Source organism: Oncorhynchus gorbuscha, linkage group LG10, assembly GCF_021184085.1.
Source record: "Oncorhynchus gorbuscha isolate QuinsamMale2020 ecotype Even-year linkage group LG10, OgorEven_v1.0, whole genome shotgun sequence".
NCBI lineage: Eukaryota > Metazoa > Chordata > Actinopteri > Salmoniformes > Salmonidae > Oncorhynchus > Oncorhynchus gorbuscha.
The window spans coordinates 61474928-61536384 of record NC_060182.1 but is presented as its reverse complement, the minus strand read 5'-3'; the positions used below and the strand labels follow the sequence as shown (position 1 = coordinate 61536384).

Here is a 61457-nt window from a genome sequence, read left to right as displayed (position 1 = left end):
ATCGGCAGGGACTGGGAAACTGATTAGAATTGAAGGAATGATGATAGCACTAAATACAGGGAAATCTGTTTCAGTCTTCCAGAGATTTGAGACTGGGATGGAGGTTCACCTTCCAGCAGGACAATGACCCTAAGCATACTGCTGAAGTAACACTCGAGTGGTTTAAGGGGAAACATTTAAATGTCTTGGAATGGCCAAGTCAAAGCCCAGACCTCAATCCAATTGAGAATCCGTGGTATGACTTAAAGATTGCTGTACACAGCAGAACCCATCCAACTTGAAGGAGTTGGAGCAGTTTTGCCTTGAAGAATGGACAAACATCCCAGCGGCTAGATGTGCCAAGTTTATAGAGACATACCACAAGAGACTTGCAGCTGTAATTCCTGCACAAGGTGGCCCTCCAAAGTATTGACTTTGGGGGGGTAAATAGTTATGCACGCTCAAGTTCTGTTTTTTTTGTCTTATTTCTTGTTTGTTTCACAGAAATGTATATTTTGCATCTTCAAAGTGGTAGGCATGTTGTGTAAATCAAACGATACAAACCCCTGAAAAATCTATTTTAATTCCAGGTTGTAAGGCAACAAAATAGGAAAAATGTCAAGGGGGGGTGAATACATTCGCAAGCCACTGTATATATATATATAGTAAAAAGGATCTATATGTTTACAGCAGCCCTATCCACAAATATTAGACTACAAAAAAAAAGTCTAACTCAGTTCGGTTGTCATTAAACTACAGCCCTGTCCCATCCATCACTCCCACACTGAAACATCGGTGGGCTCAAACTCAGAAATTTGTAAGATTTGTGTGCGTTTCCATCAAAATGTTCTGTCCTAAGAAAGTCCCAAATCCTTGATACAAAATATAGATTCACTAATCTGTGTCCTCAAATTCAGCATCATGGAGAAGTTGGTGGAATTTCAGCTTAATTGCACACTTTTTCTTGTAAGGTAAACGCTTGAGGTGAGGGAGAAGGCTCATGAAAAACATCTCATCCTCATTGTCTCCCTGTCCAGCTGTTTGCCAGGAATCTTTCCATGTCATCTCATGCAAGTTGTTGTCCAAAGGTGGTGACATCTTGGTATCAACCACACTTCCATCTAGATCAATCAGGACATCAGAGTTACTAGTTGTGTCATCTTTTCCATCCTCAAACTCCTCTGTGCTATTGTTGCCGCCAGTGCCTCTACCTCGCTGTATGTATGGGATCAAAAATGCCATTAATTCACTGTATCGCCATTTTTTGAGGGCCTTCCCTTTGCCACCACGAATCCGATCTGCTTTCACTTTCCTCGTAAACACATCCCTCAGATTTCTCCATTTCTTTCGGGCATCTTCCTCTGGAACAAAAGGACATGCAAGTTACCATCTGACAGTAATCGGTTTTGTACTTTACTTTACTTTATGGCTATAACAGTGTAATAAATGGTTTATGACATGGTCATTTTGATGAGCTGTGTTCAGACACATTTAGTCTTCCAATTTTGTTAACCCCCTAGTCTACATATTTGGTTAGTTGAAACAAGACTGAGTCTATTGTTTGGCTCAATGGAAACACGCCACTTTGGCCTAGTTTGGTATAGGCTCAAGTTGAGGGATGCTGTAGGTATAACGCTCAAATTCTAGGCGCCATTCTGCTTTCTCCCTTACGCTTCTAATACTGTACCGCAAGCGACGTGTGTTAATGTTCAGATTCCCCTACAGAAGACGCCTTTGGCCAATGATTTATGTGTAATGGAATAGTCATGATCAAGGGCTAGTATAGGTTTAACCACTTCCCCCCCACAAAAAAAATCAGAGCCATGGATGTGTTAAGGTCCCCATTCTCTGAAGTGTACAGTTACGTAGTCAGTGGATAAAAGATGTGCACTACCATAGCCAAGAATTTCACTCAAATGTTGACATTATATTGAACTCCAATTTTGACATTATATTGCCAACATTAGAGTTAAATCCAAATCAACTTATCACAAGCGCTGAATACAACAGATGTAGACTTCACAGTGAAATGCTTACTTAAGAGCCCTTTCCCAACAATGCAGTTAAAAAGTAAACATTTACATTTTTTGAAGTAGGAACAATAAAATAGAGGCAATATACAAGGGCTTAATGTGCAGGGGTACGAGGTAGTTGAGGTAATATGTACATTTAGGTAGGGATAAAGTGACTAGGCAATCAGGATAGATAGTAAACAGAGTAGCAGCAACACACACTGTGTACAAAACATTAAAGACACCTGCTCTATTCATGACATACTGACCAGGTAAATGCTATGATCCCTTATTGCTGTCACTTGTTAAATCCATGTCAATCAGTGTAGATTAAGGGGAGGAGACAGGTTAAATATTATTTTTAAAGCCTTGAGACATGGATTGTGCATGTGTGCCATTCAGAGGGTGGCTGGGCAAGACAAAACATTGAAGTGCCTTTGAGCGGGGTGTGGTGGTAGGTGCACCGGTTTGTAACAAGAACTGCAACACTGCTGGGTTTTTCACGCTTAGTTTCCTGTGTGTATCAAGAATGGTCCACCCCCCAAATGACATCCAGCCAACTTGACACAACTGTGGGAATCTTTGGAGTAATATGGGCCAGTTCCCCGTGGCATCCAAAAAACTGACTCAGAATTCAAACGTTGCACAGCTGATAACCATAGCCTATCGAATGATATAAATCATGATATTTACATGTATAAATGTAATGCATTTTTGCTCCATTCATTGTTTACATATGATGGTGAGCTAATGAGCTAGCTAGCTAACAAGTAAACAAATCGTGACACACTGCCACAATGCATGTTAACTAGCTACTCTCCACGGTATATTGACATAGGCACGCAGCATACCATTTAATACAATATAACTAACTAAACCATTTAAATTAACAGAACAACAGAGGAACAGTTGCAAAAATGTTTTACAAACAACTGAAACTAACCAGGCAAAACAGTAGCTAGCTATACCTGGAGATTACCCTCGATGGCGAGGCCGGTCTGAATGTTGTTTGCAATCTATTCAATAGTCTGATGTCATACTTAATAACTAACTAGAGCATTGACAAGTTAAACTCGTGCTAGCGCTAGCTATCTAACGTTAGTTAGCCAAAATGTATGCTAACGTTGTTAGCGAATCAGATCATACCTTTCAGTCCCAATTGTTTACCCACAGCCTTCCATGCGTCTAATTTTTTTACCGGGTCTCTATATGAAGTCAAAGTTGAGTTGTATAATTCTGGGTAGTCAGAAACCGCTGATATGAGCCTTTCTGCAGCCATCCCAAGACTAGTTACCTAGGTAGCCAGACCCAAAGATGTTCTATTATATTGACAAGATAGTCGAGTGACCTCTCTAAAACTGGAAATACATTTCGTCAAATATAGAAGAGGCCCAATCAGATGGGAACATTCTAGCCAATGAGAGGACAGATACGCGTGTGAATAACAGGCACAACTGTTCCTCGATTTATTTAGATGGCGAACGTGCGAACGTGCGTCCACTTATACCAGTACATTCTTAATTAACAACCTAACAATTACGAACTTCTATTGATCAAAAACCTCACATAACAAATTAGCAATTACATTTTTTGTTGTCTAAATTCGACACTCTCTGAAACCACATTTCCATCCACTGTTTTTATGTGAGTAAAGTCATAATTAATAAAAAAGTAATAATAATAACGACAGCTGTGTTTGAAGGAAGTGTTGGTACAATTGTATATGCTGACAGATCATTTGTTCATTCGACATGGTGGAATCTTTTTGTGTCTAAAATTAATTATGAAGGAATTGGCTGTGGAAACGCCTCTGAGCAAATATTGATATAATAACCTTCATCTGGAAGTAAACTTGGAGTCATGCGATGGAATTATCCATAAACACATGGACCTCTCACTATGACTCGGGAAAGCACGCAGTTTATAAGGCTACAGATGAAATAAATTATGATGAACTTCACAGGCTAGTGAAAGTGCAAGGTGATGATGAGCTTGATGCGCCTTAAATTAACATAATATCTCTCTTTTGTCTATACTAATCATATCATGTATTGGCTATACACGCACTGTAAACCTAACTGCAAAATGTTGTGTATGGCGCATGTGCCAATACCAGAGTGGGCACAATCACTATATAACACAACATTTTTTTTGTGAGAAAACCATCGTTAGAGTTGAAAATGCGATGGAAACCAACATGGGAATATAACCGCAAAATACATTTTCATGTGCACTACGTCATCACGCACATACTTTAATCCGCAACAAATCAATTTGATGGAAACACATCTCTCGTGGGAAAATATACATATTTTATTTATGCAGATTTTAGAATAGTCGCATGAAAATCTTTCGCGATTGGAAGCAAACCTATCTATTGACTTCCATGGTGCGGCACGTAAGCTTAGTGGTTAGAGCGTTGGGATTCTTTGAAGAATTTATGGGGTTTCCCACAAAAGGTTTTTCGAATAACTTTTAGGGGTTCCCCCACAGTTTCAATTTGAAGAACCCCTAAAGGATACTCCAGGAACCTTTTCGTTATTCGTTAGTATTTTATATTATTATATAAATTATTTCGATACATATTCAGAACCAAACATCAACCCAATTTACCTTTTTAACTGTTGTTGCAATTCAAACTTTGCACCACCATTTTCAGTTGCAATTGCGAAGTTCCCCGAAGAACTCCAGCAACAATGGGGGTTGCTCGATGAACCCCATCTCCTAAGAAGTTCTTTGAAGAACCCATTCGGACTGTTTTTCATTGCCAAGAACCCTAAGGTTCTTCGAAGATCTTTGAGGATCTTAGAAGAACTCCAGTTGAACCCCTAATTTTTAGACTGTGGAGTTGCCGTAGGCTGTGATGCAGTCCGACAGTATGTTCTCGATGGTGCTCCTGTAGAACACTGCGAGGGCTCTCTGGGACAGGCCGAATTTCTTCAGCATCCTGCGGTTGAAGAGTCGGTATTGTGCCTTCCTCACTACTTTGTCTGTAGTGAACATCCTGGTCACTGTATGTTTTTAATCCTTCAAAATAAGAGTCCTGTCGGGTATATTTAGCAATATGAATAGTTAAGGCTGATATAAAATATTATTATATCCAAATTCACAGAGGATACACACCCAGGTTCGTCCATGCTATTATTCTGGCCCTTCATTTAGAACAATGTGTTATTCAGCTCCCAGGCCAGGCATAGCTGCGGGAAGTGAGGGTGCTGCAGCACCCCCTGAAAAAATCAGAATGAAAAAAAATAATAATACATCCATTATTGCACATGTCCTGTATTAGCAGATTGATCTAGCTGTCTAGATGTGTGCCTCAGGCCAATTTATTTTATCTGCTGCAGGCCCAAACATATTACTGAAGCTATGGATGAAGGTTACACAATTCTCCAAACAGGTTCTGCAGTGGAGGAGCCAGCTCCATCAATACCTGAGAATAAGTCAACCCCTTCACAACTACAAAATCCCCTAGTAGATTTTAGTAGACTCTCTTAGCCAGAGCGACTTACAGAAGTGAAGCTGGTGAGACTGAGTGGGCGATGGTGAAGAACAGTGGAGTAAAAAGGGCTAAAGTTGGAAATTAACAGCAGTTTATGGTTGGTGTGATTCGTGACGAAGGATGTTTTTTTGAGGGGCCTGACGAATTGGGAAAAGTGGAATGATGTGATGTGGAAAGCTATGATTTCAGAGTAGTGCACCAGTAAAAGGTGTCATCTCCTGCATCTCATTGGACATATAGGCTGTGTTGTTTAGAATAACATGCCAGGGGTGGTAGACGCACATTGCTTGACCAGAATGATAGGCGTTTCTCCTTCTTTCTGTCTATCGGTTTCACTGTCGTTTGATGAAATGTTTCTCCCAACTCATTGAAAACTTGGGTATGTGAGATATGCAGTGAGACTATGTACAGAAGCCGCCGAAGTGTTACAATTGTAAAAAGTTTGGACACCAGGTAAGTGTTTGTCAAAGGAATAAATGTCATCGTTGAATAGTCAGATGAAGCGCATTGCTGTAATTATTATGGGAATCACATTACCGGAGTGCCCTTTGTCGTGACTTTAATCAATCTGATGACTGTTATTTATTCAGTCCACTATGTTTAATTGTTACCCGATTAAATGAATCATGTAACAATTAACTTATTTGGAATTTGTTTAATGAGTTACCATCTCCTGAATTAAACTCAAGAAGATGTGTGCATATATATATATATATATGTACGGATCTGAATATATATATATATACATAATAATATATCAGTTATATATCGATAACAGTCACTTATTAATCATTACCTCATATCGGTCTCATTCTGAACATTGCAGACCTCTTGAAATTGCAAGAACCCAGCCTTTTCTGATTATTGAGTACTACACAAATTGAGTTAATTATTTATTTACCAACTAAATAATAACACAGAATACACATACACACTGACATGAGACAAATGTCCCTAGTGGACTGACATGATATGACGGCTTGTTACACAGATGGAGAGGGGGTGGGAGAAAGGAGAGCTAGAGAAAGGGACATTTATGGGTAAGAAAGTAACGAATGTATTTACATGGTGAATGCCTTCATTCGTCATCTTCTATCTCAGCCAGAACCAAGCCCTGTCGGAAGGTTGTTTCAGTGGGCTCTCTCGTGGGTGTAAGGCTCTGATTGTCCACCAGAGGTCACAATGTCCTTCTTGTTTGTCTGTGGCCTCAATGATTCGCCAGTGAATGTCTGAGATGAGGTTCTTGCCTCTTCTCTTCCTTGGGTAGATAGCCAAAGTTCTAGGACCACTTTTACATGCACAGCTGCAGACTGTCAATGTTAAAGTCTAGTCTTTATCTTCTTCACCTCGTGCTGAGATTCAAAGTTCTACGTTTCCAACCATTTCAACGTGTAGCCACAACTCCACGCTTTCTGGTCTGAGAGTTTCAACCATTTTTAACGTTTAGCTCATGCTTCACGTCTGCTGGTCTGGTATGATAATTCTTAGCGAGTCCTTTTAAGCACTGACACGCTCTTCTGACCTCATTCGGGCCGTGGCTTAGTTAATGTGCAGCGGACATGAAAACTATCTCTTTAGAACTAAAATCACATTCCTATCTTAACAGACATAGTTTAATAGTTCTTCATATTTCCTACACAACATAAAGGATGTACACCTGATATGCACAGTGTGAAAGCTCTTCAAGTTACAGTATTTCCGTGATACAGTTTTCAATAACATCATAAAATGAAAAGCAATATGACATGATTATTCTTTAGATTCCCACTGAGACCATTCTTAATATTTGCATTTTAGAAATATTGTTCCAAAGTTCCCTCTTTGGATGTTAGAGTTTTTGAGCGGCAAAATGTCTCTGTAACAAAGACATTCCAATCTTGATACTAGAGACCAAAAGGAGTCATCTGCTGCATACAATTTGTGATTGGCGTGAGGTGTCATAAAACCGTCCCAGCCACCCCTCTCCTCTCCTGTGGGAGAGAGGGCAGTCTGGCTATCTGTCAGTCATTTGCCAAGCTGATCTGAGGCCTTGGATCCTTGACCATCCAGCAGGTCTCCTATGTGGAGGCAGTGAAAATAGCTATGGAGTGAGTCGAGATAAGATGGTATTGGATGTTCCACAGCCTACAGTGAATGCCGTTCAGGAGAAGGATCCCGACACACTAACAGTGAAGATGGTGGACTTTGTTGTGTTTATAGCGCAAGTGATAAACTGCGCTAGTCAAACTGATAAAACATCTAAGAAGCTAGACATCATTGTGAAGGCGGCAAAAAGATTTCTGGATCTCCAGGACTTTACAGCCAATATGATTTCTGAATGAAGAGGTTCCTGAGCCTGTGTACGGATCTGAATAGACATTTCAATTCAACTTAATGTGTACAGTTAACTTGGTTTACTTTTTAAAATTAGAAGAATATTTTAGCACCTTTCCCTTCTCCCTATTGCGTTAACGTTTATCAGTTTTCACCCCATCCTCTGAGTGGCGGAATATACCTTTAAAGTTGTATGCGGACCACCATAATACCATAGAAGAAGAATGAACTAATTCCTCTCACCTGTGCCTTGCAAGACTCTGCCCGGGACTCTGATAAACCTATATATGGCAGAGCCAAGAGTTCAGGCAGGTTGTGTCCTGTCAGTTGGGAGAGCTAAGTGTTACATTTAAATGTTATGTCCTCTTTCGTTGGCTTAGTCTTGTTAAATGTTTAGGTTTTAAAATGTGCATCAGATCACTAGCAAATGTCTCAACTTCAAAACGTTAGTGATTCATTTAGTGATACCTGAACCCTTCCCATACCCTATGTAACGATATTCGTCGTCGGAAGATGAGGAATCATCGGACCAAAGCGCAGCATGGTAAGTGGTCATGCTCTCTTTATTAAAACTGAACACTATAACAAAAATAACAAATAGAATAACCGAAACAGTCCTGTAAGGTGCAAACACTAAACAGAAATTAACTACCCACAAAAACCCAGTGGGAAAAAGCTACCAACAGTGGGGAGAACAAGTATTTGAAACACTGCCGAATTTTGCAGGTTTTCCTACTTACAAAGCATGTAGAGGTCTAATTGATCATAGGTACACTTCAACTGTGAGAGACGGAATCTAAAACAAAAATCCAGAAAATCACATTGTATTATTTTGAAGTAATTAATTTGCATTTTATTGCATGCCATAAGTATTTGATGCATCAGAAAAGCAGAACTTAATATTTGGTACAGAAACCTTTGTTTGCAATTACAGAGATCGTTTTGTGTAGTTCTTGACCAGGTTTGCACACACTGCAGCAGGGATTTTGGCCCACTCCTTCATACAGACCTTCTCCAGATCCTTCAGGTTTCGGGGTTGTCGCTTTCAGCTCCCTCCAAAGATTTTCTATTGGGTTCAAGTCTGGAGACTGGCTAGGCCACTCCAGGACCTTGAGATGCTTCTTACGGAGCCACTCCTTAGTTGCCCTGGCTGTTTGTTTCGGGTCGTTGTCATGCTGGAAGACCCAGCCACGACCCATCTTCAATGCTCTTACTGAGGGAAGGAGGTTGTTGGCCAAGATCTCGCAATACATGGCCCCATCCATCCTCCCCTCAATATGGTGCAGTCGTCCTGTCCCCTTTTCAGAAAAGCATCTCCAAAGAATGATGTTTCCACCTCCATGCTTCACAGTTGGGATGGTGTTCTTGGGGTTGTACTCATCCTACTTCTTTCTCCAAACACGGCGAGTGGAGTTTAGACCAAAAAGCTCTATTTTTGTCTCATCAGACCACATGACCTTCTCCCATTCCTCGTCTGGTTCATCCAGATGGTCATTGGCAAATTTCAGACGGGCCTGGACATGCGCTGGCTTGAGCAGGGGGACCTTGCATGCGCTGCAGGATTTTAATCCATGACGGCATAGTGTATTACTAATGGTTTTCTTTGAAACTGTGGTCCCAGCTCTCTTCAGGTCATTGACCAGGTCCTGCCGTGTAGTTCTGGGCTGATCCCTCATGATCATTGATGCCCCACGAGGTGAGATCTTGCATGGAGCCCCAGACTGAGGGTGATTGACCGCCATCTTGAACTTCTTCCATTTTCTAATAATTGCACCAACAGTTGTTGCCTTCTCACCAAGCTACTTGCCTATTCTCCTGTAGCCCATCCCAGCCTTGTGCAGGTCTACAATTGTATCCCTGATGTCCTTACACAGCTCCCTGGACTTGGCCAATCGTGGAGAGGTTGGCGTCTGTTTGAGTGTGTGGACAGGTGTCTTTTATACAGCTAACGAGTTCAAACAGGTGCAGTTAATACAGGTAATGAGTGGAGAACAGGAGGGCTTCTTAAGAAAAACTAACAGGTCTGTGAGAGCCGGAATTCTTACTGGTTGGTAAGTGATCAAATACTTATGTCATGCAATAAAATCCAAATTAATTACTTAAAAATCATACAATGTGATTTTTCTGGATTTTTGTTTTAGATTCTGTCTCTCACAGTTGATGTGTACCTATGATAAAAATTACAGACTTCTACATGCTTTGTAAGTAGGAAAACCTGCCAAATCGACAGTGTATCAAATACTTGTTCTCCCCACTGTAAGTATGGTTCCCAATCAGAGACAACGATAGACAGCTGTCCCTGATTGAGAACCATGCCCGGCCAAAACAAAGAAATACAAAAACATAGAAAAAGGAACATAGAATGCCCACCCAAATCACACCCTGACCAAACCAAAATAGAGACATAAAAAGCTCTAAGGTCAGGGCGTGACACCCTACTCGTTGATGAAAAAACAGACCCTACTCAGCCCTAACCCGATGTTTGACATCGGATGCTCGGGACAGGTAGCAGAGCTCTACCTTCTGTACTTCTGTTCACCCAGGAAGTACTGTTGTGCACGACTCCAACACCATATTTAAATTTGCTGACTACATGATGGTGGTAGGCCTGATCGACGATGAGACTGCCTATAGGGAGGAGGTCAGTGAGCTGGCATTGTGGTGCCAGGACAACAACCTCTACCTCAATGTCTGCAAGACAAAGGTGCTGATCGTGGACTACAGGAACGAGCACGTCCCATCCACATTGGTGGGCTTGTGGTGGAGCGGGTCGAGAGCTTCAAGTTCCTCGGTGTCCACATCACTAAGGAATTATCATGGTCCACACACACCAACACAGCCGTGAAGAAGGCACGACAATGCCTCTTTCCCCTCAGGGCGCTGAAAAGATTTGGCATAGGCCCTCAGATCCTCAAATGGTTCTACATTAAGAGCATCTTGACTGGCTGCGTCATTCTTGGTATGGCAACTGCTTGGCATCAGACCAGATAGTGCTAGAGAGGGTAGTGTGTACGGTTCAGTACATCACTGGGGCCGAGCTCCCTGCCATCCAGGACCTCTGTACCAGGTGGTGTCATAGGAAGGCCCTAAAAATTGTCAAAGACTCCAGCCACCCAAGTCATAACTGTTCTCTCTGCTACCGCACGGCAAGCGGTACCCGATGCACCAAGTCTGGAACCAACAGCACCCTGAAAAGCTTCTACCCCCAAGTCATAAGACTGCTAAAACGTTAACCAAATAGCTACCTGAACTATCTGCATTGACCCCCTTTTACACAACTCTTTTGACTCATCACATACGCTGCTGCTACTGTTATCTATCATATTATCTATCCTGTTGCCTAGTCACTTATATGTACATATCTACCACAATTACCTCGTACCCCTGCACATCGACTCTGTACTGGAACCCCAGCCAGGTTATCGTTACTCATTGTATTTATTCCTCTTTATTGTTTTCTATAATATTTCAAATTTTCTCTGCATTGTTGGGAAGGGCCCTTAAGTATGCGTTTCAATGTTAGTCTACAACTGTTGTTTACGAAAGCATGTGACAAATAACATTTGATTTGACCATGATGTAGTGCATTACGAAGGATGCCACGGGCGCTGGAGTCTGCCGTCCCAATGATGTACTGGCACACTGCTGCTGCCTTCTGAAATCTCTTCACTGGATCGTCTAAAGCTAGAAGAAGTGGCTGGAGCTCCTGAGGAACTTCCTGGGTGTCCCACACATGCCCATACTGACCTGGGGTGAGTTTGCCAAAAACACGTTTTTGTCCATGTCCACTATAGGTGTACAGACTCACACAATTACCAAAACAAATTTTTAAAAGAACAGCTTACCTGTGAAATAAATGTATTCGGGTTGTGAAATAAATTAAGCTTAACAGCACAATGACATAATTGACAAATGCTTAGAAAACATCAGTATTTAAAGCCCCCGTGCATTATTTCTGATTTCATTTTAAATTGTCACTGTATGTCTCATAAATTACTGTGTTTATTTCATGAAAATAACTCCAAATATATTTCATATAATTTATTTTCCTCAGCATCCTTTTGCCATTGAAATGCTCATTCTGATCGTGTGGGCGTGTTGATACAAATGTTATATTTACGTACACAGACCTGATTGGCGGATAGGATTGTCTAGAGAATGTACAGGGTACCCTTGCTTACCGGTCGTCACTAGTTACCACAGCCATAAAGTCAAAATGGTCTATATCGTAAAAATGAATGTAAACAAAGATTCGCTTTATGGTCTTAATTTAAGGTTAGGGATGAGGTAATCAATGTAGTTAAGGTTTAAGATGCATTTGATTTTAAGAAGATAAATTGTAGAAATAGGCAGGGTTTATGACTTTCTGGCTGTGGTAACTAGTGACCACCCTGCTTATCCCTTCAAAGTAGGAGGATACATATGTAAATAAAAGATGACGGGGTCATTGGTCAGAATAATCAGATCAGATTGTGATGTCATGCTATAGGCCAAAAACGAAATTCCACCTGAACAAAAAGGTCTTACACTGAAAGTGCATTATCATAATTTTTCCGATTTAAGAGTGTAATTTCAACTTCATAGTGTGGAAATATCATGAACTGCACTACCCCTTTAAAGACAAGGAGATCTACTGATCTTCCAGGCACTTCTCCCTCCCTCCACTGCGTATTGTAAAGAGGAAAGCTCAGGCCTATGGTTGTAGAGGGGTTGCTGCCTGGGCACCTCTGTCCTGCCCAGGCAGGTTTCAGACTCAGTCAGCTGTGGTAGGCAGATCCATTCACCGCTGAGCACCTTTCTCCACCCTTCGCATTTCTAGCCAAAGGAATTTGAATGAGTAAAACCTTGCCATTGATATAGAGGTTGAGGTTGTATTTTTTGGGGTTCAAGTCTTGAGCTTTGCTTGTGTGCATGGTTGCTGCTGATCTGGTCCACGAGGGAAAAACTCTTGAAGGTTCTTCTGGTACTCTGAATTGTTGTCCATGACGATGCAATCGTGGTTCCATGGATCACGCCGATGTACCTGTTTGGCCATTCCTGCAACATGTAAAGTCAAGGCAATATGATGTCAACTCAACATAAAAAGAAACATCCTCTCACTGTCAACTGTGTTTATTTTCAGCAAACTTAGCATGTGTAAATATTTGTATGAACATAACAAGATTCAACAACTGAGTCATAAACTGAACAATTGCCACAGACATGTAACTAACAGAAATTGAATAATGTGTCCCTGAACAAAGGCTGGGTCAAAATCAAATGTAACAGTCAATATGGGTCCTTCTGTAGCTCAGTTGGTAGAGCATGGCGCTTGTAACGCCAGGGTAGTGGGTTCGATTCCCGGGACCACCCATACGTAGAATGTATGCACACATGACTGTAAGTCCCTTTGGATAAAAGCATCTGCTAAATGTCATATATTATATTATTATTATTATAATATCTGCTGTGGCCACCAGCTGCATTAAGTACTGCAGTGCATTTCCTCCTCATGGACTGCACCAGATTTGCCAGTTCTTGCTGTGAGATGTTACCCTACTCTTCCAAGGCATCTGCAAGTTCCCGGACATTTCTGGGGGGAATGGCCCTAGCCTCCACCCTCCGATCCAACAGGTCCCAGACGTGCTCAATGGGATTGAGATCCGGGGTCTTTCGCTGGTCATGGCAGAACACTGACATTCCTGTCTTGCAGGAAATCACGCGCTGGAGGGTCATATCAGGATGAGCCTGCAGGAAGGGTACCACATGAGGGAGGAGGATGTCTTCCATGTAACGCACAGCGTTGAGATTGCCTGCAATGACAACAAGCTCAGTCCGATGATGCTGTGACACACCGCCTCAGACCATGATGGACCCTCCACCTCCAAATCCATCCCACTCCAGAGTACAGGCCTCGGTGTAACGCTTATTCCTTCGACGATAAACGTGAATCCGACCATCACCTCTGGTGAGACAAAACTATGACTCGTCAGTGAAGAGCACTTTTTGAAAGTCCTGTCAGGTCCAGCGACGGTGGGTTTGTGCCCATAGGCGACGTTGTTCCCGGTGATGTCTGGTGAGGACCTGCCTTACAACAGGCCTACAAGCCCTCAGTCCAGCCACTCTCAGCTTATTGTGGACAGTCTGAGCACTGATGGAGGGATTGTGCATTCCTGGTGTAACTCGGGCAGTTGTTTTTGCCATCCTGTACCTGTCCAGCAAGTCTGATGTTCGGATGTACCGATCCTGTGCAGGTGTTGTTACACATGGTCTGCCACTGCGAGGGCGATCAGCTGTCCGTCCTGTCTCCCTGTAGTGCTGTCTTAAGCGTCTCACAGTACGGACATTGCAATTTATTGCCCTGGCCACATCTGCAGTCCTCATGCCTCCTTGCAGCATGCCTTAGGCACGTTCACGCAGATGAGCAAGGACCCTGGGCATCTTTCTTCTGGTGTTTTTCAGAGTCAGTTGAAACACCTCTTTAGTGTCCTAAGTTTTAATAACTGTGAAATTAATTGACTACTGTCTGTAAGCTGTTAGTGTCTTAATGACCGTTCCACAGGTGCATGTTCATTAATTGTCTATGGTACATTGAACAAGCAGGGGAAACAGAGTTTAAACCCTTTACAATGAAGATCTGTGAAGTTATTTGGATTGTTATTAATTATCTTTGAAAGACAGGGTCCTGTTTCTTTTTTTGCTGAGTTTAGATCAATAACCAATGTAGAAAATAATTTGTTTCAGAAGAATATGTAGTGAGAGAAAGGATGTACCAGAAAATAGCTCCTGTTCAAAGTTGTTCTGTGTGCAAGGCATGACCTCCAGCACGGGAGTTGAGGCTATCCTGAAGACAAGGAGGTTGAGGGGTTTCAATGTGCTTGACTGCTACCGTGTTGGCAGTCTGATTCAAACACCCAGGCTCATCAGAACTGAGTGGCACAGCGGTCTAAGGCACTGCATGTCAGTCTGAGGTGTCACTGCAGTCCCTGGTTCGAATCCAGGATGCATCACATCCGTCCATGATTGGGAGCCCAGTAGGGCGGTGTACATTTGGCCCAGTGTCGTCCAGGTTTCACCGGGTTAGGGCGTAATTGTAAATAATAATTTGTTAACTGACTTGCCAAGTTAAATAAAGGTTAAATAAAAAAACCTGCAGCAGGAATGTCACGTGAAAATGGAGATCACTGGTATAAAATCGTGAATAAAAATTCTGGTGATCCACATAATAAAAACTAACTTAAAACACCAACTTTTGTCCATTGTATGCTAAACTGTATTTGTTTGAGGTGTAAAACTGACTGGAGAATCAACATGAAATATTAGGATAGGTTATGTCTCCTCGCCTATAGTATACTGGAAGAGGTGTTTCAGCCATAATGCTCTGAAGCGCCCTCTGCTTCTCAGTCTGCTCGTGCAGATCTTGGTAGCTGCAGAAATCCTCCTCGCACATGCTCGTCCTTGACTCGATCTGTGGCGCTGGCCGTACCATGCAGAGACCGCAGCTGCGACTTATTCTGGGACTGGTTTGGAATCGGTTGACTCACGATCCACTAAGCTGTGGTCTTGGTTAGCTTCTTTAGCACAAACTCACCCCAGTGGCAGCTCTTTGAATGGTCCTCCCAGTAGTAGCGGTGTGTAGGTAAAACCACTGGGTAAGCCAAGCCCCCCCCTTCCCAAAAAAGCCATATTACAACCAACATTGTATGTGTTGTGATAATTGCGTTGTTTGCTGTTAATTCATATGCCTTGCGACCGTGATATATAGGCCTAAAGGCCGAGGCAATAAGGAGACAGTGGCAGAATAAATTCAACCACCTTTTTGTTTTATCACAAAACCGGATAGCAACCTCTGTCCTGTGAAGTCCAGCATATTGCCTGTAAAAGACAGTTAGTGGCTTGCGAAAGTATTCACCCCCTTGGCATTTTTCCTACAGTTGAAGTCGGAAGTTTACATACACTTAGATTGGAGTCATTAAAACTAGTTTTTCAACCCATCCACAAATTTCTTGTTAACAAACTATAGTTTTGGCAAGTCAGTTAGGACATCTACTTTGTGCATGACACAAGTCATTTTTCCAACAATTGTTTACAGACAGATTATTTCACTTATGATTCATTGTATCACAATTCCAGTGGGTCAGAAGTTAACATATACAATGTTGACTGTGCCTTGAAACAGCTTGGAAAATTCCAGAAAATTATGTCATGGCTTTAGAAGCTTCTGATAGGCTAATTGACATCATTTGAGTCAATTGGAGGTGTACGTGTGGATGTACTTCAAGGCCTACCTTCAAACTCAGTGCCTCTTTGCTTGACATCAAGGGAAAATCCAAAGAAATCAGCCAAGACTCCAGAATAAATGTGTAGAACTCCACAAATCTGGTTCATCCTTGGAAACAATTTCCAAATGCCTGAAGGTACCACGTTCATCTGTACAAACAATAGCACACAAGTATAAACACCATGGGGCCACGCAGCCGTCATACCGCTCAGGAAGGAGACGCGTTCTGTCTCCTAGAGATTAATGTATTTTGGTGCGAAAAGTGCAAATCAATCCCAGAACAACAGCAAAGGACCTTGTGAAGATGTTGGAGGAAACATGTACAAAAGTATCTATATCCACAGTAAAACGAGTCCTATATCGACATAACCTGAAAGGCCGTTCTGCAAGGAAGAAGACACTGCTCGAAAATCAGTTTGCCACTGCAGATGGGGACAAAGATCGTACTTTTTGGAGAAATGTCCTCTGATGAAACAAAAATAGAACTGTTTGGCCATAATGACCATTGTTATGTTTGGAGGAAAAAGGGGGAGGCTTGCAAGCCGAAGAACACCATCCCAACCGTGAAGCATGGGGGTGACAGCAACATGTTGTGGGGGTGTTTTGCTGCAGGAGGGACTGGTGCGCTTCACAAAATAGATGGCATCATGAGGTGGGAAAATTATGTGGATAATTTGAAGCAGCATTTCAAGACATCAGTCAGGAAGTTAAAGCTTGGTCGCAAATGGGTCTTCCAAATGGATAATGAACCCAAGCATACTTCCAAAGTTGTGGCAAAATGGCTTAAGGACAACAAAGTCTAGGTATTGGAGTGGCCATCACAAAGCCCTGACCTCAATCCTATAAAGAAATTGTGGGCAGAAATGAAAAAGAGTGTGCGAGCAAGGAGGCCTACAAACCTGACTCAGTTACACCAGCTCTGTCAGGAGGAATGGGCCAAACTTCACCCAACTTATTGTGGGAAACTTGTGGAAGGCTACCCAAAATGTTTGAAGCAATTTAAACAATTTAAAGACAATGCTACCAAATACTAATTGAGTGTATAAACTTTTGACCCTCTGGGAATGTGATGAAAGAAATTAAAGCTGAAATAAATCACTCTACTATTATTCTGACATATCATATTCTTAAAATAAAGTGGTGATCCTAACTGACCTAAGACAGGACATTTTTACTGTGATTAAATGTCAGAAATTGTGAAAAACTGAGTAAGTGTATTTGGCTATGTAAACATCTGACATCAACTGTATTTTGTTGCCTTGGATTTTTTGAGGGTTTGTATCATTTGATTTACACAACATGAAGATGCAATTTTATTTATTTATTGTGAAACAAACAAGAAATAAGACAAAAAACAGAACTTGAGTGTGCATAACTATTCACCCCACCAAAGTCATTACTTTGTTAGAGCCACCTTTTACAGGAATTACAGCTGCAAGTTTCTTGGGGTATGTCTCTATAAGCTTGGCATATCTAGCCGCTGGGATTTATGCCCATTCTTCAAGGCAATGCTGCTCCAGCTCCTTCAAGGCGGATGGGTTTCGGTGGTGTACAGCAATCTTTAAGTCACACCACAGATTCTCAACTTGATTGAGGTCTGGGCTTTGACTTGGCCATTCCAAGACATTTAAATGTTTCCCCTTAAACCACTCGTGTTGCTTTAGCAGTATGCTTAGGGTCATTGTCCTGTCAAATCTCTGGAAGACAAACAGGTTTCCCTCAAGAATTTCCCTGTATTTAGCGCTATCATCATTCCTTCAATTCTAACCAGTTTCCCAGTCCCTGCCAATGAAAAACGTCCCCACAGCATGATGCTGCCACCACCACGCTTCACTGTGGGATGTTGTTCTCGGGGTGATGAGAGGTGTTGGGTTTGCGACAGACATAGTGTTTTCCTTGATGGCCAGAGTATGTTCTTCCATACTTTTGGGGAGTCTCCCACATATCTTTGGCAAACACCAAACGTGTTTGCTTATTTTATTCTTTAAGCAATGTTTTTTTTTCTGGCCACTCTTCCATAAAGCCCAGTTCTGTGGAGTTTGTGGCTTAAAGTGGTCCTATGGGCAGATACTTCCATCTCCGCTCTGGATCTTTGCAGTTCCTTCAGGGTTATCTTTGGTCTCTTTTTTGCATCTCTGAGTAATGCCCTCCTTGCCTGGTCTGTGCGTTTTGGTGAGCAGCCATCACTTGGCAGGTTTGTTGTGGTGCCATATTCTTTCCATTTTTTAATAATGGATTTAATGGTGCTCCAAGGGATGTTCAAAGTTTCAGATATGTTTTAATAACCCAACCCTGATCTGTACTTTTCCATAACTTTGTCTCTGACCTGTTTGGAGAGCTCCTTGGTCTTCATGGTGCCGCTTGCTTGGTGGTGTGCCTTGCTTAGTGGTGTTGCAGACTCTGGGGCCTTTCAGAACAGGTGTGTGTATATATACTGAGATCATGTGACACTCAGATTGCATACAGGTGGACTTTATTTAACAAATTGTGTGACTTCTGATGGTAATTGGTTGCACCAGATCTTATTTAGGGGCGTCGTAGTAAAGGGGGTGAATACATACTGTATGCACGCACCACTTTTCCGTTTTTTAGAATTTTCTTAAACAAGTTTTTCTTTCTTTTCACTTCACCAATTTGGACTATTTTGTGTATGTCCATTACATGAAATCCAAATAAAAATCTATTTAAATTACAGGTTGTAATGCAACAAAATAGGAAAAACGCCATAGGGAAGATTACTTTTGGAAGGCACTGTACATGACCTACAGCATGGTTAAGCAAGTTCATGTTTCCAACATTTTTGGACCACTAAACAACTTTTGATTTAGAACCACAGAGAGTTACTGCAAGTCGCAAAGAAAGCATGAGCTGCCTCCACTATTCCAGCACCATTTCAACATCATCAAATCACCTCTGCTTAGTCTAATACAGGAACAACTATAATATACCAAAAACAATTTAATCCAATCAACATAAGCTAAATATGGTGTGGTTGTCCAAGGTTCTGATTTCTGTTTGTGCGCGCATGTGTAGCTACATGTAGCTAGCTAGCCACCGGAGGACAACAACACAACGAGATGCAACAATTCAAGTTGTTTCCAATAATGACGTATGCTCTCAAAGCGATTTAATAGGAGAGATGCCAAATTCAAGCTGGCTTCCCTTTACACTTTTTTCCCCTTTTCGCCAGGACCATTCACAGTTGAGCTCACTCAGTTTAGCTCAAAGCTAATTGGCAATTTAAAAAAAAATGTGTCAAGGGAGAACAAAATGCTCACTGGCAAAAATGTCATACTCCTTTGGACCAGACAGTACAAGATAGATGGCCTACACGTATAGAGACAGAGGGGCACTGTTTCGCTCGCTCGGATGCCTTCTCTTGTGAGATACATTCAGCCTCTTGCGAATTGAAATAAAAATTATGAAAAAAATAGACAAAAGATCAAACATTTTATGTATTTACATTTGGTTAAAACAATTGGGAATTGGGATTTGTAATGCAGGGAGCATAGAGGGAGTTCTCAGGAGCCTCTGCTCTCAGCAGCATCCTGGGTGAAGGATTAATTTGACTGATTTGTTCCCTGTGCTCTTCGGCTTGGTACTTGGTGCCATAGGGCCAGAGCTGTGGAGACTGCTGAGGGGATAACATAAATAGTGTGCAATTCAAAGCCTCACATTGCTGTGTTCAAGTTGCTGAGAAGTACATAAAATACAATAACAGGGATGATAGGGCTACTGTATCTTCAGACTGCTAACCAGCCCACTTAAATGATTGGTATAGGATACATGATTCAAACCTCAAATGCTTCAAACATTCCAAACCATAAAAAGCAGAAAATACTGACTTACCTGCATATTTTGTTGTCTGTCCACTTACCCAATGTTGTAGTTGACACAATTCAGGAAGAACCAACACCTCCAATGCTGCTAACATTTATGAGCTGCTGACCACATGTTGTCATGGCAGCTGACAGTTTGCCAGTGAGTTTTTGTTGCCGTCTGTGAATGTAGCAACAATGTAACAAGAACCAATATGTTTGATGCTTACACAAAACTCAGAAGATTTTGTTAGAAGTCTTTTTTATTGACAGTCACTAATTGCAAATGGCACACTTGTATTGCTCTCTGTTTGCTTTTTACATGTTGTCAATACCTTTTTATCAATCTCCATTTCATCCAACCAAGTTATTTTGCAATATAATGATTATTCATAAACCTATCATCTCATCATGATTTCTATGAAACACATTTTTAACTGTTTCGGACTCACAACTAGACTACAATTTTCGCTTCAATCTAACTTTGAGAATTGGAGTGTGTATCTCGACATGCACCGTTGAGACTAATTATAGGCTTAATTACATGTAGGCATATTTAGCTCTCAAACATAGCTTGCATTTTTGTTGGAACTCTATCATTCAAACTCTTAGATAAATAGATCTACGTGTGACTTCAATGGTGTTTTAGCATTTGAAAAGGTACTATCTGGAATGTGATTGACCAAACGTGATTGAGCACAGGGAGACAAAACATAATTAAATGAATGGTGATTCAAGTGTCAGAATTCAAGTATAAATAAAAGCAATGCAACATCCAGAGGTCTTAACGGACAATTATCTTTGTGATTGGGTGAATAAGGATATTAGAAACTCTGCCAGCGACTTGGACATTAGTTTTATGAGAACCTTTTGAAATACAGTCAATACGTTTCCCATGACAATATAATGTATAAAACACATTGAAATCAAGATATGCAACAGTTGAAGTCTGAGGTTTATATACACCTTAGCCAATTACATTTAAACTAAGTTTTTCACAATTCTTGACATTTAATCCTAGTAAAAAATCCCTGTCTTTATTTTATTTGACCTTTTATTTAACTAGGCAAGTCAGTTAAAGAACAAATTCATATTTTCAATGACAGCCTAGGAACAGTGGGGTAACTGCCTGTTCAGGGGCAGAACGACCCTTGTACGTTGTCAGCTCGGGATTTGAACTTGCAACCTTTCGGTTACTAGTCCAACTCTCTAACCACTAGGCTAAGACCCTGCTACCCCGTGTTAAGTCAGTTAGGATCACCACTTTATTTTAAGAACGTGAAATGTCAGAATAATAGGAGAGAATTACTTATTTCAGCTTTTATTTCTTTCATCACATTCCCAGAGGGTCAGAAGTTTACATACACTCAATTAGTATTTGGTAGCATTGCCTTTAAAATGGTTTGTTTTGGGTAGCCTTCCACAATAAGTTGGGTGAATTTTGGCCCATTCCTCCTGACAGAACTGGTGTAACTGAGTTAGGTTTGAAGGATCCTTGCTTGCACATGCTTTTTCAGTTCTGCCCACAAATGTTCTATAGGATTGAGGTCAGGGCTTTGTGATGGCCACTCCAATACCTTGACTTTGTCCTTAAGCCATTTTGCCACAACTTTGGAAGTATGCTTAGGGTCCATTTGGAAGACCCATTTGCGATCAAGCTTTAACTTCCTGACTGATGTCTTGAGATGTTGCTCCAATATATTCACATACTTTTCCTACCTCATGATGCCATCTATTTTGTGAAGTGCACCAGTCCCTCCTGCAGCAAAGCACCCCCACAACATGATGCTGCCACCCCCGTGCTTCACGGTTGGGATGGTGTTCTTCGGCTTGCAAGCCTCCCCCTTTTTCCTCCAAACATAATGATGGTCATTATGACCAAACAGTTATCTTTGTTTCATCAGACCAGAGGACATTTCTCCAAAAAGTACGATCTTTGTCCCCATGTGCAGCTGCAAACCGTAGTCTGGCTTTTTTTTATGGCGGTTTGGGAGCAGTAGCTTCTTCCTTGCTGAGCGGCCTTTTCATGTTATGTCGGTATAGGACTCGTTTTACTGTGGATATTGATACTTTTGTAGCTGTTTCCTCCAGCATCTTCACAAGGTCCTTTGCTGGTGTTCTGGGATTGATTTGCACATTTCGCACCAAAGTACGTTCATCTCTGAGAGAATGTGTCTCCTTCCTGAGCGGTATGACAACTGCGTGGTCCCATGGTGTTTATACATGCATACTATTGTTTGTACAGATGAGCGTGGTACCAGGCGTTTGGAAATTGCTCCCAAGGATGAACCAGACTTGTGGAGGTCTACAAATTTTTTTCTGAAGTCTTGGCTGATTTATATTGGTTTTCCAATGATGTCAAGCAAAGAGGCACTGAGTTTGAAGGTAGGCCTTGAAATACATCTACAGGTACACCTCCAATTGACTCAAATGATGTCAATTAGCCTATAAGAAGCTTCTAAAGCCATGACATCATTTTCAGGAATTTTTCAAGCTGTTTAAAGGCACAGTCAACTTGGTGTATGTAAACATCTGACCCACTGGAATTGTGATACTGTGAATCATAAGTGAAATAATCTGTCTGTAAACAATTGTTGGAAAAATGACTTGTGTCATGCACAAAGTAGATGTCCTAACAAACTTGCCAAAACTATAGTTTGTTAACAAGAAATTTGTAGAGTGGTTGAAGAATGAGTTTTAATGACTCCAACCTAAGTGTACGTAAACTTCCGACTTCAACTGTATATTTTAAAGATGCACATCAATACTGCCCTTAAGGCACAATAATTACTACTGTACCATTATGTAATACAGTAATCTACACTACCTTTCCAAAGTTTGGGGTCACTTAGAAATGTCCTTGTTTTAGAAAGAAAAGCAATTTTTTTGTCCATTTAAAATAACATCAAATTGATCAGAAATACAGTGTAGACATTGTTGATGTTGTAAATCACTATTGTAGCTGGAAACGGCAGATTATTTAATGGAATAGCTACATAGGCGTACAGAGGCTCATTACCAGCAACCATCACTCCTGTGTTGTATTGGCACGTTGTGTTAGCTAATCCAAGTTGATCATTTTAAAAGGCTAATTGATCATTAGAAAACCCATTTGCAATTATGTTAGCACAGCTGAAAACTGTTGTTATCATTAATGAAGCAATAAAACTGGCCTTCTTTAGACTAATTGAGTATCTGGAGCATCAGCATTTGTGGGTTCGATTACAGGCTCAAAATGGCCAGAAACAAAGAACCTTCTTCTGAAACTCGTCAGTCTATTCTTGTTTTGCAAAATGAAGGCTATTCCATGCGAGAAATTGCCAAGAAACTGAAGATCTCGTACAGCGCTGTGTACTACTCCCTTCAAAGAGCAGGGGTTGAAGGGAGTAGTACAGGGGTTTTCGAATGATCAATTAGAGTTTTAAAATGATAAACTTGGATTAGCTAACAACAACGTGCCATTGGAACACAGGAGTGATGGTTGCTGATAATGGGCCTCTGTACGTCTATGTAGATATTCCATTCAAAATCTGTTTCCAGCTACAATAGTCATTTACAACATTAACAATTTCGACACTGTTTCTGATCAATTTGATGATATTTTAATGGACACATTTTTTGGTGCTTTTCTTTTGAAAACAAGGACATTTCTAAGTTACCCTAAACTTTTGGACGGTAGTGTACATAGTATGCTGCTTTCACTTACTTGACACAGATACATTTTGTTCCATTAGAAACATGCAAAAGCAAATAAAATATAACTTCTCAATATTGTGTTCAATGTAGGTCAGGCAGTTTGATTTTCTGTGACTTTGGTGTTGTTTTAGGGTGTTTTCACATATAGTCCTCTTGAAAAGAACCAATCTCAGTCCTCTTTAAAGTGAACTCTAGGATTTAAAAAATAATAATCTAAAGAACTCCGTCATCTTTGTATTCACATTGCCCTTGCCTTTAAATGAGGACTCAACACTTTTGCCAGTTCACTTCCCTTGTTTTGTGGTCCGAGTTGTCTTTGCTGTCACAATTGCTAAGACAGATTTTGGTTCCATCAATGTTATTGGATAGCTAGACACACCTACTTACATTTTGGAAGCTAATATATTTAATCTAGTTAAAAGGTGAGACATAATAATAATAATAATAATAATAATCAGAAGGTATTAACATGTTCATATTATTGGTAACATAATAAATAGCAGAAGAATAACTGATGATAAGGCTGTAATTGAAAATTGTACACCCAAGGCTACTGCTCTTTTTGGGTACATAATCAATTCTAGCTCCTATGTTGTGATTCTCACCAAATATGTTGTTGCCTTCTCATAATGTTCAAACCTCACGATCGAATAAACAGCTCTCTCTTAGCCAAAAGATCACATATTGCAAACAAATAATCTGAACTAAAAACTCCACACATATTTTTGAATGTCTGTACATCCTTGACAATCGCTAATCAATATCCAAAAACGGAACACGTTGTTTTCCACAAACCTGCACATCATCTCTTTTGTGGCACCAATGTGAGGGGTTATGTCTTGGGAAATGGTGTTGCAGTGGCTAGTGTGTGGTGTGTGAATAATGATAAGCGAACCTGGGGAGATTGTGTTCACATTGCCCTAAAAAAGTGAATCTCGAGATGGTCTCAGTTCAGTTCACTTTGGGGACTCTTTTGAGGGTTCTGAGTTCCTTTGGAGAGTTCACACTGCACAAAAACAATTAAGCGAACCGCACCGATTTCCCCAAAATTGGCTGAAAGGGACCAAGTGTGAAAACACACTCAGAATGTGTCAATGAAGGCATTTTGAAATTGGCAATGATGACTAAACAGGGTAACAGTAATAAACATGTGGCCCATCAGGATGAAGACAATACAAATGTCCTTTTTTTAACAGACAAGGGCAACTTTTCACAATGACATAATACCAAATGCACAGCACTGAGAGCTGGTCATCGCTGAATCAAACATTCAAATCCAGCGCTTTTAGTTTGACTCACAATCATGTCTGCAGCAGGAGATAATACAGATCCAACGTGCACAAGAGACAGAACTATGCAGCCTTTATATGAATCTGAACATACAACACAGAGCCAGTTGTGTAACACAATTTCAGTGCTGTCAACAGAACAGTCTTTATATGCTCTTGGACTCTCAATATAATTTGGAATATATTGTTACTGAATCAGTCAAATGTCTCTTGGTCCCTCAGAGTGAGGTCTCCAGGCAGCAGGACCCCCGGCGGACATAATAGCGCCGCACCTCTGTGGTGGAGTCCCCACTACCGCAGCCCTCCGGTCGGTGCACAATGAGGACGGGGAAGAAGCGTGCGTCCCGGTAGCTGGGCGGGCTCTCGTTGAGAGCCAGCTGGCTGGAGTAGGAACGGCGACACTGCTCATCCACGCAGCAGCGGTCAGTCTGTGTGCTGCTGCGGCTCCTCCACAGGCCTACGGTGCGCCGAGAGCCGTACATCCGGCACAGTGAGAAGTGTGAGGTGTCCAGGGAGAGGCGGGAGTGAAAGGCGTGATGGGAGAAGATGGAGGAACAGCTGGAGCTGGTGGTGGCCCGCCTCTGTCCAACCTCTCTCTGAAGCTGGCAGCAGTGCTCACAGTCCTGCACCAGCGTGCCATAGCTCTGGGCTGGGTGGCTGTCTAGCAGGAAGCAATTAGAGGACCTGGTGTCATCAGCTGTACCAGAGTCCGAAGCCCCCAGGTTCATCAGCATGGCTTCTGAGTAGCTGGGGATCAACTGGTGGTTGGAGCGGATGTGCCACTCCAGCTCAGTGCTGTCCACGGTATCTACCCGAGGGAGACCACTCCTGATGGGAACCTCCTCCTCTATTGGAGAGGGGCTGCTGTGGCTGTACTCCAGCCCAAAGAGCTTCTCAACATGGTAGTGCACAAAGGCTGTACGGTACTCTATAAGCACCCTCAGGGGCCAGGACAGCATGAGCACAGCAGTGAACCAGAACGCCACCTGAGAAGTATACCAGGGCAACCGGTCAGGGTCCACGTAGGCTATCAGGTGCTCTTTAAAGTCCACGTTTTTCAGTTGCATCCCTTCCCGAGCCTCCATGTAGTCATCCAAACCCTCAATCTCTGAGAAGAACCTGGCACGTTGGTTGAGGTAATTATTTTCTGGTCCGGCCCCAGCGAAACTGAAGCACTTGGTGAAACGAAGTCTTGTCGCCGGGTGGCTCTCCAGTCCACGTAGATCCCGTGAGACGTCCTGCATACCGCAGTGACTGTAGTCAAACTCTCCCTCCCTCACGCGTGTGTTGACCCGCTCATGGTAGACCTGGGTGGTGGTGTAGGCATCCCCGGTCCGGTAGCGTGTCACCTGTCTGGTCCTCCGAACAAAATGGTAACTTATGGCCTTCCACCAAACACACGGACGAGCCTGTCGCATCCGCAATACCCGCTCATATACACTATCCACGTCAGCCTTACACTGTAGCTCACTGCAAGCCCGGCAGTGCCAACACTCTACCAGGTAGACGACATAGAGCATGAACAGGAAGGCCAGAGGGATGTACACGTAGCCGTCAGAGCAGGGGCTGTCATGGTAGATCATAGAGCGGCCTCCCACGTCAACCCCTCTGAGTGAGGAAATCGACGCTGTCAGGGAGGTGACGGATGAGTCGAAGCTGAGCTTTGTGACTCGAGTGAGCTGGCACCAAGCCACAGTGCCAAGGCAGCTGTACATGAGTAGGGAGAGGAGAAGGCAGCGCCAGTGGGACTCTCGGCACATACAGGCACTCAGTGACTGCTTCACAGGCCGCTGCTGCAGAGAGAGAGAGAGAGAGAGAGAGAGAGAGTAGTGAAAAGGGAGAGAGCGAGAGAAAAGCTTACATACAATACTCTAACTTTAAAAGAGTGAGACTGGCTGCATTTAAATAGCTTTTAGCAGAGCCAGAATTCCCTAGTGCCATTTCTTTAGGCAGCTGTACATGAGTTTGTCTAGTGTTTAAGAGAGCTGAGAGGCTTTAGCTGTACAGCTTTACCTATACAGATTTACCAGGTTGAAAGGAGAGAAAGCAACAGGGTCACATGAATAATAGATCTACTGTAGCATATGAAAGAGAATGGTAAAACATGATGAAAAGTGAGTACATACCAATGAGCCTAAAAAAAAATGCAGTGCTCCAATATTGCTGTCGGCAAAATGCTAATTAATATAGCAGAGCTGTAGAGAGAGAGAGAGAGAGAGAGAGAGAGAGTGGAGGAAAAAGTACCCAATTGATACTTGAGAGAGATACCTTTTTAATAGAGAGAGAGAGAGTAAAAGTCAAAGAGAGAGAGAAAGTAGACTCTTGTAGAGAGAAGAGAGCTCTAACTTTAAAAAGATAGTTGTGGATGACAAGTGGCTGCATTTAAATAGCTTTTAGCAGAGTTATTAAAAGGAGAACAGTGTTTTGAATAACTTCCAGAATTCCCTAGGGAATCTCTAATGAAAGTACAACCATTTCTTTACGTTGCCTCTTTCTAGCCATGCCATGTCTGATCAGTTTGTCTATATTTCTGTGTTTAAGGAGAGCTGGATCACAATGTAGGCCGGGACGACAACAAATCTCACAATAAAAAATGTATCACCAAAAAAAGACATATTATATTTCACGGTAGGCTGCACACATCCAATTCCCCAGATGGAATTTGTGTAATTATAGCCTGACAGACAGGAGGTACAACTCCAGCATTCAGAGTACACATCATTAACTACGGGTTATAAAATCCAGCTTCTCTGTGCCTCACATATCCATGCCATTACTAGGCTCTGTCTTCTTGAACATGTATTTATTAGGAATATTATGTTGTTTTCTGTCTTATACATAATAATGTACTTTTGAATGCAGAATTATAGTATATTCATGTAGATATAATGGTAGGGGTGGACATCATACAGGCCATATCTTGCTCTTGGCTATTGATGTGATCTTCCAAACTTTTGACTGGTACTGTATATAAATAATCTAATGAAGTTAGAGCTACAAACTTCGTTATACAGTGCATTCGGAAATCATACCGCTTCACTTTTTCCATTTTGTTACGTTAGACTTTTTCTAAAATGGATGAAATGTAATGTTTTACTTATCAATCTACACTCAATACCCCATAATGACAAAGCAAAAACAAGTTTTTAGATTTTTTTTGCAAATGTATACAAAAAAACCAACCTTATTTACATAAGTATTCAGACCTTTTGCTATGAGACTCTAAATTCCATTGATCATCCTTGAGATGTTTCTACATCTTGATTGTGGTCCACCTGTGGTAAATTGATTGGACATGATTTGGAAAGGCACACACCTGTCGATATAAGGTCCCACAGTTGACAGTGCATGTCAGAGCAAAAACCAAGCCTTGTGGTCGAAGGAATAGTCCGTAGAGATCCGAGACAGGATTGTGTGGAGGTACAGATCTGGGGAAGGTTACCAAAATAATTCTGCAACATTGAAGGTCCCCAAGAACACAGTGGCCTCCATCATTCTTAAATGGAAGAAGTTTGGAACCACCAAGACTCTTCCTCGAGTTGGCCACCCGGCCAAACTGAGATATTGGGGGAGAAAGGCCTTGGTCACCTCCCTGACCAAGAACCTGATGCTCACTCTGACAGAGCTTCAGAGTTTCTCTATGGAAATGGGAGAACCTTCCAGAAGGACAACCGTCTCTGCAGAACTCCACCAATCAGGCCTTTATGGTAGAGTGGCCAGACGTAAGCCACTCCTCAGTAAAAGGCACATGACAACCCACTTGGAGTTTGCCAAAAGGCACCTAAAGGACTCTCAGAACATGAGAAACAAGATTCTTTGGTCTGATGAAACCAAGATTGAACTCTTTGGCAACAATGCCAACCATCACGTCTGGAGGAAACCTGGCACCATCCCTATGTAACCAATGTGAAATGGCTAGCTAGTTAGCGGTGGTGCGCGCTAATAGTGTTTCAATCGGTGACGTCACTTGCTCTGAGACCTTGAAGTAGTGGTTCCTCTTGCTCTGCAAGTGCTGCGGCTTTTGTGGAGCGATGGGTAATGATGCTGCATTGGGTGTCAGTTGTCTGTGTGTGCAGAGGGTCCCTGGTTCGAGCCCAGGTAGGGGCGAGGGGACGGACCAAATTTATACTGTTACACCTACGGTGAAGCATGGTAATGACATCATCATGCTGTGGGTATGTTTTTCAGTGGCACGAACTGGGAGACTAGTCAGGATAGAGCGCTAGAGACCACAGACTAGGGGCGACGGTTCACCTTCCAACAGGACAGCCAGGACAATGCAGGAATGGCTTTGGGAAAAGTCTCTGATTGTCCTGAGTGGCCCAGCCAGAGCCCGCACGTGGACCTGATCGAACATCTCTGGAGAGACCTGAAAATAGCTGTGCAGCGACACTCCCCATCCAACCTGACAGAGTTTGAGAGGATCTGCAGAGAAGAATGGGAGAAAATCTGCAAATATAGGTGTCCCAAGCTTGTCATACCGAAGAAGACTCGAGGCTGTAATCACTGCCAAAGGTGCTTCAACAAAGTACTGTGTAATGGGTCTGAATACGTACTGTATGTAGAAGTGATATTTAAGTTTTTAATTTTTAATACATTTGCAAAAAAAAATAGAAAAAAATGTTTTTGCTTTGTCATTATGGGGTATTGTGTGTAGATTGACGTAAAAAAATATTTAATACATTTTAGAATAAGGCTGTAATGTAACAGAATGTGGATAAAGTCAAGGGGGTATAAATACTTTCCGAATACACTATACCAGTAGGGGAGCCTGAATACAAATAATCCACTTGGTTAGAGAGAAATTGTAATTGGTTTTTAATAAAGTAGTACAATATTAAGTGGGTATGTTTGCCTCCCCAGTTTTGCCCCCCCCCTCTCCCATTTTGTTCCATTATTTGATTGAAATAATATACCTAGACTTTAGCTTTTAAGAATCAATTACTAAACCACTCCTACATAGAAAACATATAAATGGATTTGAACACATTAATCTTCAGGGGCCATTTTCCGCATAGAGAGGGGGTTGTCCGATATGGGGGGAAACGCCTCCAAAAATTCTGCCCACTTTTTTCCCTTAAGGTGTTTGCCTAAGGATAGTCATATCTAGATCTGATCAAACTTCTGTCAGAAAATAGACATTTCCCCGCCAAGTTACTCACGAATAGCAACAATCAAAATGATACATGTCCACAGGTAAGGCCTATTCATTGTGTGCCTTTTCTTATAAGGCTGCGGGCTGCACTTGTTTGCACCAATTTAAAAGTTGCCTTTCCACCAAATATATATACAGTAGGTAAGTCGCTCTGGATAAGAGCGTCTGCTAAATGACTTAAATGTAATGTAAATGTAGAAGGCTATCAATCATATACTTTTAATTCATAAAAAATACATCATTATGCGCATTCTCAGGATGATGCTGTCATTACTATTATGTAATATACGTTCAGCCGCGTATCCTAGCGCTCACCTCCTCCAGTACATCAATGCTGGCAGGTGCATCCTCTCCATCATTGGGGGTGTTGGGCGCTGTGTCTTCCGCAGTGGTATCCGTTTCCAAATCGGGAGAGAACATGCTGCTGTCTGGACATGGCAGAATCAAGTCAAAGCTTCCAGTAGGCTACCCCTTTCTTTTCTGGTCCCCAACAGGTTCAGATCATCTGGTCTGGAGCCAAGGCGAATGGGGATCCCGCGTTTAGGAGCTCCAATCTCTTGAACCCGGGGGGCGGGGACGATTTGACCGCAGAGGCATGCGGATACCTTCAAGAGCAGATAAAAAAATAGATAAATGAAACACCGAAATGCCGCAGGTTGAAGGGCATGCGTGCGCAATAAACAGATATCTAAAATGAATGTCAAAATATTCGACTCTAGGCTACCTTGCACAGAGAAAGTGATGTCATTCGCTTTTTACAAGAATAATTTCAACAGCTTTAAACGATGTGCGTGTTCAGAATCAGCATCTGTTTCCCAATTAAATAAGAAGATGCGACTGTTCAATCACCACATCACTTTACATGAAGTAGGCAAGGCTTGGAGCAATTCTAGGCACCAGTTGTCGACTGCAGCCAGAAAGCCTCGTTCAAAAAAGTGAGATGTTTTTCTAAATCCTGCACCCATAGAAAGTAAATGTATGACTTCTAATGTAGCCTACGTTGTGACCTAACAAACTGATTCATCCTCATCATTATTCCTACATTCATCATCATATCGATGAAAGTAGCCTATTCATAGTATTTATAAAACCCTAGCCTGCTATAGGTACACAACTATCCACATCCGCTGTTATCATATTAATATATAAAATATATTTAAAAAAACGTTATTTCCCCCCAAAATGTATACCTAACCCAAGATAGACCACAGCCTGTCGTTTCCAATGTGAGCTAATGACTGGGCAGAACAAGCAAGGATACTAGATACTACTGCACTGTCAGGGCTAGGAACACAAGCATTTCGCTACACCCACAATTTCATCTGCGAAATAAGTGTATGTGACCAATAACATTTGATTCGATTTTGATTTGAAGGAGGTGGGCAGAGACAAGCACGAGAGCGTGATCCTATTGGCGCGTTCTAATAAATATTTCCGTTAGGGAACGCCAACTTTGAAGTACGCATGTGCAACTCCTAAATAACGCAATTTTAAAAACGTTGACAAAGGGAAAAGTTTACAAAACTTAGTCCACTCTATTAGTAACACCTGTTTGTTTTGGAAACAGAACTGTATTGAGATCAAATGTTTCTTCGATGAGAAAATTGGTAGAATGTCGGCCAAAATCCATATTCTCCCCACTGTCTACCACTGGGCTTCCTCTCATCACCATATTTGGTAGTGAGTAGAAACGTCAACCGATGCTTCATATTTATACATCCGGTGAAAAATCTGTCTCATTGTTCTAGCTGTGTTATTACTCTATTCTAGTGCATTCATGGTGGACTTTCTAATAACTTTTATTTTGAAGTCGGATTGTGGGCGTCACACTTTCACAGGAAGTTACCGCCACCTTGTTAGTGGATGTTTTTGAGTTTTGCACTCACGTTGTGTACGGTTTTCTGTGAATTATAACCCAGAGGATTTCTTACTGAAGGTGAATTCAACAAATACATTGAAATAGTAGTTTGTAGTTTGTAAATGTATGGCATTGCAACGGTCCCACATAATACAGCAGGAATGCTCCGGCTGTAGCTAGCCAGCAAGCTAACGCCAACTAGCTACTTTGGCTAGCTAGCTAAGCACTTTGCAATCATGAACATGTCATGATCACTATTAGCTAGGTTTTCAAGGCACGATCTCTGTTTATTAGCTGCTGGATCATTGCCTGTAAATTACAATGTTCTTGAACAGCTAGCTAAGCTAGTTAACATTCAAATTGCAGGAGAGGTGTTTACATGATATGGCGTACCATTAGGTGAGAGACGATGAGAATGTAATTGGTTGAAAGCTTAGTTAAAATGTTATTTTCTGATGTGGTAATAGTATAATATCACAGCCCTGTACCTAAACAAAGTAATACATAGCCATACACCGTATTGAGTGATACCCCACTATGTTTACAGATAGTCTAAGATGTTCCTTTATCTGTAAGGGGATGATACGGCGTCCCAAGCCCACTGACTCGGAGGCTGACCTCCTAGAAGAGCAGGAGAGGTTTCTTGCCTCGGGGACCCCATCCACTGTCAATGTGGTCCGGCGGCCGGACAAGAGATCTGGAGACACCAATGGGGCTCAAGGAGACCAGAGAGATGTGGTCACAATCCAAGGTTCATAGGCTGTGTAAACAGTCAGCCCATTGCTGAACTTTTTTTCCACTAATTGTTTTTTTGACCAATCACATAACATATTTTTACATCAGATCTTTTTCAGTGTTGGTCTGAATGGTAATATATATATATATATATCAGAATTGGGCTGTCTCTGTAAAAGTCTGTCATACACCTTTTTGTAAGATAGTTGATTGTGTGTAGCGTGGAGCCCAAACACAACTTTAGGTTTTCTGATTGTTAATAATATGAGGCTGTGCATCTCTTCCTTTAGATCTTCCAGATGAGCTCCCCACTCTGACTCCTGCACCTCCCAAAAAGTCTCGCCTCAAAGTCGATCGTGTTCGCTTCGAGGATGAGGACCCAGAGGAGAGGTTGGACAGACATGACACGCACATCAGTGCTGTTCTATCTAAGATCATTGTGAGTGATACTCTCGCCATCGATCTCCTGCTCAGCAGAGCCACACACAGTTCTGTTTGTGTCTCAACCTCAACTCCTACACTTTTGCTTCTCTTCCCTTAGGAAAGGGACACTAGCACTACACCAGTGTCCTTACCAGCATTCACAGGCCTTGCTTTTCCTAAAGTATTACACCGGCCTGAGATGGAGAGCATGGTAGGAGCTCAATTGCTCAGTTTTGTTATAAGGATCAATCAGTTACTACAGAATTTACCTCATACTATATGTGGTACAATTAATCCAGAATGGTGCTTCACAAGTTATGGATACACACACAAACTATTCCTCTTCCTCTAAACTATGTTATGTTACACTAGGTTCCAGCTGCTGGTGAAAAGAGGAGCATTTTTGCCCGACAGATTGCATCACAGAGAATAAAAGAGGGAAATACCCCTTTATACTTTGCACCAGAATCCAGGGGTCAAACATCTGGACCCAAGGTGCTGAACCTCTCTCCAGAGTCCACCATGGAGATGGATCAACCTCCCTCTAGACTTGACAGTAAGTACCAGAGTTCCAGTAATTCATTGAAAAGAATGTATTCCTGGCAGACAATCATTTGTACTTTGATGTCTACTCTGAAGGCCCAACTTGGCTTCCACTAAATGGGATGGCCTGCTTGGTTTTGTACTGTCCCACTTGCCAGCCAATACTAAACTGTTCAGTTGGGAAAACTTGCTCATGTCTCTCTTTTTCTTCCAGGATTCAGTGCAATGGCGGGCCCCAAGCTGGTATCCGGCCAGGGACTTGGTGGGTCAGACAGTACAGTAGAAATGCTGAAGATCCATCAGGAGAACCAGGCCAAATTACAGGCCATGTCTAATGACGAAATCCTGGAGGAGCAGAAAAGGCTGCTGGGTCAGCTAGGTAGGCACATGTTGCTATTTGAGGATTGTGTGCTGTGTTTGGTAAGGCTATGACGTGAGCCTTTTCAACCTTCAATCATATCGTGTACCTCTCAGATCCCAGATGTGTTGACTTTGTGAGGTCTCGTAAGGCACAGGGAGCCCTATCCTCTGCCCCACAGCCGTCCACCTCCCGGGATGAGAGACTCGGGGAACAGCGTCTACAAGAAACCGTCATGATAGGCGCCAAGAAGCCAGAGCAGAATCCTCTGGAGGTAGAGATGGAGAGAGAGGAAGATGAGGACGAACCAATCCCCCAACCGCCAATGAAAGGTAGAAGACATTATACCAATGTGCTGTAACTCCATTATGAATTAGCTAGAGAGCCTGCCTCTGCACTGTCAGTCTTAGCACACCTGGATGTCTGCCAACTGTTTTCCCCTCTCAGCTAATTGCACAAGTCATTTCGGATTGCAGAAAAAAGACCCCTTCGAGCTCCGTGACTAGAATACCGGGGCTGAACACTGATTTAAATCTGCCTGATTAGAAGGAAGCTGGCCAAATTCAGATTCACTTTGTGTAATGGAGATCGTGGGGGAAAGCCCAAGACATACTGTATGAACATGGAGGAAGAATTATTGTCCATTTCTGGACCACAGTGCGTGCCTACTGTATTTTGGATTGTTTTCAGACAGCAATGCCAGCATTACAAGCTTTTATTATCCATTACACTGATTGGAGAGAAATGTATGACTGAGTTGCTAGAGTAACTCTAGATGCATTCGAGTTACCCCAAAACATGGTTTCGATTCAGATCTTGATCATTTTGGATATTTAGCCCGTGAAGTGCTTTACAAATTGTGCTAAATATCGTACTAATGATGCATTACCACCGTGTATCTCTCCAGAGGAGGACCTGCCAGTCAAGCCTCAGAAGGAGTGGGTGCACATGGACAAGCTGGAGCCAGAGAAACTGGAATGGATCAGGGACCTGCCTGCCCCCAGGCGGAAAGGAACCAAGCAGGTACTAACTACTGTTTACACGGAACACTTTGTCAAGAGATGCGAGGAGCTTGTGTGTTTGTCTCACCTAGTGACTATCACTGTGCCTCTGCGCTGACAGGCCATGCTGGCTCGCTTTGACTTTGCCGGAACCCTGATCCCGCCTACAGAGGACCTGCCCACCCACCTTGGTCTTCACCACCACGGAGAGGAGCCTGAGGTCAGCATAGTGCACTAACACCCACATCTCCTGGAAGTTTTTCCAGAGAATACGCCTGTTGATGTCTTCTCTCTGTCTCCCTCAGCTGGCTGGTTACTCCCTGCAGGAGCTCTTCCTTCTCTCTCGTAGTCAGGTGATCCAGCAGCGGCGCCTGGCACTCAACACTCTGGCCCACGTCCTCACCAAGGTACTGCCTGTCAATCAGTTCGATCACATCAAAAGACAGTTGAATCTCCTTTAATTAACATCGGAGATCGGTGTTCCTGTAGGCGCGGGCTGGCGAGTTTGCAGCCGCTCTTAGGGGCAGTGTGGTGTCCACTCTGCTGGATGCTGGCCTTCTCTTCCTGCTGCGCTTCTCACTGGACGATAATGTCGAGGGAGTGGTGTCCGCCGCCGTGCACGCACTCCGAGCCCTCCTGGTGTCCTCAGACGACGAGGTAAGAGACCTTGCTTACAGTGCACTTTGTATCATCACCACTAGTGTACCACGGTGAGAGAAAAATTTTGATCTTTGTCCCTGTCTTGTTTCAGGATTGTCTGGACAGCACTCTCTCATGGTTCCGTGGGCTGGCCTCTTTTCCTCTACTGCCCACTGCTCAGGAAGAGGAGGATGAGGAAGACGAGGGGCTGCCCGAGGTCATGAGAGAGACGGCTCAAGAGAAGGAAGAGAAGAAGACTGATCATGACGTGGCCAGGAATGATGTCGTTAAGGTGACTAGAGAGCAGACTGACTAATCATCCCAACATTCCGTTATCTCTCCACTATCGCTCGCTCTGTGATTCTGCACCTCAATGTCTTTACACCCTGTGGAGTAGTGCTCGGGATAAATGCATTGTGTAAAGATGTCGACTGTGTTGGTTCTCTGTCTCAGGGTTTACTGAGGATGAAGCTGCTCCCTAGGCTCCGCTACATCCTCGAGGTGATCCGCCCGTCACCCAGGGTGGTCCAGGACGTGCTGGGAGTCCTGATCCGAATCGCCAGACACTCCTCCTCTGCAGCCACTCAGGTAACATCAGCGACACTGCCCACAATGCCCTCTGGCATATCTCTGCCGCTCTCTGGTTTTATTAGCTATAAGCCTCTTGACATGAGTTAACATTTGTAGTATGACTACTATCTGGACTGCCACTGCAGGTCTTGGACTGCCCTCGTCTGATGGGGACTGTTATGTCAGAGTTCCTGCCCTGCTCCTGGACAGTGCCTGCCTCACCCACGCCCCAGTCTGCATACGGACTGCCCGTGGCCAATGCCATGAAGCTGCTACGCGTCCTGGCCACCACTGGCAGGCACGCCTGTGCCAGGCTGGTAAGTTTGGAGAGAGTTTTCAAACCCAACTGCCAGCTTACCTCATGTAGTAATGCTACACTTAGCCTTCTTCTGTTGGGTAACTTCAATATGATGGAGTGATGCATTAGTGTTTTATGATCTTGATGTGATATATGATCTTGTCTAATAGACTAGTAGAATGAAGTCACCCTGACTGTGTTCCCCAGCTGAACTCTCTAGGTGCGCGGGAGCGTCTGTCTCGTCTGCTCGCCCAAGAGCCCAGCGAGCTGCTGCTGGAGCCAGAGGAGGCCTTGAGGGTCAGCACTGAGGCCTACCGGCTGTGGGCCGTTGCAGCCAGCTACGGACAGGCCTGTAACCTGTACACGTGAGTCACTGGTCTTCAAACCCCCAAACATCACCTACACGGAGTGTACAAGACATTAGGAACACCTTCCTAATATTGAGTTGCACCCCCCAGAACAGCCTCAATTCATCAGGGCATGAACTCAGGGTGTTGAAAGCATTCTACAGGGATTCTGGCCCATGTTGACTCCAATGATTCCCACAGTTGTGTCAAGTTGGGCTGGTTGTCCTTTTAAGTGGTGGACCATTTTTGATACACACAGGAAACTGTTGGAACGTTAAAAAAAACAGCGACGTTGCAGTTCTTGATACACACAAACCGGTGCGCCTGGCAACTACTACCATACCCTGTTCAAAGGTACTGAAATATTTTGTCTTGCCCATTCACCCTCTGAATGGCACACATACACAATCCATGTCTCAAGGCTTAAACATCTTTCTTTGACCTGTCTCCTCCCCTTCATCTATACTAATGGAAGTGGATTTAACAAGTGACATTGATAAAGGATCATAGCTTTCACCTGGTCAGTTTATGTCATGGAAAGAGCAACGGTCCCTAATGTTTTGCACACTCTATCTCTAGGCTCCTTGGGGATGGTGGGGCCGTAATAAGCAATCTGGACACGCTGTGTTAAAAAAATAGTATTCCTCCTAATTTCATGTTCAAAGGTATTGCTCAATACCACAGACAACCCAGATCAGATGGGTATAATTGCTTGGTGTTAGATTATACATGGCAGGAAAAGCTGCGTCAAAAACAAGTCTGTCCCTCAGGGTGAAAAGTACAGCAGCACATCTTCTTCCCTCTACCATTACCAGGGACCTTTACCCCATCCTGGTGAGAGTATTGCAGTCTGCCCACCGGCCCCGGCGCCCCTCGGAGCCCCTGTTGCCCCTGGAGCTCCACAGGCTCCAGGCCCTCCTCACTCTGCTCACACAGGTCACACACACCGCCGGCTGCCATCAGGAGCTGCAGGCTGGCCTGGTCAGGTAACACACACTCTGGATCTCTACCACTTCTAGCTATGTTCACTCCTGCAGCTTTGACGTGTTTCATGCGACTCCATGATGTGCTGCTTTGTATTGATAGCCATTGGATTCAACAGTGGCAAACCTCTACTTTCACTACAGTTCCCAGGGGGACGAGTGTCCTCCCCCACCGCCGGTGACGTGGGGTCATGTGACAGGTCTGCAGCCCACAGTGCTGGGGCTGCTGAAGGGCTGTGTGAGAACCCTGGGGGAGCCAGTCCAGAGGGAGAGCACCCTGAGACTGGTGCCGGCCTACCTTGTCTACATGGGGGCCTTCTACTCCCAGCTCTCCATCCAGGTGACTGTATAAAAACTATAGCAGTACTCAACAAGGGAATTAAAAGATCAGACCAGAATTCTATCTACAGTGCCTTGCGAAAGTATTCGGCCCCCTTGAACTTTGCGACCTTTTGCCACATTTCAGGCTTCAAACATAAAGATATAAAACTGTATTTTTTTGTGAAGATTCAACAACAAGTGGGACACAATCATGAAGTGGAACGACATTTATTGGATATTTCAAACTTTTTTAACAAATCAAAAACTGAAAAATTGGGCGTGCAAAATTATTCAGCCCCTTTACTTTAAGTGCAGCAAACTCTCCAGAAGTTCAGTGAGGATCTCTGAATGATCCAATGTTGACCTAAATGACTAATGATGATAAATACAATACACCTGTGTGTAATCAAGTCTCCGTATAAATGCACCTGCACTGTGATAGTCTCAGAGGTCCGTTAAAAGCGCAGAGAGCATCATGAAGAACAAGGAACACACCAGGCAGGTCCGAGATACTGTTGTGAAGAAGTTTAAAGCCGGATTTGGATACAAAAATATTTCCCAAGCTTTAAACATCCCAAGGAGCACTGTGCAAGCGATAATATTGAAATGGAAGGAGTATCAGACCACTGCAAATCTACCAAGACCTGGCCGTCCCTCTAAACTTTCAGCTCATACAAGGAGAAGACTGATCAGAGATGCAGCCAAGAGGCCCATGATCACTCTGGATGAACTGCAGAGATCTACAGCTGAGGTGGGAGACTCTGTCCATAGGACAACAATCAGTCGTATATTGCACAAATCTGGCCTTTATGGAAGAGTGGCAAGAAGAAAGCCATTTCTTAAATATATCCATAAAAAGTGTTGTTTAAAGTTTGCCACAAGCCACCTGGGAGACACACCAAACATGTGGAAGAAGGTGCTCTGGTCAGATGAAACCAAAGTTGAACTTTTTGGCAACAATGCAAAACGTTATGTTTGGCGTAAAAGCAACACAGCTCATCACCCTACTGTCAAACATGGTGGTGGCAGCATCATGGTTTGGGCCTGCTTTTCTTCAGCAGGGACAGGGAAGATGGATCAAATTGATGGGAAGATGGATGGAGCCAAATACAGGACCATTCTGGAAGAAAACCTGATGGAGTCTGCAAAAGACCTGAGACTGGGACGGAGATTTGTCTTCCAACATGACAATGATCCAAAACATGAAGCAAAATCTACAATGGAATGGTTCAAAAATAAACCTGTCCCGGTGTTAGAATGGCCAAGTCAAAGTCCAGACCTGAATCCAATCGAGAATCTGTGGAAAGAACTGAAAACTGCTGTTCACAAATGCTCTCCATCCAACCTCACTGAGCTCGAGCTCATTTGCAAGGAGGAATGGGAAAAAATGTCAGTCTCTCGATGTGCAAAACTGATAGAGACATAACCCAAGCGACTTACAGCTATAATCGCAGCAAAAGGTGGCGCTACAAAGTATTAACTTAAGGGGGCTGAATAATTTTGCACGCCCAATTTTTCCGTTTTTGATTTGTTAAAAAAGTTTGAAATATCCAATAAATGTCGTTCCACTTCATGATTGTGTCCCACTTGTTGTTGATTCTTCACCAAAAAATACAGTTTTATATCTTTATGTTTGAAGCCTGAAATGTTGCAAAAGGTCGCAAAGTTCAAGGGGCCCGAATACTTTCGCAAGGCACTGTAAATAGTCCTAACTGCCTGTCCTCGTCGTCCTTCATCAGTACAGATTGGAAATAGGCTTCCACTACAGTGCTGTGGTTAAAATATTTGCCCCCTTTCTGATGTTCTGATTTCAGATCTTCAACCAAAACCTAATATTAAAGGGAACCTGAGTGAACAAATAACACATTTGATACTTATTTCATTTATTTAATGACCAAAGTTATGCAATACCCAATTCCCCCTGTGAGAAAGTAATTGCCCCCTTACACTCAATAACCGGTTGTCCCACCTTGAGCTGCAATTACTGCAACCAAACGCTTCCTGTAGTTGTCAATCAGTCTCTCACATCGCTGTGGAGGAATTTTGTCAGTCTCTTCCACGCAGAACTGCTTTAACTTGGAAACATTTGTGGGCTTTCAAGCATGAACTGCTCGTTTCAGGTTCTGCCACATCTCAATCGGATTTAGGTCTGGACTTTGACTAGGCCAATTCAAAAACGTGAAATGTCTTGCTTTTCAGCCATTCTGATATAGACATGCTTGTTTGTTTTAGATTATTGTCTTGCTGCATGACCCAGCTGTGCTTCAGCACACGGATGGATGGCCTGACATTCCCCTTTTAAAAGTCTCTGATACAGAACAGAAAGGTGCTTCCAGGTGCTTTTTGGAAAACTTAAGCCTACTTTTTGGACGACGTGGGCCCCGTTGTCTGCCGAAAAACCAAACACTGCATTCCACAGTAAGAACCTCATACCAACGGTCAAGAATACGTTGCTGCCTCAGGACTTGGACGACTTGCCATCATTAAAGAAACTGCTATGCATCAGGGAATGTCAGGCCATCCATCCATGAGCTGAAGCGAAGCTGGATCATGCGGCAAGACAATGATCCAAAGCACACAAGTCTACTGCAAAAATAGAGAAAAAATCATTGGCCAGATCATTGCTTTTACTCATCGTCTCTAATCTGGTGCGCCAACCCTTTCAGAGCTCGTTCAATCCAGTGGAGTGTCTGCAGGAGCTGGAGATGCTGACCTCAGAGGTTCTTCTCCCTCTGCTGTCCCACGAGGCTGTTCACAGCCTGATTAACAACCTCAAGTGAGTTCCATCTACTTAGAAGCATAGGGCTACATCTGTGGTGATTTACTCCCTTACTGCAGAGCTTAATGGAGGGGATGTTGCTCTATCTGTGTGGTTAATGCTTTTTCTGTCTGGCCCCCGATCTAGTGCTGTAGGATGATACTCTGGGAGTGTGTCGTCTCTCTGTTGTGATCCATCTGTGTTGTGTTCCCAGGTGTAGTTCGGCAGTGTGTAACCCTCAGTCCTGCTGCCCCTCCCCTGAGACCATCCCCAGTCTGCCTGGTCTGCACTGCGCCGGGTGGACGTCTGCTGGGGGTCTGCCTGGACCCAACTCCCCCTTCCCCCTCATTACCTCCCTGTGCTATCTCCTGGACACCCTCACCAGCATCCACAGAGGCCTGGTCCGCAAAGTACGTCCTTGTGAAGCTGTGGTTACTCTCTGAATGTGACTTTTATCTCTCCGGTGTAAACACAAGCGTTTAGTGTTGTTCTGCGTGGATCGGAATGGATATCTGCCACCATCTAGTGGTTGATTCTGAGATGTGTAGGAAACAATTCACATTCATGTCTTTGTCTTCTTACCTTACAGTGGGCTAGTGGGCCTAGGACTAATCTCTCTCCTATGTTCTCTCTGTCTCTGTTCAGTTCAGCTCCCTCCTTCTCTTTGAGGCTGTGCTAGGATACCTGCGTGGCTGTGGCCAAGCCAAGCCTACCCTGTCTCATTGGGTCCTGCGTCATGAACACCACCTGCTCTACCTGCTGCTGAGGCTGGCCTGTAGACTGGTAGTGTATAGAGCCCAACTTCCATCACTCAGTCTTAGGCTAGTCTGAGTACCAGTCTGTTTAGCTATCATTCCACTTCTTTCCACTCCTGCCATGCTTAACATCACCTTTGCCATTTGACCCGGAGTACAAGGAGTGGAATGTTAGCCAAACAGACTGGTACCCATATAGTCACTCAGGGTCATGCTGTTTATCATCGCCCAGTCGGCTCATCTTGTGTTGTCATTGAGTCACTTTGTATCTCAGACCAGTGATTCTGTTAAGAGGTGCATATGTACATCTGATGTCTCCGCATGTTGTCACTTGACAAGTTCCTCAGTTAAATATTTCAGAGACAGTTAGTTTGCCATGATCATCTTTGTGTGATTTGGACATTTTGGATGAGTTACCTTTTTGTACTCAATGCTTCCAGGTTCCAACTGACCCAGAGGTGGCCAAGCATGCTGCCCTGTTTCACCACGTGTCTCTGGTAATGCTTCCCTGGCTATTACCTGGCAGTGAATACCTGGCCCATGAACTCATGGCCACCATGGTCTTCAACAAAGACTTCATACCGTGAGTCTTTTAGTGATACTGTCTCCATTACTCAATAGGTCATAGGTTTCGAAGCCGTTAGACTAGAGGTAGAAGTCTTCCCAGAGGCAATGAAGCTTTTTTTTTTTAAATTTAAGAATTCCTTTTTTCAAACAATTATCACATTTCATACAGACATGATATGTGACAAGGTAATGAGGTTCTCTCATTTTCTTTTTTGCCAAGTTCTGTTGAAAGCGAATGCTCTCACGAGCGTTGTCTATGGAATTAGGAAGGTTCCCCGGGGCAAATGTACATTACATGGTGGCCTCTCCTCACAGCAGCATTGCCAACCCAAAAGGAGTTCTCCTCCAGTTAAGTTTCATAAAACAGAACTTAAACTCTGGAATTCCATTGTAGTGAAATATTTGTTGTGTTGAGGTGCAGGGCCAGAAGATACATTGTTGTATGGGTGGTTTGCAGTGCATTGCATTAAACGTATGCCCAAATTGTTGATTCATTGCAAATGTATGTAGTTTATGGCAGGGGTGGGCTGCTCGTGGGCATTGTGCACCATGTGCAATAGAGTGTTTTATGTTTACACCGCATCTGTTCTGCTAAGCACACCATTTTTTTCTTCTTTAAACAAATTCTGACATTCTGTTTTGTTTTTACGTTTCCATTGTCTGGATCTAATTTGTTTTAGAAATAAATGCGAAGCAGGTTTTCAAAAGGTCGTGACTAAGGGCTTTGATCTCAAGTCCACATAAAGTGCACTGTTTTTTTCCCCCCCTCAGGGTGGGACTTTTCTGCGTTATGTATAGACCTGGGTTCAAACAGTGTTTGAACCCAGCTCAAGTATATGATAGGAAATAAATATACCTACTAAATAATTATACCTACTATTGAACCCAGGTCTGCTATGCATATGGGCTATTTAGAACACATGGTAATCTCTTTTGTGTTTTGTCGGTGTTGAGTGAGAGGACTATGACTATAAATCCTTTTCCAACAGGATATTAAGCTATATCATGCTAAGCCATCTCGCATTATATCGAGGTTGCACTAAATAGTAGCCTCCGGAGCTATATCCTGACCTTTTCACTTTAAGTTAGATCACTGCTCCATAGCTGGTATTCCTCTGATGCCACTGCCAACCTGCCTCATTAGTCTTTTTGTAAAGGACCTATTGTATTTGAACTCAGTGCTGTATAGCTCAACTATTCCATTCTCCCTGTCTTCCAGAGAGGGTCAGATTGGAGGGCCTGAGGCTGCAGAGATGTCTGAGCTGCGGGTCCAGGAGCACTCCTCCCCTCCCCTCCAGACCCTGGGTCCTCTGCTGAGGGAAGCCTGTGTCCAGCTGCCCTCTGTCCGGGGCTGCTACCTCTCCCACCTGGCCCACATGGAGCCCTCTGTCCTCTCCTCCATGGACTTCCATTTGGGCAGAACGCCCTGGCTCAACACCCAGCTCCTCCCAGAACTTTCTGGACCCTTCCTCCCCTCCGATTGGCCCTTCCTGCCACTCGTCAGCCTGTACGAGCGGGCGGGTGCACCGGACGGAGGGGGCCTGCAGGTGGAGTCGCTCCCTGCGGGGGCAGTGCAGTCGGTCACACACTGCCTGCAGTGGCTGCTGCTGCTGGAGGTCTGGAGGGAGGATGCCCTCAGGGTGGTACTGCCTGTAGCCAAGCTGGCCCGTCTGGCTTGTATCTTCCTGTGCTCCAGTGATCTTTTCATGGAGATGCCTGTCCAGAGGCTGACCTGGGCTCTCTTCAGGCTGCTCACCAGGCCCTCTCAGCTGGAGGCTCTGGACCTCAACTCCCCTCCTACAGGCCTGGCCTCCTTCAATGACCTCTATTCTGCCCTGGTGGGGCAGTTTGAGGCGGTGTCATTCGGGGACCCCCTGTTTGGCTGCGTCATCCTCCTGCCTCTGCAGAGGCGCTTCAGTGTCACCATGAGGCTGACTCTGTTTGGGGAGCACGTGGGCCTGCTGCGCTCCCTAGGGGTAACTCTGGAGCAGGTGAGAGGGAGGCTGGTTAACACACTGGGTTGAATGTTGTTGTAGAGAGCACAGGGTACATTATTGTGTAGACAGCCAGTAGATGGAGGTCTTGGGGCTCTTGTCACTTGCTGCAACGTTGTGCCTTTTGACAATGTGTCTAAAACATGTGACATAAAGAGACGCTAAATGAGCCCCTCTCTCTGTTCCTCCTAGTTGGCCATCCCTATGGAGAGGTTCACGTCACCCCCGGAGGACTCTCTCCCTCTGCTGCGCCTCTACTTCCGGGCGCTGGTGACAGGGACACTGAGGCTGTGCTGGTGTCCTGTGCTCTACGTGGTGGCTCTGTCCCACCTTAACACCTTCATCTTCTCTCAGGACAAAGCGTCACAGGTCCAGAGCACGTCACAGGCCCAGGGTGTGGACCAGCAGGTGGAAACAGCTCGTCGTAGCCTCCTGAGGAAGACTCACTACCTGACTGATGAGGTACACACTCACTCGCCTTCCCCCGGGGTCTTCCATCTCTCCACTGCTCCTGACTCCTTCCCCACAGCCTTCTTATCCTCCTGCCATTCCTCCTCTCCCCTAACATCTGTCCTATCCTATCTAGGTGTTGAGGAGCCACCTGCTGCTGTTTAGGCTGCCCCAGAAAGACGCTGAGCTGGGCTTCAACACTTACGACCAGCTGCCTCCCATCCGGCAACGCAGGCTGGAGAGTGTTCTGGGGACCCAGGGGACGAGCGATAGCAAGGGGGAATGAGGACAGAGAGGAAGGGGGGACAGATCCTGGCTCTCATTTGGAGCGCCGTGGTCATGCCCAAGGGTACCAGATCCAAGAGGGCTTTACTGGAAACAGTGTGTAGGGATAAAGAGAGTGCTGTAAAGGTGCCTGGAATTGTCTGTCAAAACTCTGTCTGTATTTTGAATAAAGATGCTTTTGTATGTATATGTAACTTCAGCACTGTTGGAGAAGTTAATTAGTCTTTTATTACATTTAAGTCATTTAGCAGACGCTCTCAGCCAGAGCGACTTACAGGAGCAATTCGATTTAAGCTATTTGGCTCAAGGGCACATCGTCAGATTTTTCACCTAGTTGGCTCGGGGATTTGAACCAGTGAGCTAACGCTTTCAACCGCTAGGCTACCTGCGGCATAGCTTTGGGACACAACATTGGGAGTCTGTGTATTGGTTGGACTCCCTGAGTTGTGAATCGTTCTGGTGGGTCGTGACCGAGAATAACCCTACCACAATATAGCCGACTACGTCAACAACAAAAATCCTGTCAACGAAGGCATTTGTATAATCTCTATGAACTCTACTTACCAGCAATAAAGTGAAATGACCCTTGCGATCAAATAAACTTCTCAATCCAATTTTTGTCCGAACCACACCATATACATGTAAAGTGCGTGGTCTAATGGCAGCTTGGTGTCTAACTCAAGGAATATGGTGCTGTTCAGACAAAAGTTGGATTCAGACGCTTTTTTTTAATACCGGGGGACATATTTCACTTTACAAATACAGCTTCTTGAGGTTATTCATATGCCTTTGTTGACAGGAAACATTTTCTTGATGAAGCTGGCTATATTGTTGTAGCGCAAGTTTGGGTGGGTTACTTTCTAAATGTAATCCGTTACAGTTACTAGTTACCTGTCCAATTGTAATCAGTAACGTAACTTTTGGATTACCCAAACTCAGTAACATAATCTGTTTACATTAAGTTACTTTTAGATTACTTTCCCCTTAAGAGGCATTAGAAGACAAAAATGTATGTTACCAATTGAATGACTATCTATTGTAGGATAAATCAATGTTAAAGTTTACATAGCTGGTCATATGGATGTAAAATTTTACTTTATGGGGTTGGTTATGTAGGCGTCTTCTAACCCATCTCTTTCCAGTACATATAATAATATGATTAAATTATATCTTTACATTAATATGTATAATTTATAAATCCAAAAATGGATGTAGCAACTACAGATAGACTTAAAAGGGTCATTAAAAGTGCAAGTTTGAGCATGTGTCCATTAGGCTTTAGGATTATTTTTTTATCAGCATGAATTAGATTGAGCAATAAAAGCCCCACTTTTATTCCATAGGCTGGGATCCTCACTATGCAGCTGTTTCAAGAGCATATTTTTCACTGGCTGTCCACTGGTTTTAAAAACAATGATTGATAGGCAGCTAAAACTTCTTGAATTCAACCATTTTTTTGGTTCAAATACACATTGTCATCTACAACAACCACAATCCGTAAGGCACAAATAGCTAAGTGAGAGTGCAGCCGTGTGATTCACATCAATGTACTATGCAGATATAAATAATAAGTGTTATCCGTATCATCGTAGAATACACTGCTGTCATCCTTACCTCCAAGCGTTTATTCAAATTGGATAATCTTTGGATGCCGACAGCAGTCGCACCATTGGACTGTAGCCTTAAAAAGCCTATTCCTGCTCTTTTCCCCCGACCCATCAAACACATTTGTTGTGTCGTCATAGTGGTCTTGACGTGTGGTCAGACTCGCTCAGGTGGAACAAATTTAAATTTACGTCTAATCCGTTACTCCCCAACCCTGGTGTTAGAGTTATTTTCTGTCGCCAGCCACCAGAACTATGCACAACTCAGGGAGTCTAACCAATATACAGACACCCGATATTGTCCCAAAACTACCTGCCGCCCTAATCTTCATAGTCATTCAACGTTTGACAAACGTAATTTCTGCCTATCTGATCTACCTACAACTGAATATGCAGTAATGGTTTTCGTCCGCTGCCACAGCAGAGCATGTAATGTTCCACATGGTCTTTTGCAAATCAAAACAAGGTACATATGTCTATAAGTCACTGCAAATGATTTGTTTAGAAGATAATTATGCTGGCTCCAGTTTTACTTGAATATCATATAAGCCAGAAAAACACTGAAACACTTATCAAATCACATGTTATTACTACGTTGCAATTCAAATAATGCTTACTCTGTGAATTTCCACTTTTACCAGCGTGGCCCCTGTTACTTTTCCGTTGAAGCTACTTAACTAGTGCCTGTGTAAAATCTAATTTTGAAAATGCCCACAAGCAGTATCAAACAAAGGGATGTTTGTCTCTTCCCTGTTATGTTTGTTCAGACTAAAGTTTGATTTAAAAACTGCCACATGCCTGATCCATAAGACACAGTGCATTTGGAAAGTATTCACACCTCTTGACCTTTTCCCAAATTTTGTTTCATTACAGCCTTATTTTTTCCCTCATCAATCTACACACAATACCCCATAATGACAAAGCAAAAACAGATATTTTAGAAATGTTTGCAAATGTATTACAAATAAAAACAGATTGCATTTACATAATTTCAGACCCTTTACTCAGTACTTTGTTAAAGCACCTTTGGCAGCAATTACAGCCTCAAATCTTCTTGGGTATGACGCTACAAGCTTGGCACAACTGCATTTGGGGAGTTTCTCCCATTCTTCTCTGCAGACCATCTCAAACTCTGTAAGGTTGGATGGGGCGTGTCGCTGCACAGCTATTTTCAGGTCTCTCCAGAGATGTTCGATCGGGTTCATGTCCGGGCTCTGGCTGGGCCACTCAAGGACATTCAGAGACTTGTCCCGAAGCCACTCCTGTGTTGTCTTGGCTGTGTGATTAGGGTCGTTGTCCTCTTGGAAGGTGAACCTTCACCCCAGTCTGAGGTCCTGAGTACTCTGGAGCAGGTTTTCATCATTGCTCCGTTTATCTTTCATTCGATCCTGACTGATCTCCCAGTCCCTGCCGCTGAAAAACATCCGCACATCATGACGCTGACACCACCATGTTTCACTGTACGGATGGTGCCAGGTTTCCTCCAGGTGTGATGCTTGGCATTCAGGCCAAACAGTTCAATCTTGGTTTCATCAGACCAGATAATCTGTTTCTCATGGTCTGAGAGTCCTTTAGGTGCCTTTTGGCAAACTCCAAGTGGGCTGTCTTGCCTTTTACTGGAGTGGCTACCATAAAGGCCTGATTGGTGGTGTGCTGCGGACGATGCTTATCTTTCTGGAAGGTTCTCCCATTTCCACAGAGGAACTCTGGAGCTCTGTCAGAGTGACCATAGGGTTCTTGGTCACTCCCTGACCAAGACCCTTCTCCCCCGATATCTCAGTTTGGCCGGGCGGCCAACTCTAAGAAAAGTCTTGGTGGTTCCAAACGTCTTCCACTTAAGAATGATTGAGGCCACTGTGTTCTTGGGGACCTTCAATGCTGCAGAAATGTTTTGGTACCCTTCCCCAGATCTGTATATACAGTGGGGGAAAAAAGTATTTAGTCATACACCAATTGTGCATGTTCTCCCACTTAAAAAGATGAGAGGCCTGTAATTTTCATCATAGGTACATTTCAACTATGACAGTCAAAATGAGAAACAAAATCCAGAAAATCAAATTGTAGGATTTTTAATTTATTTATTTGAAAATTATGGTGGAAGATAAGTATTTGGTCACCTACAAACAAGCAAGATTTCTGGCTCTCACAGACTTGTAACTTCTTCTTTAAGAGGCTCCTCTGTCCTCCACTCGTTACCTGTATTGATGGCACCTGTTTGAACTTGTTATCAGTACAAAAGACACCTGTCCACAACCTCAAACAGTCACACTCCAAACTCCACTATGGCCACGACCAAAGAGCTGTCAAAGGACACCAGAAGCAACATTGTAGACCTGCACCAGGCTGGGAAGACTGAATCTGCAATAGGTTTTTTTTCTTCAAATTTTGTCTGTCATAGTTGAAGTGTACCTATGATGAAAATTACAGGCCTCTCATATTTTTAAGTGGGAGAACCTGCACAATTGGTGGCTGACTAAATACTTTTTTGCCCCACTGTATCTGTATAAAATAATTTGAGAATAAGGTTGTGATGTAACATAATGTGGAAAAAGGGAAGAATCTGGATACTTTTCAAATGCACTGTATGAGAACATTTCCCTTCTGTCCTTATGTGTCTAAATGTCTCACCTCCATCCTTCCTACCATATGTTCCCAATATTCCATTCATATTTGTTGTACACCACTCAATGAACAGTCTATGAGAATCTTTTTTTCGTTCCCAGTCTATTCTCTTTCAATTATTCATACAGTTTGATTTGGCTGTGATTGTTTGCAGTGCAGGTTCAACATCTACATAGATGATGTCAGACTGGTGCCTTGGCGGATCGCATTCAATTATCTCTCTGTCTCTCTCTTTCTCCTGTCTCTCTCTCGTCTTTATCTCTGTTTGTGAGGAACTCCCCACTGGGCGCACACACTCATTGTTTCTGCGTCATTTCAATTAAATTCCTTTGAACCAATGTGGAATAGACGTTGAATTGACGTCTGTGCCCAGTGGGTCTTTCCGAAAGAAGACCAGTCATTGTTTGGTTCGTTGGTGTTCTTGTTTGCTCCCTCAGGAATGCTTGTCTTTGGGGTTTGCCAGTATAGGAAGACAATTGACCCTCCTGTCGCCTTGTTCAATACTGGTCACATGGTCCCCTCCACATCTGGTCTGCAATTGTTACTCAAGCAGGGGGCCCTAAGGTTTCACACTGGTTTCTCATATGAAAGCAAGCCATGTACAGGACAAACCTAAGATGGCGCCAGGTTCATCATCGCTGTGGTACAAAAAATTGAATGACATGGCTTCCAAGACCTAACGTGCAAAGAGACAATTTCACACCTGATTAGTTTCCCTGGTCAAATGCCTGGTATGATATACTATATGTGTTCCCCACAATCATCTCCTTATATTTTACATTTACACAACGTGTCATTGTTTAAGATGGCCATTTGATTAGTTGATGTAATTGAAAAAATGTGTCTCTGGGGAAATCAAAGTTGTAATGTGTTGGCCACAAAACACCTTCAAAATAAGTCCAGATTGAATATCACAAGCTATGCTCTCAAAGGCACTATGATTTAAGCATCAACAAGATACATTGTTTCTCTTTCTGGACACCATTAGACTGGTCACCATCATGGATTCAATTATTTCTCTCTGAGGATGTGTTATGATAATTAGGCTAAATTCACAGACGTGTTCTTTATTAAACACCATTTTTCTCTCCTTCCTGCTGCTCATGTTAAAGAGAGTCTGACAGAGTTCCTGTTGTGACAGACTACCGACATGTCTCTAGACACGGAGCTTAAGCACACTGCTGTTGTAACATTCCGTCAGAAATGAGTCTCACCTGATTTGTCCCGTGTTTCTTCCAGGAACCTGAATATGGACCATTAACCTCAGTCTCCAGCACTTGGTAACAGTCAATTCCAGAAGGTTACTTAGATGTTAAGCAAACTAATTTAGAGGAAGTTTAGTCTGTCAAGAATTTCTACTGAAATCAGGAATTAGGGTGGGATGGCATTAGGCTTATATCTCACAGGCAACATTTTCCAACCCACCACACACACACCTTGCAATTTCAGGTAGAATTTTCTTAAATCCTCAGCAATGTATGATTTTGTGCAGCAGTTGCTATAGAGTAGAAACACATTCCGAAGAGTTGCTGTTGCTTCTGTAGGAAAAGGGGGCATACTTCCACTGAATGCAAATTAAAAACATACGGTGCCAAGAGCACTGGAAATGTATTAAAGGCCCAGTGCAGTCAAATATTTGATTTTCTGTATGTTATATATATTTCCACAGGTTGGAATAATATTGTGAAAATTATGATAATGCCTTTTAAGTGTTGTTTGAAAAGACCTGACATTTCAGACATTTCAGCCTATTTTGGTGGGATGGAGTTTTAGCCATGGTAAATTTGTTAATAAACCAATAAGAAAGAGTTCTTCTGGTCCTTCTGTAGCTCAGTTGGTAGAGCATGGCGCTTGTAACGCCAGGGTAGTGGGTTCGATTCCCGGGACCACCCATACGTAGAATGTATGCACACATGACTGTAAGTCGCTTTGGATAAAAGCGTCTGCTAAATGGCATATTATTATTATTATAGTTCCAAACCCCTCTGCCAATAACAGGTCCTTCTCATTTTCCCCCTCCCCACTCAGATCACTAGTAGACAGTCCTAGCACAATTCTTGAGAAATTGCTCTTTGCTAAGAAGATGTTTGTTTCTTTTTAACAATCACAGTAAGGTACTTAATTGTTACCCAGAAATAATTTGATAATGAGATAAAAACGGCTGCATTGGACCTTTAACAATAACAAGAGACATAATAGTTATAAACAGTATACTGATTATTTACATGGAGTTGTGCAGCCGCCATTACTCGGCTGCAAACTTTCATGTAAACATGTCCTTGGTACTCCTTGTGACAGTCCTCCTACAGAAGAATCCTAGGATACATTTTATGTTTGTCAAACAACCACATATTGAACTCAGTGGACCTTTTCAAAGATGTCAAAACAAGCATACAGTAATAATGCATCTCTTTGTGTGTCTGATGTCTCATTGTGATTAAGTAGATAATTCAGTATACTCCCGTCCTTGTCTTTGAAGGTCAGAGATGACAGCCTGGTCTCATAGACTAGACATAACATATTATACGTACATCCGGGACACTGGATTTGAATATGATCTGTTACGTTTGGTGTGGTTACCTATGAAATAAGGTTAATTAAAGATGCACTATTCAGAAATGGCTCTGCCATTTCCTGGTTGCTAAAATTCTAAAAGTTCACCTAATTTCAGTTTGTGACAAAACCAGTAAGTATAGTGTAGAGTAGGTATTCCCAAACTGGGGTACATGTACAATGCCGTCTGGGTACGCCAAATAAAAATGTGTTCACGTGATTTTTTTCAATTTAAATGTATATATTTTTTCCCTTTACATTTTCAAACAAACAGTACATGTATATGTTCCAACGGGGCTATACATTTGGGTGAGTAGCCTCATTCTGGCCTGAGTAGCCTCATTTCACTGCCAAAAATCAAATTAAACCATCTTGTGTTCAGTGAAAAAACAACACAGTGTCAAGTACAGGTAGCCTAGTCAAATAGTTAACATCCAATCACATTAACCGTTACTCTCTCGCGGGAATTTCACTAACGGTCCGTATGTAGCCAAACGGAGCTGCTGCTCATTCCCTTTGCTCGAAAATGGATAACTTATTTTTTAAAGTATGGCCCGTGTCCATATGTTATATGTGCAGAAGTACTATCTCACAACTCGATGAAACCTTCACTCTTGCGCAGACATTTAGAAACAAAACATGCCAATTTGAAAATAAGCCACAGGAGTTTTTTGAGCGAGAATTAAGACAACTTTCGATTAGTAAGACATGTATAAAAGCAACAGATCCCATTAATAAGAAGGAGCCAGAAGAGTCTTATATGGTGAGCTACCGAGTGGCTAGGACAGGTACGTAAACCCCATACTATTGTGGAGGACTTAATTCGTCCTGTTGTCGGGGATATGGCTGAGTGAAAAGGCCAAAAAACTATACAGACAATGACTTCATCACATAACAATGTTTCACAACGCATCAGTGACATGGCAGGAGATGTTTTGAAACAATTACTGCTTCGCATACAAGCCAGTGAATTCTATGTATTACAGCTGGATGAGTCAACAGACGTGGCAGGTCTGGCACAGCTCCTGGTATATGTCCGTTACGTTTATGGGGGGGGGGGTCAATTAAGGTAGACATCCTCTTCTGCAAACCACTGGAAACCAGGACAACAGGAGAGGGTATTTTTAAAGTACTGGACAGCTTTGTGACATCAAATGGACATTGGTGTTCAAGATATGTTTATCTGTAATGATGGCGCAAAAGCCATGACAGGGAGACATAGTGGAGTGGTAACGCTGGTGCAAGCAGATGCTCCCGATGCTCCTTTAGTACACTGCAGCATCCACCGAGAGGCTCTTGCTGCCATGGCAATGCCTGACAACTTGAAAGAAGTTTTGGACACTACAGTGAAAATGGTTAACTTTGTTGAAGCAAGGCCCCTGAACTCTCGTGTATTTTCTGCACTATGCAATGATATGGGCAGCGACCATGTAACACTTTTACAACATACAGAAGTGAGCTGGTTATCAAGGGGCAAAGTATTGACACGTTTTTTTGTTAAATTGAGAAATGAGTTTAACGTTTTCTTTACTGACCATAATTGTCACTTGTCTGACCGCTTGCCTGATGACAAGTTTCTCACACGACTGGCCTATCTGGGTGATGTTTCTTCTCACCTGAATGATCTGAATCTAGGATTACAGGGAGTCTCCGCGACTATATTCAATATGGGGGACAAAATTGAGGCTAAGATGAAGAAGTTGTAGCTCCTCTCTGTCTGCATTAACAAGGACAACACACAGGTCTTCCCATCATTGTATGATTTGTTCAGTTGTGTGCAACTGAACTCAAGCTTCCAGACAATGTCAAATGTGATTTTGGTGAAGCACCTGAGTGAGTTGGGTACGCATTTTACTTTCGCGAAACGGATGACACAACTGACTTCGTTATCCCTTCATGCCCTGCCTCTAGTCCACTTTTACCAATATCTTAACAAAAGAGTCTCATCGAAATTGTGAAAATGTAATTTAATCAGAAGCCACTACCAGATTACTGGTTTGGGCTGTGCTCAGAGTATCCTGCCTTGGAAAATTGCACTGTTAAGATAGTGATGCCCTTTGCAACCACATACCTACGTGAGAGTGGATTCTCGGCCCTCACTAGCAAGAAAAACTAAATACAGGCCCTGACTGTGTGTGGAAAATGATTTAAGACTGAGACTCTCCAATAGAACCCAAGATTGCAGCGTTATGTGCAACCTTTCAAGCACACCCTTCTCATTAACTTGTGGTAATTCACAATTTTCGATGAACAAATAAGGTTTTATATGTAAGATGGTTAAATAAAGAGCTAAATGATTGGTTATTATTATTATTATTTGTGCCGTGGTCCTATAAGAGCTCTTTGTCACTTCCCACGAGCCGGGTTGTGACAAAATCTCACTCATTCTTATGTTTCATACATGGGGGGCCACAGTGTCTCCTGACCCCTCCTGTCTCAGCCTCCAATATTTATGCTGCAGTAGTTTATGTGTCAGGGGGCTAGGGTCAGTCTGTTATATCTGGAGTATTTCTCCTGTCTTATCCGGTGTCCTGTGTGAGTTTAAGTATGCTCTCTCTAATGATATCTTTCTTTCCTTCTCTCTCAGAGGACCATGCCTCAGGACTTTTATTTTTGGACCTTTATTTAACTAGGCAAGTCAGTTAAGAACAAATTCTTATTTTCAATGACGGCCTAGGAACAGTGGGTTAACTGCCTGTTCAGGGGCAGAACGACAGATTTGTACCTTGTCAGCTCGGGGGTTTGAACTCGCAACCTTCCGGTTACTAGTCCAACGCTCTAACCACTAGGCTACCCTGCCGCCCCTACCTGGACTACCTGGCATGATGACTCCTTGCTGTCCCCAGTCCACCTGGCCGTGCTGCTGCTCCAGTTTCAACTGTTCTGCCTGTGACTATGGAACTCTGAACTGTTCACTGGACGTGCTTCCTGTCCCAGACCTGCTGTTTTCAACTCTGTAGAGACAGCAGGAGTGGTAAAGATACTCTTAATGATCGGCTATGAAAAGCCAACTGACATTTACTCCTGAGGTGCTGACCTTTTGCATCCTCGACAACTACTGTGATTACTATTACTTGACCATGCTGGTCATTTATGAACATTTGAACATCTTGGCCATGTTCCACCTGGCACATCCAGAAGAGGAATGGCCACCCCCCATAGCCTGGTTCCTCTCTAGGTTTCTTCCTAGGTTTTGGCCTTTCTAGGGAGTTTTTCCTAGCCACCGTGCTTCTACACCTGCATTGCTTGCTGTTTGGGGTTTTAGGCTGGGTTTCTGTACAGCACTTTGAGATATCAGCTGATGTAAGAAAGGCTATATAAATACATTTGATTTGATATCATATAGTGTGTGTGTGTGGCAGGCTTACAATGATGGCAAAAAACTTCATTTGAGAGTGTGCTGACCCTGGTGCTAGAGGGGGTACGGAGCTGGAGGTTGAATGTTTGAAGGGGTACGTACGGGGTCTATAGAACGTTTGGGAACCGCTGGCGTAGAGAATCATTTGTACCATCTAAACCGCTGTGAAATGTTTTCCATAACCAACATTATTGTATTTTCAGATGTTTGAAGCTGGTGTACAAAACCCAAAGTGAAAGATGCAAAAACTAAACTTAAGACCAGGAAGCATAGAAATAGTGCTCATAGAAAATATCTATCGCTTCTTAGAATTGCTTTAAATGAGAATGACAGATCTACATTTCTATGTGAATTTTGTCAGGTCGCCTGTAAAGTAGGGTGGATGGGTGGGCATATTGCGTGTTCGAATCATGGACAACTTTACCGTTTTAGTTCATTAGCAACTTTGCAACTACTTACTCATTTTTAGTTACTTTGTAACTACGTAGCATGGCCACTATCCTTACCCTGACCTTAACCCTTTAACATAACCCTAATCCCTAGTCTAGCTAACATTAGTTGTCTAGGTAACGTTAGCCACAACAAATTGGAATTCATAACATATCACACAAATTGTGATCTGTATCATATCAAACGAAATGGAAACATAATATATCATACAAATTGGGGCGCAGACAGATTTATGTTTACTATGTTACATCTACCCCTGAGTCCAGGTTGGAGATGAGAGCAGGGTCCAGACATGATACCTGGGATTACTGAAACAAGACCTTGATATATGTAACACGTATAATATGTGACGGCTGAGTCGTATTTCTCTCCGGTCATCTGGATGGGTGCCATTTGGAATAGCTGCTGGCCATGTGTGTTGTTTCAGACAGATAGAGCGAACTCTGTCAATGGGATGATGTTGTGGCCAATGTGCAGCAGGCTGTGTTCCAACAGGCATCATCTCTGAACATTGGTCTATCAAAGAGGCCCCCCCAGGGTGTGTTAGAACAGGCTGGGGTCAAATATGGTCTGTCTGTCTTTAGATAGTACAACTGTAGCAGCTTATGCCCATTATCTTTGACACCTGAATGATCCACCACTCTGGTTTTCCACCCAGAAAAGATATGTTTTATTTTCTCTAAGACTAAACTGGGTCAATGGCGTGAAGATATACTAACCTGACTTTATAGTGAATTATCTTCAAAAGGTTGAATACCATTTGGACCTCCAGTTGCACACTGTTGTAAAGTGAATGTTGTCCAGTAGGAGGCGCTGTTTAGACATCTGAGAACTCCCTGAGGTTGTAGGCCCACCGGGTAGATTGACCTGTCCTATGAGAGGGATAGTGAGTCCCAGCAAAAGTGGACTACATTGGTGTCACCAGGTCCTAATGTCATTACCCATAGTAGTAATTCAGTGGGACTGATTATATTAGTTTGAGGACATGATGCTCTGGCGATGGCTTGGTTTCACAACAAAGCCCACATTGAGTCCAAGTCGTTCTTGTTGCAGACTGAAAAACAAGGACAGGGAAAAATGCATATTTCCCTTTATTTTGCTTTCGGCCACATACAGGCAGGCTTCTGTCTGGTATTGTCTTTCACCAACCTGGCCTATAGGAAGGCCCTAAAAATGGTCAAAGACCCCAGCCACCCCAGTCATAGACTGTTCTCTCTACTACCGCATGGCAAGCGGTACCGGAGTGCCAAGTCTAGGACAAAAAGGCTTCTCAACAGTTTTTAACCCCAAGCCATAAGACTCCTGAACAGGTAATCAAAATGGCTACCCGGACTATTTGCATTGTGTGCCCCCCCCCCCACCAACCCCTCTTTTACACTGCTTGCTACTCTCTGTTTATCTTATATGCATAGTCACTTTAACTATACATTCATGTACATACTACCTCAATTGGGCTGACCAACCAGTGCTCCCGCACTTTGGCTAACCCGGGCTATCTGCGTTGTGAGACAAGCATTGTGATTTAGTTAGTGGCCAGGACAGCAATAATTTGCCTTCTCAGGCAACTAAGAGAGCGGCAGAGAGAGAAACAGTATACCAAGCTTCTCTACCTCTGGTGTGTCAGGTGTGAGGAATATAAATCCTCAATAAAATCGTTCTAAAATGATTCACAGAGAGCTACATATATTAGGCACCAGGTCGCTAACACCTGATCTACCTTTTGTTTGGCATGTATTTGATTTTTTTTCTCCTTCACATAACCCTTATCACTCCAGGTTATCATTAGTATGAGAGAACTTCCAGTTACTAGCTGAGTGTCCAACCACTCATACACTTTAGAGGGTGTTAGATATGTGAAATATTGATTGCCCACTGAAAAGGCACTATAATCACAATGCACATGAAATTCGCTCAATATCTCATTTTTGCCACACAGCAGGTGTCAGATAAGACTTTTAAGAACCATCCAAGGTGGCTAAAACACACAGAGAATGTTTTGCATACACAACTCTACGATACTGTACAGTACATTACTTTGTGTCTCTTGCCACAGTGAGCTTTTGTAGCATAGTCTGTATACGATCAATTGCGTGTCCCTCAGTGCTGCAGCAAAGGATAGCTGAATTAATGGCACATTCAGTAACATGTTAGATGGTATCTTAAAGCCATGCTGGGCATAGGATTGAACTCTATGGAACCAAGTGCATTTACATAGCACCTTGTATTAACTAAATAGAAACTAATCTAAGTGATGCAAGGATCTCTTGCGAAATTGCCTATAGCTTATTCTCAATCGATCACATTCCATGATCTATTGTATAGATTTGACATTATTTTATTTTTTAAATATTTTTTTTTAGCAGACACTCTTCTCCAGAGCAACTAGTCCAAAGTGACCAGTTGCGTTGGGTCAACGACTTTTCGGTTACTGACCCAACGCTCATAACCGCTAGGCTACCTGCTCGCCCTGTATACTTTCCTCATGCCCGTCAGTGTATTGATTTATGCACAATCTGTGGTGTTGTGCTAACGAGGCAGAAACGTGTGAAAACAGAACGGCAGGGAAAATTGTGTTTGATATGTTGAATGAGTTCTAAGTGTTCGTTAAGGATACATGCTTATACATGCTTTATTTACTGTGCTTTACGGATGAGACATTATGCAAGTGGTATTTGCAAGCGAGAAATGCCAGTGCTATTCATAAAGAACATGCTATGGTCAATAACCGTCAATTTCGTAACTACGTCATCTGCACGACACAGGGTCATGTTTAAACCATTCATGACGCAAGTTTCCTAGCTGGCATTTTAGAAGAGTAAAGCCTCTGATATAGCTGGACCCGAAGCCCAGAACATACAGACAGCGAGCCAACAGAATCCTAATGCCATGGTGATCGTCAGTCCGCTGAGGGTTATTCTCTCTCTGTAGTTTGGGGTTTGTTCATTATTTATCAGCTAGCTAACAAGGCACTATGTTTTTCAAGTAGGGTTATGAGAGGGAGCAGAGGGACCTGAGCTCAGGATGAAATGGTTCTGATTGTCAGATTACAACTTCACACGGCTGGAGGAGAATCTAGTCAATAATAAGACATGGAATTTGAACCTTTACCGTCTCACTCCTCTCTCAGATGAGTGGTGGGAGCTACCTGCACACACAGAGAATTGAGCTATTTCCCTTGTATAAAGCTACTGCAGGAAATGATGCCAAAACAAGGCATAGAGCAGGTAACCTCAAAGATACAATAGAACTGTCCTCGTATACACCTCAGGTATGCGGTGTCTGTCCTGTTTGGAGCCCAGTCATTCATCACCCCAAAAAAACCTTTGTTTCAATCCATAAATACCCTGATATTTGGAAATGACATTCTATGGTGGATTCTCTCCCACAAAAAAAAATATTTGAAACCCTGACATTTCATGGGGGTGTTTTGATCGAGCTGTCGCTGTGGAAACTAGTATATGCCAGCACTAGTTTTTTAAATTTTTTAAAGCTTTTAAAGTTTAAGAAGATAGCTCCTCAGCCACCTCAAGGAATACAGATTATTTAACTGAGACATTTATAGTTGGTCGTTTTTTACATTCTGATCTTTGCATGTATTCCCTCTTTCTCTGTCTGCTCATAACGCCCATGGCTCGACGTTACAGAGGAGAGACATGACTGAAGCGTTCTAAATGGGCCATTGCATTGATTTTATAATGACACATCACACAACTAATCCCTGGCTGATGACTAATTCAAGCGTTAATGCACATTAACACCCAGATAATAGATAATCCAGACTGACGACATCAGCACCTCACACCCCCAACCCGTTTTGCTCTGTACACGTATCAATATTTATCAAGCCATTAAGCTAGTCAATATCCAAGTGATCATTAGGCATAAGAGATTGCTAATTGGATAATTGTTTACCCCCCCAGCCTCCAGGCAGGGGGATAATTTAGGTTAATGAATGGGAAAACTGCAGTGGGAGACGTAAAGAACAGTTTGTGCCAGCTGAAGGCTCCCCGGGCAACATACATTGATCCTCTGTATGCTTTAATGTTTATCAGGGCTGCTGTGGGGAGATCATGCTTTTGGAATTAGACTGGGGGCTCCAATTAGGACTGCTGCCTTGCCTGGCACGCACAGACCCCTTGAGTGTCTGTGGTAATCACTGACTGTCCTGCTCCCTGTTTCTGGTCCTGTCTGGAACAGAGCTGTCTGGTAAAAGTCCACAGTACAAATAACGTAGGTAACATACTTCCTTAGAAAATTAAATACTGTAATGTGTGTATTCTGATAGCAAAAGGGGCTTTAAATTCCCTGAAAATCTTCCTTTTGCAACTGGCTGCCTTAGTTTGTTAATGCAGTCCCATCGTCTTCCTCTGTATCTCACTCAGATGTCCCATGAGCTCCATTGCTCTGTTGCTCAAGGTCTGAAGTAACAGAACAACCTGCCGCTGGGTCTTGACACTCAAGCTGTACTGCTCCATTTAGTTCTGAGCTGGAAGAGCGCAGTGCACACTGACATGACAGTATGGAGCACTGTGTGTTCCCTGGCAGGACCACAAGTATCAGCCTCTCCCTCTAGGTGCTGGCTCAAGGCACATTGGTTGCGGTTATTTATGTCTGCACTATTTTAAATTCCAACTGTGTGCACCATCCCATGGCAACTCTGATTCGTTATATTTGAAACATGTGATTGATTTCAGTCTGATTTCAACCAGGAAATGAGATGGCCAGTATAACCACCATTGTTTAATTGTACAGTAGTAGATTTCAGGGACAGAGAAAATGTGTTGGGCATATTGTGGGAATGATTTATTGTTTGAAGGGAAGAGGTTCCAGTACAATGTTAGTTGGGAAGAGTTCCCAAAGCTGTGCAGCTCATGTGATACAATATGGGGTCATTTGAATTATCTCTTGTTTTTTTTTAACCAGGCAAGTCAGTTAAGAACACATTCTTATTTTCAATGATGGCCTAGGAACAGTGGGTTAACTGCCTGTTCAGGGGCAGAACGACAGATTTGTACCTTGTCAGCTCGGGGATTTGAACTTGCAACCTTTCGGCTACTAGTCCAACGCTCTAACCGCTAGGCTACCCTGCCGTTTTCTTTGCTGTCCTCGTCCCACTCTTAAAATATCCAGCTTAGATTGGACTTTAAAAGTGATTTGCCCCCCCCCCCCAGATGGTATAATAATATTCTCATAATTCTTAATAACTAACTAGTTTGACCACACAAAGGGCCAAGGACAAGGAGGCAATATCACGCCCTGACCATAGAGAGCTGTTTATTCTCTGTTGGTTGCGGCGTGATAGTGACTAGGGTAGGTCATCTAGGTGATTAATGGTTTATGTTGGCCTGGTATGGTTCCCAATCAGAGACAGCTGTTTATCGTTGTCTCTGATTGGGGATCATATTTAGGTAGCCATTTCCCTCATTGTGCTTTGTGGGATCTTGTCTACAGATAGTTGCCTGTGTGCACACCAGTAGCGGTTCGTTTGTGCTTGTTTGGTTAGTTTCTATTAATTAAAACATGTGGAACTCTACGTACGCTGCGCCTTGGTCCAATGATCACGACGAGCGTGACAGGCAAGGTGAAGTAAGGTCAGAGGTCTCCGTGAAATGAACGGTCACGGTTAAATGTTTGCTGTACATTTTTTCAACGGTTTCAGCTCTTGAGAAGTCCAAGCTTGTCATTGCATCACTTACACATTCTTACATTGCACTGTCAAAAGTGTACAATGAAGGGGGTTATTAATTACAATTCTAGAGAAGGTAACATTCTGTACGGTATGCATTTCTTTTCTACCTTTCCTGGACATTGCGAAATACATTAGACATGTAAGACCATAAATACAAAGACTGTAACATTAGTGTCTGTCACATATTCTGTGGGAAGCCAAGGTTATGTATTTATTCACTCAAGTAAATCACTGTGAATACCTGCTTTTCTCCAGAAAAGCTACTAGATGAG

The 61457-nt window shown here is 43.0% G+C and overlaps 2 protein-coding genes across 7 annotated transcripts; one reads left to right on the top strand and one right to left on the bottom strand.

Moving 5' to 3' along the window:
- The first annotated feature begins 11422 nt into the window (after positions 1–11422).
- Positions 11423–45108, top strand: rpap1 (RNA polymerase II associated protein 1). 4 transcript variants are annotated; one of them, XM_046366571.1, is made up of 24 exons: positions 11423–11558; positions 32459–32633; positions 32908–33056; positions 33159–33251; positions 33413–33596; positions 33798–33962; positions 34058–34273; positions 34849–34964; positions 35064–35162; positions 35248–35349; positions 35432–35599; positions 35694–35873; positions 36035–36169; positions 36298–36468; positions 36657–36814; positions 37612–37782; positions 37924–38119; positions 40767–40876; positions 41073–41268; positions 41504–41641; positions 42054–42196; positions 43400–44171; positions 44367–44636; positions 44761–45108. In XM_046366571.1, the coding sequence occupies exons 2-24, from the start codon at positions 32462–32464 to the stop codon at positions 44908–44910; spliced, it is 4254 nt and encodes a 1417-aa protein (XP_046222527.1). In that variant the 5' UTR covers positions 11423–11558; positions 32459–32461; the 3' UTR covers positions 44911–45108. The 4 variants fall into 4 exon arrangements, with proteins under 4 accessions (XP_046222527.1, XP_046222526.1, XP_046222525.1 ...); XM_046366570.1 differs by lacking the exon at positions 11423–11558 and adding an exon at positions 31782–31960 and having other exon boundaries at positions 32430–32633; XM_046366569.1 differs by lacking the exon at positions 11423–11558 and adding an exon at positions 31784–31960.
- si:dkey-13p1.4 (transmembrane protein 151B) lies at positions 23500–31258 on the bottom strand. Of its 3 annotated transcripts, none has more exons than XM_046366573.1 (3): positions 30749–31258; positions 30340–30629; positions 23500–26662 (listed from the first exon to the last, which is right to left on the bottom strand). In XM_046366573.1, exons 2-3 carry the CDS (start codon positions 30442–30444, stop codon positions 25088–25090), a joined length of 1680 nt encoding a protein of 559 aa, XP_046222529.1. In that variant the 5' UTR covers positions 30445–30629; positions 30749–31258; the 3' UTR covers positions 23500–25087. The 3 variants fall into 3 exon arrangements, with proteins under 3 accessions (XP_046222529.1, XP_046222531.1, XP_046222530.1); XM_046366575.1 differs by having other exon boundaries at positions 23500–26659; XM_046366574.1 differs by having other exon boundaries at positions 30340–31258.
- Positions 45109–61457: the final 16349 nt, after the last annotated feature.

Bases quoted from the DNA above. Each gene is read 5' to 3' on its own strand.
- si:dkey-13p1.4 (XM_046366574.1), bottom strand. From the start codon at position 30,444: ATGTTCTCTCCCGATTTGGAAACGGATACCACTGCGGAAGACACAGCG. The intron at 26,663-30,339 runs GTGAGCGCTAGG...CTCTCTCTGCAG, and splicing joins GCATTGATGTACTGGAGGAG to CAGCGGCCTGTGAAGCAGTC.
- rpap1 (XM_046366571.1), top strand. From the start codon at position 32,462: ATGATACGGCGTCCCAAGCCCACTGACTCGGAGGCTGACCTCCTAGAA. The intron at 38,120-40,766 runs GTGACTGTATAA...CAACCCTTTCAG, and splicing joins ACTCCCAGCTCTCCATCCAG to AGCTCGTTCAATCCAGTGGA. The intron at 44,637-44,760 runs GTACACACTCAC...TATCCTATCTAG, and splicing joins CTCACTACCTGACTGATGAG to GTGTTGAGGAGCCACCTGCT.